Genomic DNA, 60,148 nt, shown 5'->3' on the forward strand with positions numbered 1-60,148 from the left:
TCGCACAAAGAAGGGTGTGATCTGAGTGCAAAGGGGCCTGGATATAAGGCACCACAGACCATTTTTCTGGCCTTTGACAGAAATTGTCTAGGTTGGTAGAATGTCGAAAGAGCCATTCTCAGGCTATTGTGACCCGTTGTCTAATTTGTACTCAGGCCACGCAGTGTTGCAGTAAAAAATGAGTCTCTTGAGACTTAAGTCCTGAGCAAGCCCTGGGTCTGCAGATGTTTTAGGAGACATCCTAGGGGTGTTGTACCATGTATGTGTGAGAGGTCATGGTCCAGCAGTCTGACGGATACACTAGTGGAAGAAGAAGGCATCCCTGCTTCTCCCCCAGAGCAGAGAGACATGCAACTCACCCATATCAGGCGTCCCTAGATACATGGTGAGCTGAGGGAACCTGGTTTCCAAGGAGCGTGTCCCAATCAGTGCTGGATTTTGAGAAGGACAATCACACAGATGTGACTGAGAGACCTCCCGGATGAGGGATAACGAGACAGCCCAAAGATACAGACCAGTAGGCAATAAAAAACACTCAACAGTGAATTAGTGACCGCTGTTGATCCTGAATTGGCAGGAAAGTTGGAGGTTAGTATCCGGCTGAGCACGTGATCAATCCCGGTCTGACAGGAAGCCCAGAGGACTTCGGGGGCCCGCGGTTGCCCCCTGTATGGGATCCTCATAGACCTTTCAGATTTTGGCACCAAATAAAAGGTCTGAGCCGGCGGGAGATCACCTCCACAACGCAAGGCTGATGTAGAGCAAAATGGCTTTCTTGTGTACCCCTGGGTGCAGGCGGGCTGAGCCAAGAAGGGGTCAATCTTAAATTAGGGTTGGGGTATTGGTTAGATACCCTACTTTTAGCTTTTCAAAGAACCAGCTTTTTGTTTCTTTGATCTTTTGAATTGTTTTTTTGGTCTCCATGTCATTTATTTCTGCTCTGATCGTTACTATTTCCTTCCTTCTACGTGCTCTGGGGTTTTCTTTTTGGTTTGCTTTCTAGTTCTTTAAGTTGTGAGGTTAGATATTCTGATTTTTTAAAATATATTAATACAAAAATTATTTAAATGTCTTTCTAATGTGGCAATATTGATAGATAATTCAAGTAAACAAAACCTCTTTAAGTTTTGGGGTTCGAAAATTTTTACAAAGTGTAAATGTTTTCTGAAGCTAGAAATTTGAGAACTGTTTCCAAAAATACAAACATGCTTGAAATGATTCACATCAGATTCAGGAAAATGGTTCCTTTGAGGAAAAGGACAGAATGGGGGACAGGAATTTAGAAAATGCTTTAGTAGTATTGACACCAAGGTAACAAATTAATACCCTTTAAATTTTGTAGGGAGCACCTCTATGTCTAAAAATATTGCCATATATTTGCCTGTTTGAAATTATTTATTTATAAAGTTTTAAATGATGTGAAAGTTTGGTGTCCATTTGGGTTTGACTTCTGAATCGGAGAAACAATCAGATGTGGGGAACACACTTGTTTCCTTTTTAAGCACATAGAAAATCTGGATAATACACATTTAATTTAAAATTAGTCAACTTTGAAATCCTAGAAAGAAAAGTGACCAGATGCCAGGAGTGGAAAGTGAACCCCTAGCAGTATGGAGGTGAATCAGTTGTCTCTCAGATTACTGAGAACTTTAGGAGATGGCATTTTAACACCCATAGAGACAGGGGGATCTGGAAATGGACTTCCTGCTTATAAAACATAAAAGAGCTGAGAAAGTTTGGTCCATTTATGAAAAAAGTCTGGAAAGTTTCCACCCTCTGAGCCAGGGTCATAGCTGGAAGTGAGCTGCATCAAACCTTCCATACGTCACACGTCCCCATGTGTCACGTCTTAGGAAAAGTCGTCAGCTTGATCTTCCACCTCACTGCTTTACTCCTCAGCTGGGTCCGCCATGATCCTTTCACCATTTATTCCATATTCGTCTTTTAACAATTAATTTTTTTTATTTGCAAGATTGCTAATCAATTATTTTACATCACCACTGCCTTTACTTCATGAATGTGCCACCCTGCTACATACCATTATACTTTCCTTAAAATCCTATTCTTGGGCTTTATTAGGTCTATTTCCTTGGTAAGTTCTTCCCTTTTGTTTGTTGTTTATTGTCACACTTCTGTGGATTTCATGCTTTTGAAATGGCCCATGGTCCTTAATGTAAGTACTGGTGTTTGTAGCTGAGATTTTTTATCTAATTGTGCTTTGTCTCTGATTGTCACCTGCTTGAGTGAGGGTGGATGTTAATACAAAGCCTCAGATTCTGCACTGTTCTTTGTGAGAGTTGGGTCTAGATAAGATTGTTAGCCAGGCCCTGGCCTGCATGGCTAAACAGTGGTTAAAACATCAGCTTGTGCACCTGAAAGTTACTGGTTTGATTCCTGGTCAAGGACATGTCTTGGGTGGAAGATCCATCCCCAGCCCTTATGGGGTCATGTGGGAGGAATCCAATCAATATATCTGTCTCATATCGATGTTTCTTCATCTCTTTTTCATTCCTCCCTTTTCCTCTATCTAAAATGGAATAATATACTTGGGTGAGGTTTAACAAGAAAAGAAGAAAAAAAAGAAATCACAGGTAATAAAATATTGGGCATTTTTTAAGTAATACTTTTGTTCTGAAATATCTTCTTTGACCAGAGAAATTAAAAAAAACAAATGGGACTATATCAAACTGAAAAGTTATTGAACACCAAAAGAAGTCACCAACAATATGAAAAGACAACACACTGAATGGGAGAACATATTAGACAATGATACATACCTTTTATAAGGGGTTAATATCCAAAATATATAAAGAACTTATACAACTCGCCCTGGCCAGTTTGGCTCAGCGGTTGGAGCATCGGCCTGCGGTAGAGAGAGACCCGGGTTCGGTTCCCACTAAGGGCATGTATCTCGGTTGCAGTTTGTCCCCGGCCCTGGTTGGTCGTGTGGGTGGCAGCCACTCAATGTGTCCCTTCACGTCGACGTTTCTCTCTCTTCTCTCTTCCTCTCTCTCCCTCCCGCTCTATCTGAACAAAAAATGGAAAAAAATGTCCTGGGGTGTGGGAGACTGTTTGCATGGCATCTATTTTGCTAAAATCTGCTCTGCCATCTCCTGCCCCAAGGCAGGATATCTCTGCATCTCTGCATACAATGTTTATGCATTCCTTTAAGTAACCATTTACTCAGCCAGTTATGCTCTGTTTATCTTTTGTTCCACCTGTGATATTTACATGATATTTACTTGAAATTGCTTTGGGGTGGTTACCACAAACTTATCGCTTGGCAACAAATGTTCTTGTTTTTCTGCTTCTTGCCCTATATATACTGTGGATCTCCCCAGAATAAATGAGACTTGATCAGAACCCTGTCTTGTCTCCAGTTCTCCTGTCTCTTGTCCCTCCTTATCCTCACTCCCCCTCTAGAGTCCTCGTTGCTCGACCTGCGGGAAGGGTCAAGTGTTGCTCGACCTGTGGGACGGGTCACTGGGGTGAGGATAAAAAAAAGAACTTATACAACTCAACAGCAAAGAAGCCAGAAATCTATTTAAAATAGTACCAATGACCTAAACAGACACTTCTCCAAACAGAACATACAGATGGACAATAGACATATAGAAAGATGCTAAATGTCACTAATTGTCAGAGAAATACTCATTGAAGCCATTGGTGCAGCCACTGTAAAAAATTGTGTAGAGTTTTTGATCCAGCAATTCCTCCTTTTATGATCCAACAATTCCTCTTCTGGGTACATATCTGAAAACCCCAAAACACTCCGTTGAAAGAGTATATGCAGTGCTTTGTTCTTTGCAGCATTATTTTCTTTCTTTATTTTCCTCAGCCGAGGACACTTTTGCAGAGAGAGAGAGAGAGAGGGAGAGAGAGAAGCATCGATGTGAGAGAGACACATTGACTGGTTACCACCCACATGACCCCAACCGGGGCAGGGACAAACTGCAACTGAGGTATGTGCCCATAGTGGGAACCAAACGCAGGTCTCTCTGGACTGCGGGCTGATGCTATAACCACTGAGCCAAACCAGCCAGGGCAGCAGCATGTTTTCTTTTATTTATTTATTATTTTATTTATTTTTAATTTTATTTTTGTTACAGATATTTCTTGTTTTTTATCTCGTTGACACCCTTCTCCCCATCCCCTCTGCCCCATGCTGGCGTTGTTGTCCATGTCCATTGGTTATGCGTACATGCATATAAGTTCATTGGTTTATCTCTTCTTTCCCCCTACCACCCCTTCTTCTGAGGGTTGTCAGTCCGTACCCTACTTCCATGTTTCTGGGTCCACCCTATTCCTCAGATTGTTATGTTCATTATATTCCACAAATAAGTGAGATCATGTGGTATTTGTCTTTTACTGCTTGGCCTGTTTCACTTGGGATGATACTTTCCAGGTCCCTTCATGTTGTCTCAAAGGATAAGAGATCTTTCTTTCTTACGGCTGCATAGTACTCCATTGTGTAAATGTACCACCGCTTTTTTATCCATTTGTCTACTGATGGACAATGGCCAAGCTGTTAAAGAAACACAGTGTCCACCCACAGATGAGTGGATAAAAAGCTGTGGTACACCATACAATGCAATGTTACTGAGTCATGAAAACAATGAAATACTATCATTTGCAACAGCATAAATGAACCTTGAGGGCATCATATTGAGTGAAATTTGTCAGCTAAAGAAAGACCAATACAACACCTTTTCACTTATATGTGGAATCAAAGAACAATATAAATGAAGAAACAAAACAGAAACAGACTGATAGATACACAGAACAGACTGATGGTTGCCAGAGAGCAGAAGGTGGGGGCCTGGATAGTAAAGGTGAAGGAACTGAGAAGTACAGATTGGAAGATACAAAATAGTCACAGGAAGGTGAAGCACAGACTAATGAATATAGTCAATAACATTGCAGTAACTGCGTGTGATGCCTGCCAGGTACCGGGAATATCGGGGACTCACTATGTAAAGTGCATGATTATCTAAGATTACACTGAACGCCTGAAACTACTACAAAATAATATTGAGAGTAAACTGTCATTTAAAAAATTTTAAATAATACAGAATTTGATCTATGTTTGTGTAAGTATATATGTGTGTGTGTGTGTGTGTATATATATATATATATGACAAATGTGAGCCGAATGGTATATAAAAAAATGATAAATAAATAAGATGACCAAAGTCAATTTGGCTGTAACAACTGGGCTGATCTGTGGTGGATGGATCTGCTTATCTGTTCTCTCAGCAGCTGTGCCCTGAGCACTCAACCTGGCTCCATGCCAATAAAAAATACCAAAAATAAAACAGGCCCCTGCCCTCCAGGAGCTCCCCGTGCAGGGAAGGGGGCACAGCACGCAAACAGCACGTGAGAGGAAAGAGCCATTGCTCTGCGGGGGCAGAGCAGGTGCCACGAGGAGGGCTGGAGGCTCCAGGTGAGGGGCTGAGAAGCTGCCCTGAGCTGACATGTATGTTCCCAGCGGCAGGACCAGAAGGAGCCAGCCCTGCACACACTCCGGGCATGTAGCCTGGCAGAAGGCACAGCTGTGCAGACACGTGGAGCAGAGGGTGTCTGCACAGAGAGGCGGGGAGGAGGAGGTGGGCTGGCTGGGGGAGCTGGGGGAGATGAGGGAGGGAGGAGGGCAGGGCCAGGGCCGGTGCTGGACGACTGTAAGAGTGACCTGTTGCTGTGGGACCGCGTTACCCCACCCTGGAGACTAAACCAACAAACACTCATGAGCTCACAGGTTCTGTGACGAGGAATCCAGCGTGGCTCAGCGGGTACGACTGCCGGTGTCTCTCACTGAGGTCTCAGCTGAGGCAGGGACTGTGTCCCTCAGGATCTGGGCTCCCTCGAGGTCCCTGGGATTCAGTTGGGACTGGAGGTCTAGTGGTTGGTCTCCCTCGGTGCTGGGCCATGTGGATGTCCAGATATCAACGCCCAGCACAAAGGCTCATTCCTCAGTGTGACCTGAGAGAGACACAGACAGAGAACACAGGTCAGAGTGAGCACCTGGTCAGGCCCTGACTTTTTATAACCAAGTCATGGAAGTGATGTTGGATTGTTTCACATCTTTCATGGAGTCACTAATGACAACCACACTTAAGTGGAGGGGACACATTCACACTCCACCAGGAAGATGGAGACCATAGGGAGTCAGTGAAGAAAGAAGCCAGTGACCCAAGAAACCCATGCCTTGCCCAGAATCACACATTGGTCAGAATGCAGAGCCTGAGGTAATTCAGGTGTGTGTCATCGAAGTTGGGGTGCTGGCTGCACCCAGGTTTTCTCAGGGGCTCTGGAAGAGGCTGTGTGGTGAAATCCTGGACAGACATGGAGATGGCGTGGGGGAAATGGTGAGGATTTGCTACCTAGAGGAGCATTTGGCCAGTATTGGTCTGACAAGTAGCCCAGATCTGGAACCATGGACGTTCACCTCTGTCCAAAACCCACCCAGAATGGAGGGACCCCTGTATGCTGAGCTAATGCTTACACAGTTCCCAATCACACCGTTGTTGGATAATTGGGAAACTGAGGCACATACAGAGGCAGAAATTGCCCAAGATACATGACATTCAGAGTCCAGAGTTCAGGAAAGATTAAACCTTCCAGGCCAAGGCTCCAACCTCCTCCACAGAATTGGTTTGGGGATAAGAAATCCTGACATATGGGAAGCAGCTGCCTAGTCCTCCCTAGGTGGGGGCCATTTTGTTCTGGGATCCAGAATGAGAGCATCACACACACACACACACACACACACACACACTCACAGGCATACTCACTCTCTAAATATAATGACTAATGGGTAGGATTGAAGAAATGCAGACACAGGACACAGGGGAGTGACAACAGGAAGGAAAATGAGGTTGGAGGCACTACCTCCCATGACAGCCTCCCCAGCCTTATAGCTCTGACCCCACATGTGCTGAACTTCCCAAGAAGCACCTGCCAGAAGAATCCCATGTGCAGGCAGGAGCTGGACAGGCCCTACAGGCACAGTGACTTATCCAGGATCAAGAAGAGGTAAGAAAGAGAATTCAGGTGTGAACCAGATCTGTCCTCCTCAAATGTAGGACCTGGCTGCACCCAGACCTCAATGGGGCTGTGGAGAGGGGTGTGTTGGGGTCACTGTGTGCAGAGATGGTGTTCCATGGAGAAGGGGGTAAGCTGTCAGTGGCCCCCAGGACTGCCTGTCTAGCTGCCATTACGTGAGGGGACACAGGGAAGGCCATCCCAGGAAGTGAGGTCACTTTGCAAGAGAACTTGGAACCCAGTAACCAGGCCCCACCTTCTAGCAACTGCCCAACAGCCAGCTCAGTCGTAAGAGACAGTTCACAGAGCAAGATGTTCTCTTGCTGTGTTCCCACTCATCAGGGCTCTTGTTTCCGGAGACCCCGCAGTGAGAGTTCTTCCAGACGTGGGTTCAACCTTCGTCTGTGACATTTTTGGCCATTTTCAAGAAGATGGACCGAGGTAACACAGGCGGCCTGGGTCGGACCATCCAGGCCAGGCAGCCATCCCTGTGCAGCCCACACACCCTCCCTTCATGTGGGGGGTGGTGGGGAAGGAACGTGAAGGAGGACCCCTGGGCAGGAGCAGTTGCTGGGCGGTGGAAACATGAGGTCCTGCCATGATCAAGCCCAGGACAGGGCAGGCAGGTGGAGGGGGGCTTCCTCAGGGGCCTCTGATCTGTTCCAGGGAGAGTCCTCGGCCCTCAGCCTGTCGTGCCTTTTCCTCCTCAGTGGAGGTCTGAGCAAATCATGGCGTGTGTGTGTCTGGACTGGAGGGTCCCAGGGGTCTGAGAAGCAGCACAAACAGGCTCGAAGGCTTTCTGCCTGGTGACTGGGAACTGTCTTCACAGAGCTCCACACAGGACAGCGGACAGGAGCTCACAGATGGGGTCCTCAGCTCCAACCCCTGCAGGAGGCAAAGGAGCCCGCCCACCCACAGGGGTGCAGCACAACCGCCTCAGGGTGAGTGTAGGTGCCAACGTGACCCAAACTCCAGGACCCCATGCCGTTAATGTGGCCCCCAAGTTCCAGAAGCTGCCCTGCTACTCCCCTGAGATCCCTTCTAGAGTCTGGGAATCTGGATCCCCATCTCCTCCCCACCCACTCTCGCTGTCCAGCCACTTTCAGACCAGCTGCCAAGACACTGTCCTCAAATTTTTATAAATATCAGATGAGACTTTGGTGCCATTTTGCTTCATGTTCAATCATTTTTTTAATCTGGTAGCTTATTAGTGGAGTCTTTAGGGGTCTCTATGTACAATATGATGTCATGTTTGAATAATGACAGTTTTACTTTCTCCTTTTCTATTAAGGTGCTTTTTATTTTTTCTTCTTGTCTGATTGTTGTAGCGATAATTTCTAGTACTATGTTGAAGAATACTGGTGAAAGCTGACATCCCTGATTTTTCCTTTTTTTAAGGGAAACACTTTTAGTTTTTGCCACTGATTATGATGTTGGCTGTAGGCTTTTTATATATGGCCTTTATTTAATTGGGTATAATCCCTCTATTCCCACTCTGCTGAGAGTTTTTATCACAAATGGGAGCTGGGTTTTGTTGAATGTTCTTTCCACAACTGTTAATATGATCATATAATTGTTATCATTCATTTTGTTTATATGCTGTATCACTTGTATCGATTTACCAATATTGTACCAAGCCTCCATCCCTGGGATAAATCCCACTTGTTCATGTTGAATAATCTTTTAAAATATATATCTGGATCCAATTTTCTAATGTTTTGTTGTTGTTGTTGTTGCTGCTGTTGTTGTTTTAGGATTTTGGTCTCTATGTTCATCAGGGATATTGGCCTGTAGGTTTTTTTCTTTGTAGTGACTTTACCTGGTTTTGGAGTTGAGATAATGATGGTCTCTTAAAAGAGCTTGGAACTCTTCCTTCCTCTTGAATGTTTTAGAATAGTTTCAGGAGGAGAAGAGTTAGTTCTTCTTGAATATTTGATCAAACTCTGCTGTGAGGCTGTCTGGTTCATGACTAGTTATCTGAGAGATTTGTGAATACTACTTCAATTTCATCATCATTATTATAATCATTTTGGTCTATTCTGGCTCTGCGATTTTTCCTGATTCAGTTTGGGAAGACTGCTATTTCTAGGAAATTGTCCATTTCTCCCAGGTTGTCCTAGTTGTTTGGAATAGTTTCTTAGAATTGTTATATTTCGGTTGTTACTTCACCTGTTCTTATTTCTGATTTTATTTATGGGTCCTCTCTGGTTTTTGAAGAGTCTCACTAGAGGATCACCGCTTTCCTTATCTCTGTCAAGAACCAGGGTTCTTTTTATTGATCTTTTATCTCTATATAATTTTTTTTGATAGTCTCTGTCATTTATTTGCACTGGGATCTTTATCATTTCTTTTCTTCTACTTACTCTGAGCTTTTCTTCTGTTCTCTTTCTAATTATTTACTTGTAGGGTTAGACAGTTCATTAGCTACTATTCTTGTTTCCTGAGTTTGGCCTGTGGTGCTATGATTTGCCCTCTCAGAATGGTTTTGATTTGTCACAGAGACTTGGTGTTGCTCTGTGCTCATTTTTATTTTTTCCAGGAATTTTTAATTTCTTCCTTGATCTCATTGGTAACCCATTCATTGTTTAATAACATGCATTTTAGCCTCCATGTGTTTGAAGGCTTTTGTGTGTTTTTATTTAGTTGACTTCTGATTTCATGCCATTGTGATCAGACATTTGATATGATTTCAACCCTCTTGTATTTTGCAGAGACTCAGTTTGTGTCCTAACATGGGGTCCCTCTTTGAGACTTTCCCATGTACATGTGAGAAGGATGTGGCCTCTACAATTATGGGTGAAAAGTCTGTTAAGTTTATTTGATCTAGTGTGCCACTTAGGGTCACTGTTTCCTTGTTAATTTTTTGTCTGGAAGATCTATTCAGTGAAGTCAGTGTGGTGTTAAAGTCTCCTACTGTGACTATGTTGCTGTCAATTTCTTTCTTAATGTCCTCCAAGAGTTTTTAAAAATACATTTCAGTGCTCCTATACTGGGTCCATATGTGTTTACCCGAGTTCTAGCTTCTTGTTGGATCGATTCCTTTAGAATTATGTAGTGACCTTGTTTGTCCGCAGATATTGCCTCTTTAATGCCCATCCCCAGGTGTCCATGTTTGCCTGGTAATTCCTGCACAACTTGTCCCAGTCTAACACACCATCATGATTAGTAGTGATGTTTTTCCTCAAAGGACATGGGGCTCATGGTACCAAGTATGTTGCTTTGCCGTTGGCTGCCCCAAGGACCATGTCATCCTGGCCCCTACAGGTAAGGAGCTGGGGGATCAATGGTACCAAGTCTGTTGCTTTGCCATTGGACGCCCTGAGAATTGCATCCTGGGCACTACAGGTAAGGAGCTGGGGGCCCACGGGCTGCAAAACACAGCAGGAGGAGGACTGGTTACCATGACGATCCACGTCTTCACTGCAACTAGACCGGACGTGATTCCCTCCTGTTACCATTTCAGTGGTGCTGCTCTGAACATCCCACAGTCCTAATATCCTGACCCTCCACCCCAGGAAAAACTCTGCGTTCTCATCATAGAATGGGGTGTTTAGTCAGACACCCCAGGGTGATAGTTTAATACAGGGGGTGCTGTCCACCCTCTGCCAAAATAGTGACCTGAGATACTGAAGTGTTTCCTCTGTCCTCACTTCAATTCTACATTTCCTGCCATAAACCTTTTGTTTTGTTTCTTCATTTTCAAATTGATTCCCCCACACACTTCATCCCCAGCATGGGTGTCTACGTCCATTGTTTAGCCATATATGCATGTAAGTTCTGTGGTTTATCTTTTCCCTCCCCCAACTCCCTCTTCTGAGTTTTTTCAGTCTATACCCCACTTCGATGTCTCTGGGTCTATTTCACTAAGAACCTTTTCTCTCCTGTCGTCACCTGTGTCCCACCTCTTGCCATCATCACTAATTGCTTGTGGGTTCAGTCTTAGCTGCAGTGACCATCCCACCTGGCACTTCATGAGCTGCCTCTGACAGCATGTCCCTCCTCTGTCCCACCCCAGGGAGAGAGATCATTCACCCTGAATAGAAGGAAAACCAACATGGTGCAGGCGTCTGCATCTTCGTCCAGAACCGGAAGCCAGGCCGGTGCACCAGCAGCACTCGACAGGACGGTGCCTGTGGGTCAGTTCCCTGACTGGGAGGTGGACGTCTCCTGCCCCACCTGCGTGCCCAGGTTGTGCAGCCTCACTGTGAAGAAGCTGGTGGTCTGCGGGGACCTTGGGCATGAGCTGCAATGGGCAGTTATAGCCATCAGGATGCAGGGATCCAAGCACCTCCTCAGGTCCCAGAATATCATGCTGCCGCCTAGTGGACACGAGGAGAATGACCTGACATTGACCTTCTCCCTGCGATATCCCCACATCCTAAAAGGAGAAGGCAACAAGCTGGAGATCATATTGCAGCGCAGAAAGCGCTCAAAGATGCGGACCCTCTTGAACTGCAAAATGGATGCCTACAAAACACTGGCCACAGGTACCATCAACATGGCCGAGGTGATGCAGCAACCCCTCGAGGGAGGCCAGGTGTTGAGCCTCTGCAGCAGCCTCAAGGATGCCAACCCCAAGGTGGCTGAGATCTGGATCATCTCCCTGACCAGCCAGCCCATCGAGCATGAGGACTGTGCCATGCAGGCTGACCCCATCTCCAAGGCCACAGATATGTACGAGGAGGGGAATGAGAGCTTCCACTCTGGGCAGGAGGACAGGAAAAACACCTCACATGGGGAAGACCTGGAAAAGGATGACATGGACTTGGGGAAAACCAACAAGCAGTGGCAGTCAGCAGTAGGGACTACATCTATGATGAAACATCAAAGCTTCTGGCCAAATGATGTGGGGCTGCTGCCCAGTCTCACAGTGTCACAGGAGGTCCTGGATTCTGAGCAGGACACTGGGGAGCATGGCCCCAGGATGGAGGAAGACCTGAACCTGATCAACATCACCCTGGAGTATTCCAGCGATAGTGGCCCCGAAACGGAGGATGATGATGGCATCTTGAGCACCCCAAGTCCCAGCTCCAGAAATACATAGAAAGCCTGTCACAAACCAGCCTGCACACAGAGTCCGGGAGCTTCCAAAGTGCCTGGAGCCTGAAGGAGCCTCCGAGTCCAGCCAGTGTGCCAGCAAAGATGTGGTCCTCGGGAGGCCAGCAGCCGAGCGACAGCATCTCACAGCCAGTTGCTCACAGCACGCCCACCCCTAGTGGCCCTGACTTGTGGAGTGATGACAACATCTCGAGCACCCCTGAGACCAAGCTCGAGCCATATATAGAATACCTGTCACAGTCCACTTTGGGGATGGAGACCGACAGCATCCACAGTGCCCAGAGATACATGGAGTCTCTTAGTCCCACCAACGCTCCAGAGGTGTGGGCCCCGGGAGGCCAGCAGCTGGATGACAGTTTTGCCGACTCAGTTGCCCACAGCACGCCCTCCCCTGAGGAGCAGCCTGCACAGCCGGAGGACAGCCCGGAGGCCGAGACCTCCATGGAGGACGAGTTCACAAAGACGCTGCTGGCCAGCAGGCTTCTCAGAAAGCCAGAGTCTCTCATCAGTACCTCCAGGAAGCCCGAGTGGAAGCAGCCCAACCACAGAGGCCAGAGCATGTCCCTCATGGGGGAGCAGCAGGCGGGGCCGCAGGAGGAGCTGTCCAACAGCCTGAAAAACGAGACCTGCCCAGACCCACAGAGCCAGCTGCAGGTCCCCAGGGAAAGTGTTCATGAGCAGCTAAGGGCCATTCTCTACCCCTACGACCAGCTGCCTGACCATGTCATCGTCATCAACACCTCCGACTGGCAGGGGCAGTTCCTGTGGGATGTCCTGCAGCAGCAAAATCTGCCTGTGGTGGGCACCTGCTCCGAGGCTGACCTCCAGGCGGCCTTCAGCACCACCGTGTCGCAGATGGAGAGATACAGCCAACACCATGCCCGGCCTCGAATACCCATGAAGATCGCGGTGGTGGGGGCACAGCACTACCTGAGCGCCGTGCTGCGGCTCTGCGTGGAGCAGCTGTCCTCCAAGATGCCCGAGCTGCAGGCCTACATGTGCTTCCAGGTCCTCCCACTGGGGTCCCACCCCGTGCCCTGGTACCTGTGCTCCGTGGATTACCACGACAACAACTTCTTCCCGGACCGGGCCTGGCGGGACCTGTTCACCAAGCTGGAGGCCCAGAGCACCGAGCTGGACAAGCAGGACACTGTGTTCACAGTCACATGGTACCTCGTGGGGGCCAGCTGTGTCCACCAGCTGCCCATGCGGAGGCCAAGCTCACCTACAAGCCAAAGAGCCCCGATGAGCAGTCCTCACAGAGGGTCATTCCCTTCCTGGGGCTGGTGAAGGTGGAAACAGTGGAACCGTCCTCGGCCACCTCAGGAGACTCAGGTGATGCGGCCCCCTCGTGCTCCAGTGTGCTTTCGTCCACCCTGCCGTCCACATCTCCAGCCGCCAAGGAGGCCTCTCACAGCCCATCCTCCTCCCCGTCCGTGAGTGGGATTTCCTCCCCCAGCCAGGGCGTCTGCACCGAGCCGATGGAGCTGCAGGTGGATTATTGGACGGCAGCTCGGCCCACAGACAAGGAAAGAGATGCGGAGGACAGAGACCTGCCTACTGCCACTAACATGTTCAAGGGCACCTTCCAGTCTCTCCTGGTCAGTAGGCTGCCCAGCAGGGGTGAGGCCAGAGCCACGCCCAGCTTGTCCATGAGTGTCATCACCAAGGACAAGGACACTGAGGAGGCGGATGTGGAGGCCCAAAGCCACTGCATCGAGGGCATCAGCCACCTGGTCTGCACGGCCCAGCACCAGCAGAACGTGCAGCGCGTCCGTATTGATGGCGTGGAGTGGAAGGACGTGCAGTCCCTCCAGCTGGACGCCCAGGGGTCCTCCCACGTCCAGCACTTCCCCGTCTGCCTCTTCTGAAACCCCAAGTCCACCTTCTCGCCCTGCCGTGGCCGAGCCCAGGAGGGCCCAGCTGCTCTTCTGTTAACAATTTAGTTTACTGTAGAGACAGACTCTAGAAACACAAAGAGAAACCATCATAAGTGCAAATGTGCTCACAACCTGGAAACTAATGGGGTGACCCCCACTGGGAGCCCCCAACTGCTCTGTTATTAACGAGAACACTTCCACGGGTGGGAGGTCAGGCAGGCAGTGTTGGGCAGGAGACTCCTGGACGGTGTGTTTTGTCCTCAGGATCCCGATACCCCAGTGAGAGGAGTTCTTGCCTTTGACCCCTGTCCTTCCTGGATGCCAGGAGTCACCTCCCCCGAGGGCCAGCCTTGGTGTGTGCCCAGTCTCAGAGCTGAGCGGCCAGAGGCCAAGAGCCAGCCTCCCGCTGGGCGCGTTCTGAGCAGAACACGGAGGCCACTCAACCCCGCCCAGGGCCCAGCTGCCAACTGGCCAAGAGGCCCCAGAACCACCTTGTGGTTCCCAGGAAACTCCAGCCTCAAACAGGGAAAAAAAAATTAGACCCTATTTTTCTTATATTATTATAAGTTAAAATAAAATATATTTTAAGTAAAATGTAATGAAATGCTATAAAAATTAATTTAATTTAAATAAAATCAAAGGAAACTGTATGATCCTTCCAAGTGTACGTTCCAGCAGCACTAAGCGCATTCACAACATTTAGCGACTATCAGTCACATCACAACCACTCTCTAGTTCCAGAGCATCATCATCCACACACATCAGGACCTGGTATCAGTCATTCCTCCTCCCCGCTGCTCAGCCCGACAGTCCCTGATCTCTGTCTGTCTCTATGGGTTTACCTCCGGGGGGTTTTTGTGCAACTAAATTTATAGCATATAGGGCTTTTGGCGAGGTGCGGAGTGGTTAAATTTTTGGTCATTTATATATTCAACAAGCAACTAAGCATCTTCTATGTTTGGGCCATTTCCTTTGCACTGTGAATGGGGATAATACCTAACGCCTAATGAGTTCACAATCTAGTAGGGGGAAAAATGCACAGAGGAGCCCAGGCGAATTTGTCTCAGTGGTTAGAGCATCGGCCTGTGGTACAAAGCAACCCGGGGTCGGTACCCACTCGGGGCACGTACCTCCGTTGCAGTTTGTCCCCGACCCTGGTTGGGTCGTGTGGGTAGCAACCACTCGATGTGTCCCTTTTATGTCGATGTTTCTCTCTCTCTCTCTCCCTCGCACTCTATCTAAACAAAATATCGAAAAATGTCCTTGGGTTAGTAAAATAATAAAAAAAAGACAGAGGGGACCACTCTTCCTGGTAAAGAGGAGAGGAAATTCACGCCAGGGTTCATGTTCATAGGAAAGAGAAACACAGCTGATGGGCATGTTTTGTGAAGAACACATAAGGCGATGGTTCTGTGGCCGGTGAATTACCTGCATCTGAATTGTCTGGGGCACATGATAAAATGCAGGTTCCCAGCATCCTCTGTAAACATGATTCAGTGGGTTGGGATCTGGGATGTGGGAATTTGCATTTGAAAGTACTCAAGGTAATGCTACTGCAATTGAATGTCTGAGGACCTGTAAGAATAGGTTTCTCCTTCTCCTGGGATGAAGACTGATGGGCACATCTGAAATGCTGACAGTGTTGGTCTTTCAGGAGAGGAGGGAATAGAGTACAGGAGGGAGCTCACGTCTATTGAGCTCTACTGTGGTCTATACATGTTCATTTAATTCTCTCAACAAACCTATGAAGTAGATACAATTATTATGCTCAATATAGAGATGAAGAAATTCAATTAAAGAATTTAAATAGCCCTGACAGGTTTGGCTGAGCATTGGAGTGTCGGCTCATGGACCAAAGAGTCAAAGGTTTGATTCGGGTTAAGGGCATGTACCTCGGTTGCAATTCCATTCCCGGCCCTGGTTGGGTCGTGCAAGATGGTGGGTCAATCTCTGCCCCAGGGCGGGTGTGGGAGACAATCAATTGATGTGTTTCTCTCACATCAATGTTTCCCCCTCTCTTCCACCCTCCCCTTCTCTCTCTCTAAAAATCAATGGAAAAAACAATCTTTGGGTGTGGATTAACAACAACAGAAACAACAAAATGAACAGCCAGATGCTGCTTTGATTAGTCCAATGTAAGTGCATAAACCCTTTCTCAGCAAGTGGGGATTTAGGGCAAAGCTGGGAGGGACAATAAATTGAGCAGCCAGTTCTTCCTTCCTTCCCATCATTTTCTCGGTCGGAGGTGTTAGGAAAATATACTATGGCTGGGAACTGGGTTTATCTTGAGGAAATAGCCAATATACTACATACCCCAAAAAATAACTTCACATGATGCTAAAGACTGTTGGGATTCAAAACACCCAGACTCAGGTTTCACAAACAAAAAAATAAACTGTCAGGACCAGAGGCAGCTCCAGGATTTGCATCAGGAAACTGCTCAACCTTCAGAGACATGGTGAGAGGCTGGCAGCTTTCTCAGGTCAGACAGACACTAACTGTCTCTGTTACACAGACTCAGAGGAACAGCCACATAGACACAGCTCGGAAAACCCCCTTTAAAGGGCTGGGGGACAGTCCCACCTGTGATGAGGAGACAAACACACACACCCTGTGAGGCCTGGTACATCCCACTCACCATTCAGTGTGGACAACCAGTCTCAGGCCTGAGCAGCAAAGGGCTGGGTGTGTTAGAGCAAGAAAGGGGAAGTCATAGTAAAGGCAGCTAAGGGCAATAATGGGGGTGGGGCTGGGCCTCATGTTCAGAAAACTGGTGTGGCTCCACCACCCTCCTATGTCACTGAGCTTGGAGCCATCACAGTGACACCGCACATCAAATATGAGTTTCCAGCGCTGGAGAGCTCCTTGCACATTTTTGGTGTTTCGTGAAAACTACGAAGTCCACGGATGGGTTTGCATCAAATCACCCTCAGCACTGACCCTGCGGACAAACAGCACCCAGCCGAGATTCACTGCTGAGGAAACCAAGGTTGTGTTGTAGCTCACTGTCCTTAGAATCCAACTTGTCTTTAAGCTGCCCTAATTAACAACCTCAGAGACAGCAAGATGAACAATGGGGAATGTTATAGAGGGCTTTAGCCCCATAAAAATTAACTAGAGTTTGACCTTCACTGGGAATTTGAAAAGCAACATCCTTCAAGAAAAGGGAGGACACAAACGGCCCCAAGGCCAGAGTGTCCTGCATGCTCTGTAAAGAAACTGATAGGGAGAAACTGAAGCTCCCTTTACCCCATAAGACTGTAACTGTTCAACATGTGTGTATTGCACCTGACTGACTGCTGATATCTGTCTCGAATTTGTTAGTTTTTAAAACTTGGATAATGGAATGAATAGCAGGACAGATGTATGCTGACCCAGTTCACCCAGTTCCCTTTCGCCTCAGCTCCCTCCCCCCTCCGTTCCCTCCTGCTTATCGCTAACTGCCTCCGCTTCTGTACAAGCAGCTTGCTTGCTCTGCTAACCTCTTGAATGAGCCCTGCCCTATATAAGCAACCCTCCCCCTGAGCTCGGGGCTGCAGTTCTCCTCTGTGTAGGTTGGCTGCAGTCCCTGCGCAGGTAATAAAACATTCCCAAAAACTGAAAAATGGAGTCTGAGTGTGGTCGATCTCCTGAGTTACAACAGTTGCAAGCCAGACTTTATTTTATTGCTCTCTTTTCTCCAACCCAATCTGGGAACACGTGCTTTCACCCACCTTTTCACAGAATATTGGCATGGCTTAGGGTTGTTTAAAAAAACATGTCCTGGCCAGTTTGGCTCAGCGGTTAATACCCATGGACCAGAGTCTTGGGTTTGATTCTGGTCAAGGGCATGTACCTCTGTTGTGGCTCAGTCCCCAGCCCTGTTCTGGTCATGCAAGAGGCAGCTCATCAGTGTGTGTCTGTCACATGGAATTTCCTCTCGTTCCCTCACACTCTATATGAAAATAAATGGAAAAACATCCTCAGCTTCAGATATTAAAAAGAAAAAAAAGACACATGCAAATCTGGCCTGACCTTCTCCCTTCAAGAAAAGTTGCTTTCTTTACACTGCACTGATTCACCCTCCAAATCCAACTTCTGAAAGTCACACTTAGAAAAGCAGGTGCCACACTCTATAGTTTGAAAAAAGTCAGGTTCTGGCCCTGTGTGCCTTAGTGTCCCTGAAGCTACTGACACTTCAAACTAGCTCACTACAGGCAACTGTGGTGGCCGGGCATCCAGATGAAGTCTCAGCCCTGATGGTGATAGCTCATCGGTCTGGAGTCTGAGCAGGATCTGGGTTAGGTCTTGGGCCAACCAACGGGCACCTGGGAAGAGATGTAAAGCCCACATCTCACTATGGCAGGTCTTCAGCTTTTCCTGACATGAGCTGATAAAGATGGGGAACCAATCATTTGGGTGCTGGGCAGTCCACATGGCCAGAATGTAAATGCACTTGTAACAAGGGACATACTCTGTAACGTCAACCATTCTACAGGTCCGTGGCTGACTCTGGACATGACCTCCAACAGCTAAGATGGAAATCGAAGTCTGCTGAGAGGTAAGTACCAGAACGTTTGTATTCCCTCATTTCTGCACCACCGCAGGTCCTGAGACACGCCGGCCACTCTGCCTGGGGTTAGCCCTTCTGCATTTGCTCGTTTTCTCTCCATTTCTTTAATTGTGGTAAACACAATTAAAATGGACCATCTTAACTATTTTAACCTGTAAGGTTCTTGGCATTAAGTGCATTCATATGGTTATGCAACCATTGCCACCATCGTCTCTAAAGCTCATCTTATAAACTGAAACTATATCCATTGAACAATAACTCATTCCCCTGCTCCTGCTAGAGCCTGGTGATCAGAATTCTACATTGTGTCTCTGAATTTTACTAATGTAGGCAACCCATTCCTTTGGATGATGCATATAATCCAAAGTAATGCCTATGTATGCTTAGTACCCCTCAGCCTTCCAAACTGAGTTCCGACAGCAAGGTGCTGGCACCTTCACAGTGACATCCTCACACTCCCTGAGGGGAAGGTGCTTCTTCCCTCAACGCCAGGGCTGTGCTTGAGATTGGGAAGAGGTGACACCTAGGGGACCACCAGCTTCTGCTGCATCCCACCTCCTCCCGGCTGTCTCCATAGAACACTGGTAGGCTGGTCAGGCTCACCAACTACAGGGTGGCTCTCTGTCCCAAGATGGGCTGGCCACCCAGAGGGTACCAGACACATGCTGGGAGTGGGAAGCACCTGTGTATTTATTTTTCTAGAGTAGAGGGTGAAACCCCCACCCCTCTGTTCTGTGTTCTAGCCCTGAGGCTGTCTTGGATGAGGGCAACAGGGACCAATTGAGTCATCTCTCCCAGTTGTCATCTTCTCCATTTGCTCTTGTTTTCTCCCCACTGAGTTTTCTCCCCAAGGAGGTGACTGGTTCTTGGCCTCCTTCTCAACCCTGGGGTCGGAGAGAGGACACTCTCATACTAAAGCTGAGCAAGAAGGCTTCAGGCTCGTGGGACAAATGCAAACAAACAAACAACTTTTATGATACAAATGAGAAATTGAAGGTCAACATTGGTCTGATGAGTCTCCCCTATGGATCTGTGTGTAGTTTTCCTTGGAGTCTATACACGGCCATAGGACACCTGGAGCCCAGGTTGTATGTGTCCTTAGTACCTTCTCGCCAGCAGTACCCAGAGTCCCTGCAGCTCTGTGTTCCTGGGGCAATGGTTTCACCCCTCTGGCCTTCGTCCTCCGTCACATGGAATGCCCAGGTACATGGAGCTGTGCCTGGCACGATGGTGGGAACCTTCCACTGTGTGATGGGTCCCGGGCCGGATGCTGGGGTTTCTCCTCCATTGTGCAGTGAAAAGGAGGGAAACAGGGTGCCCAACTTCAGCCCGGCCCCTTCTGGAAATTTCCAGGGTACCACTCATCACAATGACAGGGAGCTGAGACTGTTCTCCACAGTCTTTCCCACAGTCCTCACGTGGGCCAGTGGTGACATCTTCACACCGCCTCTCTCCATGGCATCACCTCAGTACACTTGCTGGGAGATATTCTGGGGAGAGGTAAAGGAGCAAGTCTCTGCTTTGGTACCAGAGGTGGAAATGGAGGCCCACATGAGGACAGGACTTGTCCCTGGGCACCCTCATCACACTGGCCAGCGGAGGGCAGGACATGGGAGACTCCCTGTGATGCAGTCACCTGCCTTGGTGGCCAGGGCAGTATGGATCCTTCCCTGGGATCAGCTGTCCTGCCTCTGCCCCAACATCTCAATGGGGCCACAGGCAGCTGATGGGAAAGATCAGGCTGAAACCACAGCCTGGTGGCCTGGCCCTGGGGCATGTGCCACAGCAGGAGCTGCAAGTGGCCCAGGGGAGGGAAGGGCAGGAGCTGGGCGGGGCTGGCCGGGCAGTTCTGTCCTTGGGAGGCCCAGCCACAGGGAGGAGACATGTCTGTCAGTCTCCTGCACAGAAGCCCAAGGACAGGACCCTCCTCTAGGGACTGGAGAAGAGACACCCTGACTCAGGAGGCTGCTCCTCAGATGTGGCTCAGCCACTGCCGTCCACAGGGGGCCAGCAGCACAGCTCCACCTGCAGAGAGTCCCCTCGGGCTGGGAGACCTCATCTCCACGGTCAGGTAGCAGATGAACGCTGTCAGCCAGGGCTGTGGCTGGCTCTGATGGCCACCTCCCTGTGACAAGTAGAAACGGAGACTAACACTTAGTAAGTATTCACAGTGGGGACGTAGCTGGGCCCTTGGTATTATTTTGTCATTTAATGATCTCCCTGACTGTTTCCACTGGGCTGCAGGGAGGTGTTTGTGTGGCTGCTGCCTCTGGTCTGCAGACTCCTTGTCACGTGGTTGGAGCCTCCTGTGACTTTCCAGTGCAGATTAGCCAGCACCTACAAATATTGAATTGATCCTGTGCATGTATTGGTACATTGGCCCTCTCCCTGATGTGAAATGCAAACCCCATGAGAGAGTGATTCTGCTTTCTTTCCAGAGGTGAGCACACTGCTTGGCACTCATTTCTCAAATGGGTGCCCCCTTGCCCTGCAGAGAATCCACAGACAGTCTCCCCGACTCTGACCGGGGTGGGGAGAGAGTTTACCTGCCACCAGTACTTGATTTTCAGAGGGCGTATTTGGAGAAGGCTCTGTAACTGTGAGGATGAAGACACAGAGAAGATGTCTGCGTGTCTCTGTGATAAGACAGGGAGACAGAGGAGGGAAATACTTCAAATAAAAGGGGCAATGTGACTCAGAACAGGACTCATGCAGCCCCTTTGGGAGCCAGTTATTAGGGGCTGGTCATAGCCTCAACGTTAGGGGTGAAAGTTAAGGGTGAGGATGTAAGATTAAAACTGGGACCCTTCCTTGTCTCAGCCTAAACTACATCATTACCAGGCTGATACATGGACACCAAAGCCATCACCCGCCCGACTGTCCATGGAGATGGAGATTTGGTTACCATTTGAAGACACAAACGGAGTCAAGGTCAATAGTCAAAACTCAGTTCTTTTTATTGGTTGTGATTCAGAAAGAACAATCAGGGGTCCAGCTACCCAATCAGAATTTCAGATGCAAAGTATTAAATGTCCATCAAATAATTAAATATCTTAAACACAGATTCTAGAGCAACAGGAAATAACCATTGATACTGGAGAACAGTGGCCACTGCAAAGGAAGAATGAGAATCCTGATTTTGTGACAATTGTTTGTTTGTTGATACACAGGCATTTGTCTCCACAACGTTGGAGAAACCACGTGAGAACTAGTGGTTCCCAATAAACATCATTTCTTTGAGCTCCTCCAAAGGTTTTCACTGCAACTGATTCCCATTTAATTTCTCAAACATGGCTCCAAAGGAATATTCGATTGCTGAAGTCCCACATCCGGAGGTGAGAGCTACGCTCAGATTCCAGGGAATGTCGGAGTGGTCAGGTAGACGAGAAGACCAATCACAGGAAAATACCAATAGAAGTTCTTTGGTTAATCTATTCCCGCCCAACCTCCCCTTCTCCATGAGACTCATCAGTCTGTTCCATGTTTCCTTGCCTCTGGTTCTATTTTATTCGTCAGTTTAGAAATATCTCCTCTGAACTGAAGGGCAAAACATATGTGTTCATTGTCATAAAAATTTATCTAATTGAATTGATTTCAACAGTTTGGAAAATTTGGCTGATAAGGCATTCTGAATTATCTTACTCATTTGAGTGATTTTATCTGCCCTGATGACTCCTCATGTTCAAACTTTATATGTACAAAGGCAGCAGTCTAAAGCACATCTCCACATGTGTTACAAACATATCATTCATGACTAAGCTCATCTTCTCACCAGCCTTGCTCTTCCTCTGATGTCTGTTCATTTGTATATCATTACTTGATCACCTAACAGTTAAAATTAGACGTCATGAATTTTTTTCCCTGTCCCTCTTAGCGTCTTGGACTGTGCCATTCAGCATGAAACTGTGAGCCAATAAAAATAAGCTGGAGCCCAGGCCGGGTGCTCAGCTGGTTGGCACGCCATCCTGTACACCAGAAGGTCATGAGTGTGATTCCCCTTCAGGGCTCACACGCACCTAGGTTACTGATTTAATGCCCCATCAGGGCGCATGCAAGAGGCAACCGATGCCCTGGCCGGTTTGGCTCAGCGGTTAGAGCATTGGCCTGCGGCCCTGAGAGACCCGGGTTCGGTTCCCGCTAAGGGCATGTACCTTGGTTGCAGTTTGTCCCCGGCCCTGGTTGGTTGTGCGGGTGGCAGCCACTCGATGTGTTCCTTTCACATCGATGTTTCTCTCTCTCTCTGTTCCTCTCTCTCCCTCCCACTCTACCTGAACAAAAAAATGGAAAAATGTCCTCGGGTGAGGATAAAAAAAAAAAAAAAGATGCAACCGATTGCCCTGGCCGGTTTGGCTCAGCGGTTAGAGCATTGGCCTGCGGTCCGGAGAGACCCAGGTTCGGTTCCCGCTAAGGGCATGTACTTCGGTTGCAGTTTGTCCCCGACCCTGGTTGGTCGTGCGGGTGGCAGCCACTCGATGTGTCCCTTTCATGTCGATGTTTCTCTCTCTCTCTCTTCCTCTCTCCCTCCCACTCTATCTGAACCAATAAATAAATAAATAAATAATAATAATAATAATGATGATCATCTCATGGTCTGAACTCTCCAAGTGTGAGAGAAAAACAATGTCAGCTTCTGCTGATGCAGTGAAACCAGCGAGCTGTCCCATGGCCTTTATTTGTCAATTACTGGAAGCTCTGTGATTTGTCCCAGTGAAAAGACTAAGTTTCTTTCCTAGCTGTTAAAAGTCAAGATAACTTGTACTAATAAAAACATTGAAGTTTAGATCTTTAAGCCCTCTCTGGTCTCTCTCTGCTCACATTTCTACACAGCCCTGAACTTTCTTATTCGGAAACTGACCTCTGGCCCTGAAATGGTTACTTAGCCTTGGTCTCGAGTGTTAGAACCTGTTTTCCTCTGTGCCTTTCCACACCCCAACCCCTCCCTGAAACTATCTCTATAAAAATTGGAAGAAACATCTTGGTGACCTTGCATTAGACAAAGTCTTGGACAAGGTAATCAAGAGGATGTGACAATTAACACTGTAACTCATTTAGTGCAACTTTGAAAAGATATACCTTGCCCTGGCTGGTTTGGCTCAGTGGTTAGAGTGTCAGCACGAGAACCAATGAGTCGTGGGTTCAATTCCAGTCAAGGGCACGTACCTCGGTTGCATTTTGTCCCTGGCCCTGGTTGGGGTCATGCAGCAGGCAACCAGTCGATGTGTCCTTCTCACATTGATGTTTCTCTCTCTCTCCCTCCCACTCTATCTGAAGACAAGTAGAAAAAATAAAGATATACCTTAAAAAACCCAATGTGAAACAATAACGAGAGAAAAAGTAGCAGAATCAGCCCCTCTGGGGCTCAGCCTGAGCTCCACCATGAACCCCCTTCTCTGGCCTTGGCAAATCCTATAAGCCCTTTGGATCTTATCTTCATCATCTGTAACGTGGTGACTATATCTTCCCTCCTTTCTGGGAGACGTTAGGAGCCTGGAGTGATGTCGTGATCTAATGTTTATTTAACAGAGTCCAAAACACCAGACAGGTGAAAGAAACCCTTAAGGAATGAGGTTGTCTGTCTGCCTTGGGCTTCCTGTGCAATCACAGGGGGAGGGGCGATTTTTAGGGCCTCTAGGTGCTTGTTAGATCCCAGGTGGAGAAAACGTCAGGACCAACTGACTCTCTCCCTTCATAAGCCTTCGGAGACAGGCCACCTTGGGTCACAGACACTCGCTCCCCTGTCTGTAAGCAGCCCCACCCAGGAACTCCACCCAGAGTGCTCACAGAAAGGTAAGTCCCCCAGGGGCCTGCCCATTGCTCCAGACCTCCAGATTCCCCTCCTTCTTGAGTAAGGGTAGAGGAAGGTCACTCGTGATGTTCGTGTGACTTTTGCTTGTTGACAGAAGAACGGAGGACTAAGTGATACTTGGATGCAGGGACCGGTAGTGAAATATCACGGTGAGGTTTTCCATTCTGAGTAACGGGAAGAATGAAGGGCAGAACTGGCCCTGAGAGGGAGGTCAGAGGGGAACCCGCGGGGCTACATAACGAGCAGGGGAATGAACACAGTCGGGAGAGCCAATGAGATGCGTTAGGTTGAAACGGGCAGAGGAATCAACATTTACAGAATCTTATACCTCTGAGCAAACCTAGAGATAAGACAATACAGCTTTTCAAATCATAGAGGGAAAAGAGATGGATGGATGGATGGATGGATGGATGGATGATAGATGGATGGATAGATGGATAGATAGATAGATAGATAGATAGATAGATAGATAGATAGATAGATAGAGATGAGATAATGGCAAGGACCTTGGGAGACAGCAGGGTTGGCAGAAAAGGAACAAGTTCTCCATTCAGGACAAACTCTAACATATGTGAACTCAAACAAGTAAGCTCGTCTGACCCCACTTTTCTCATTGGTAAAATGATTACTAATCTTCCAGAATTCTCATCCACGTCACAGTGGGTCAGTTCCGAGCTGGGTATCAGACCCCTGCCACTGCCATGAGAGCGTGCCCAGGGAATCGTGTGGAAGATAAAACACACAGAACAGAGCCAGGAATCCCAGCTGAGACCATTCTAGACGAGCCAACAGCCAGCCAACCCCCAGAGTGAATCCAGCCAACACCGAATAAACTGCCCAACGAAACCCAGCAGCACCAGGTAGCAGATCCATAGTCTTGTGCACACAATAATTATCTTAAACCACTAAGTTTGGGGTGTTTCTAGTGCAGCATTATTGAGGCAATACATGATGTACACCCAGCAGGAGCCTTCTCGTTGGGTCCTGTGGGGTCTCGGTGTGCAACAGCACTTTGCTCCAGCCGCTCACCTAGAACCCAAAAGTATATTCAATGTCCCCTTGTATTCTTGGCAACTGGTCTCAGCTAATGCATGTTCGCGTATGGGACTTGCATGTAGCTGCGTGTGCTAATAAAAGTGCCACAATTTTTTAAATTTAATTAATTTATTTTTGTTACAAATATTTCTTCTTTTTCTCCCAATGACCACCTTTCCCCCTCTCCCCAGCTTTGTTGTTCATGTCCATTGTTCATACATACCTACATATAAGTTCTGTGGTTTATCTCCCCACACACCCTCTTCTGGAGATTGTCAGTCTGTACCCCACTTCCACATCTCTGAGACTACCCCATTCCTCAGACTGTTATGTTCATTACATTCCACAAATAAGTGAGATCATGTGGTATTTGTCTTTTTCTGCTTGGCTTGTTTCACTTCCATGTTGTCTCAAAGGATAACAGATCTTTCTTTCTTACAGCTGCATAGTACTCCATTGTGTATATGTGCCACAGCTTGTTCATCCATTCGTCTACTGATGGACATTTGGGCTGTTTCCAGATCTTAGCTATTATAAATAGTGCTGCTATAAACATTGGCGTACCTATATTATTTCTGATTGGTGTTTCAGGCTTCTTAGTCTATATTCCTAGAAGTGGGATCACTGGGTCAAATGGAAGTTAAATATTTAATTTTTTGAGGTAGCACCATATTGTTTTCCATAGTGGCTGCACCAGTCTGCATTCCCACCAGCAGTGTACTAGAGTCCCCTTTTCTCCACACCCTCGCCAACATTTGTTGTTTGATGATTTGTTGATGGTGGCCATTTTGACAGGTGTGAGGTGATATATCGTTGTTTTAATTTAATCTCTCTGATGATTAGTGATGTAGAGCATTTCTTCATATGTCTCTTAGACATTTGTATGTCCTGTTTGGAGAGGTGTCTATTTAGTTCCTCTGCCCATTTTTTAATTGGGTTCTTTGTCTTCCTTTTGTTGAACTGTATGAGCACTCTATATATTTTGGAAATTAACCCCTTATCTGATATATCATTGGCAATTATTCTCTCCCATGGAGTGTGTTGCCTTTCCATTTGGGTGGCTGTTTCTTTTGCTGTGCAGAAGCTTTGTAGTTGGATGTAGTCCCATGTGTTCATTTTCTCCTTTGTTTCTGCTGCCTTAGGGGATGTATCAGTGAAAATTCTGCTGTGTATGATGTCTGAAATTTTGTTGCTTACATTTTCTTCTAGGACTTTTATGGATTCATGAGTCACACTTAAGTCTTTCACCTGAGGATACTTTTCCATTCATGTCAGATAGAGTGGGAGGGAGAGAGAGAGAGAGAGAGAGAGAGAGAGAGAGAGAGAGAGAGAGACATCAGTTGATTGCCTCCCACACAACTCTAACCAGGGCCAGGGACCGAACCACAACCAAGGTACGTGCCCTCCGCAAGAATCTAATTCGTGATTCTTCAGTGTTTGGCCAACACTCTAACCAGTGAGCCACATCGGCCAGTGCTGCTATAAACATGGGGGTACCTATATTATTTCTGATTGGTGTTTCAGGCTTCTTATTCATTCATTTTATCACTCTGTCTCCCACTCATGCAATCCTCTTTTTCAGGGAAAACCAATACCTAAAGTTTGTTGAGTATTCTTTTGGGTGTATATTTACAAATAAAGTTTTTATTATTATATTACATTATAGTAATTAAGTATATTATATTATATTATATTATATTATATTATATTATATTATATTATATTATATTATATTATATTATAGTGCATATTTAGGATTTTTTTTCTCCTTCCCATGGAAAACATCCTATATTCATTCTACAAGGTGTATTTTACATTCAATAATATGGCTTTGATATCTTTCAAATTAGCACAGAGAGAGCTGTGTTCTACAGCTGCACAATATTCCTTTGTAAGGATATTCCATAAAGAATAGTCAATCTTCTAATAATAAACAGTTAGGTTATTTTCAGTCATTTGCTGTTACAAACTGAGCTGCAACAAATAGCCTCACACAGATGTCACTTTGTACATGTGTCCATATATCAGGTGGATAAACACTGGAATTTCTAGGTACTGTAAAAGGAAAAACATATTTGTAATTTTGAAAAATATTGCCCATTTTTCCTTTTTTCTTTTCAACCTAACTTACTACCACCATGCACATTCCCCTTGTGGCCATGCAGAGACTGGAATTGGGGAAATGTAGTTCCAGCTGAGCTAATTTGCTGGAATTTAAAAAATATATAGATTAGTCCAGTTTGGGTACTTTTAAATTTTCTCTATCTTTTGCATCATCATGCCCTGGCCAGTGTGGCTCAGTTGTTTGGGTGTTGCCCCACGCACTGAAAGGTTGCTGATTCTATTCCCAGTCAGGCCACATGCCCTCTGTGGGCTTGATCCTTGGCAGCGGGCATGCAGGAGGCAGTTGATGGGTGTTCCTCTCTCACATCAACATTTGTATCTCTCTCTCGCCTCCCACTCTCTCAAAAAAAAATCAATAAAATGCACTGGCCAGTTTGGCTCAGCGGTTAGAGCGTCGGCCTGAGGTCCGGAGAGACACAGGTTCGGTTCCCGCTAAGGGCGCGTGCTTCGGTTGCAGTTTGTCCCCGGCCCTGGTTGGTCTTGCGGGTGGCGGCCACTCGATGTGTCCCTTCACGTCGATGTTTCTCACTCTCTCTCCCTTCCTCTCTCTCCCTCCCACTCTATCTGTACAAAAAAAATGGAAAAATATCCTCGGGTGAGGATAAAAAAACAAAAAAACAAACAAACAAAAAATCAATAAAATATCTAGAATGAATAAATAAATATGTTTTGAGTCATCCTTACACTATTAAATTTTTCCTTTTTTTTCAATAATTTTAATTTTTGCATTTAAATATTTGGTTTATTTAGAAATTACTTTTGCAATATATATAAGATATGTATACAACTTGTTTTTCTCAGATAGCTATGTTATTGCCCCTATTCATAGCATTTATTGAATAATCCATTTTTCATTCATTAATGATGTCACTTACCTCATGCACTAAATTCCTATATTACCTTAAGTCTATTACTGGATTTGTCATTTTTGTAAAGCTTATAACATGTTATTTTAGTGATGTTGAGCATTTCTTCCTATATCTCTTGGCCATTTGTATGTCCTTCCCCTGCTTCTTCTTTTTTTTTTTTTTTTTTATCCTCACCCGAGGATATTTTTCCATCTTTTGTACAGATAGAGTGGGAGGGAGAGAGAGGAAGGGGGAGAGAGAGAGAAACATCGATGTGAAGGGACACATCGAGTGGCTGCCACCCGCACGACCAACCAGGGCCGGGGACAAACTGCAACCGAAGTACATGCCCTTAGCGGGAACCGAACCCGGGTCTCTCCGGACCGCAGGCCAACGCTCTAACCGCTGAGCCAAACTGGCCAGGGCCTTCCCCTGCTTCTTGAATCCAACTTAGGATCACAGAAGGTAATGGTGCCATACGACCCATCCTCCTCCACTATTGCAAACAGGGCTTTTTGTTTTACTTCCTACTGAAGACCTTTTTCCTATGGAGAGTTTTACTTGTCCAGCTTTTTCTAAAGTCATGGATTTTTATCTTTCTGCCACTCTCCTACTTGATCTCCACTATTCTTTTTTTTTTTTTATCCTCACCCGAGGACATTTTTTGATATTTTGTTCAAATAGAGTGGGAGGGGGAGAGAGAGAGAGAGAGAGAGAGAAAAACATCGATGTGAAAGGGACACATTGAGTGGTTGCCACCCACAGGACCCAAGCAGGGCCGGCAACAAACTGCAACTGAGGTACGTGCCCTTAGCGGGAACTGAACTCAGGTCCCTCCGGACTGTGGGTCAACGCTCTAACCGCTGAGCCAAACTGGCCAGGGCTGATCTCCACTATTCTTGAAGTCCTCTGATTTAGTTTGTACATTAAAGTTTTTGGATATTGACTAGTTTCTATGAAGGTAGAATCTGTATTTTTAATCTTGTTTTGTCTTGGGAAGAAAAGAGTTTTGAGAAGAGAAAGTTTCAGATTTATCTGCTATGTTAAACAGATATAGATTTTCTACTTGTTTATTTTTCCCAAAGGTTTTGTCCATGATGATCTCTACAAAGAGATTCTTTCAGCTAAGACAGGAAGAGAGGTCCAGAGTGGTTATGTTACCTGTTCTTATATCTGAGAATGAAAAATGCTATTGAGGTAAATGTAGTGAGAGTTAACAAGTGTGGTGTGTCCTTGGGAGTGGGAAAGTCCTTTCCTGGACAGAGGGGACTTAGTAAAGGGTTGGGCATATAGAAAGAAGTCTATTTTTTTTCTTTTTGAATAAATATGTTGAGAGAAGTGATTATCCCCTTGGATGTTTCCCTGCAGGAACTAATGCAGCCAAAATCTGGAGCCAATGGTACAACCATCACTGAGTTCGTCCTGCTGGGCCTGGTGGAGACACCAGAGCTGTGGCCACTTGTCTTTGTGCTCTTCCTGTTCGCCTACCTGGTCACAGTCGGGGGCAACCTCAGCATCCTGGCAGCCATCCAGGTGGAGCCCAAACCACACCTGATATACTTCTTCCTGGGGAACCTATCAGTTCTGGATGTTGGATGTATCACCATCACTGTCCCTGCAATGTTGGCTCATCTGCTGTCCCACAAGCATACAATTTCCTACGATGCCTGCCTCTGCCAACTCTTCTTCTTCTACATTCTGGGTGGGATGGACTGCTTCCTGTTGACAGCCATGGCCTATGACCGGTTCCTGGCCATCTGCCGGCCCCTCACCTACAGCACCCGCATGAGCCAGGTGGTTCAGAGGATATTGGTGGCTGTGTCCTGGGCCTGTTCCCTCACCAATGCACTGACCCACACTATTGCCCTAACTACACTCCACTTCTGTGGTCCCAATGTGATCAATCACTTCTACTGTGAGCTCCCCCAGCTCCTCCAGCTCTCTTGCTCCAGCACCCAACTCGATGAGCTGCTGCTCTTTGCTATGGGTTTCCTAATGGCGGGTGCACCTGTGGTTCTCATCATCACCTCCTACATCCATGTGGTTGCTGCAGTGCTGCACATCCGCTCAGCGAAGGGCAGGAAGAAGGCCTTCTCCACATGCGGCTCCCATCTCACTGTGGTCTGCCTCTTCTATGGGACCGGTGTCTTCAACTACATGCGTCTGGGTTCAGAGGAGGTTTCAGACAAGGATGAAGAGGTTGGGGTTTTCAACAGTTATTCACCCCATGCTGAACCCACTTATCTACAGCCTTAGAAACCCTGATGTCCAGAGTGCCCTGTGGCAGGTCCTTGTGGGGAGGCGGTTTGCTGACCTGAAGGTTTATAAGGTCTATTCTCTCCTTTAGTTTTTGGGTTGAGGAAAATTTCCCTTGAAGGCAGTAAACTGGAAAAATTGTTATGATACTGTTATAGATATAGAAATTATTATAGATACTGATGTTGGAAACCGTTTGTGTTGTGTGTTTTTCTTGCAAAGAAACCCTATATAATTATTTCACTAATTCATACAATAAATATTTACTGAATTGCTTCTATATTCCAAACACTGTTCTAAGGCACTGGTGAACAAAATAGACAAATGTCTTTGCACTCGTGCAACTCACATTCTAATTAAGGAAGACAAACTAAATGAAACAAATAAGTATTATATATGATATAAAACACATACTGATACATACTAAATTAAATTATAGCAGCCTGAGTGGGAGAAAGAGACAGAGCAGTTAGCCTCTTATCAGCTGGGAGCCAGCTCACAAAAGTCTGCTCACATCTCGGAGTGTTGTGGAGACTGGGAAGTAACGTCCAGGTGGCTCTTCCTGAGATGACCTAAAAGAGAGACAGAACAACCCCTTTTCTGATGGAAGGTTAACCAGCGCAATTGGCTAAAGAAGCACAAGGTTGCTTTGCGTTCCTAGTACACAGAGAGCTTCCTCTCCTTTCTGAATCCAAACTGGCAAATAGACCAAACAATACAAATGTAACAGCTTCTGTCCCTCCTGGGGAGAGTGCAGGCTGCATTTGGAGAGGTTGTTTTTGAGAAATGTATCAATGCTCCCAACAATAACAACATTTGGCTCAGCAAGTCCACTTCATCAGTTTCACCTAAGAAAACAATCAGGTAAGAGAAGGAAGACGTTTACTCGCAGTTAAAAACAGTGGGGAAAACTGTAAGCAAGTGAATATTGAATTATGGGAAGAGTGTTCAGTGAATTCTAATTATTTACTAAATTGCACACTGAAATATTGCATAGGCATTAAGCAGTAATATAGCTGAATATTGACTAACATAGATGTTATGTAAAAAAAAATTTCCAAAACAATACAATTCATTCTGAAAAATACATTATTTAGTAGAGATCAAATTTAAATACAGGTAATTATTTTGGCTTATTTTTACTGAATATTTCTACAATAATGCACATCGTTGGTTTAAAAACAACAAAAATTAAAAATAGAAAACATTCAGTGGTATCTCATTGTCTACAGAACATATTCCAAGCTCTTCAGCAAGGCATGGGTGGCCTACCCCTGGCATGTCCTCTTCAGCTGCAGGGTTTGCTGCCGCTTGGCCACAGTGACACTCGATGGGGACAGTCCCTGCACACCTCAGACTGTCTCCTGTCTGATTGCCTTTGTCCAGCTGTTCCTGCTTAATGACAACTGCACTGACTCTGGGACAGGTCCTCTGCCAAAATTTTATATTAATCTTCAACCAAAAATATTTCATCATTGATTATTAGAGAGAGTGGAATGGAGGAAGGGAGAGAGAAAAACATTGATGGGAGAAAGTCACAGTGATTGCTTGAGGCCACCTGGGTCAGGGATCAAACCCGTAACCCTTCAGTCCAAGTGGTCCAACCCAGTGGTCCAACCGCTGAGCCAAACTGGCCAGGGGGGCTATTGCATTTTTGATTAGATGATTTTTCAGTGCCTATCACTTGTTATTAACTTTTATAAATATGTTTTTTTTATTTTAGCATTTTAATTCTTAGGTTTAATTTTCTAGAAAACCTGTGGCATCTGAGAAATTTTTTTTTTAATTTTTTTTTCTTTATTGATTTTAGAGAGAGAGGAAGAGAGAGGGAAAGACAGATAGAAACATTGATGAGAAAGAATATCGATTGGCCGTCTCCTGCATGCTCCCCACTGGGAATCAGGCGCACAACCTAGGCATGTGCCCTAACCAGGAATTGAACCGGTGACCTCTTGGTGCATGGGTTGACGCTCAACCACTGAGCCACACCATACGGGTAGAAATTTCTTTTTATTAACTTACTTTTTATATTAGTATAATTGATATGCAATATTATATTGGTTATATTAGTTTCAGGTGTACAATATAGTGATTTGACAATTTTATACTTACAATGTGACCATCCCACTAATCTTAGAATCATCTGTCACCATGCTAACTTAACACAATATCATTGACTATATTTCCTTTCCCCTTTTTCACCCAGCGCCCAGCCCCTCCCTTCTGGTAACCACTTCTTTGGTCTCTGTTTCTATGAGTCTGTTTTTGTTTTGTTTTGTATTGTCTTTAGATTCCACACATAAGTGAAACCATATAGTATTTGTCTTTCTCTGCCTCACTTACTTCACTGAGTTTAATATCCTCTAGATCCACCCAATGGCAACATTTCATTCTTTTTTATGGTTGATTAATATCCCATTGTATGTATGTACCCATCTTCTTCATCCATTCATCTTTGATGGACACCTAGGTACTTCCACACCTTGGCTATTGCACATAATGCTACAGTGAGCACAGGGAGCGCACGTCACTTCTGGGAGCTTTCCTAGTATGAACCCACACGCGTGTGCCAGTATCACCTAATGAAGTCGATATGCTAATGTTTTATTTAGGCGTTTGCAGTTATACTTATTAATAAGTTTGTCCACAGCTTCTTTTTATATGTGCCAGTTTTGCCTACTTTTTATTATGACATCTGTTGTGTTAACTTCTATGTTGAACTTGCATTTAATGAGCTTTAATTTCTACTGTTTGGAATTTATTGAATTTTCTTTAATACATTTAAGTATAAAATGTAAAGATAGTTAAAATCACCCCAGAATTTATTCATATTTTGGTCAAAATTCTTTTAATTTTGTTTTTTTATTAAATTTTTTTTATTCACTCCATATGCTGGGGAACATACTCTAAGTCAATATTTTCATCATTTGTAAATGGCTGCATGCTATTGCATTTTATGATCTTACATACACATTTTAATCAATATTGTGATGATGGGTATTTGGATTTTTTCCTATTACAGACAACAAATCAATAACTATCTTTGTACATATATTTTTGGATATATTTCTAGGTATATTCAAAGGGATTCACACTTTTCACTTTTTTTTTTTTAATCCTCACCCGAGGACATTTTGTACAGAGTGGGAAGGAGAGAGAGGAAGAGAGAGAGAGAGAAACATCGATGTGAAAGGGACACATCTAGTGGCCGCCACCCGCACGACCAACCAGGGCCGGGGACAAACTGCAACCGAGGTACGTGCCCCTAGTGGGAACCGAACCCGGGTCTCTCCAGACCGCAGGCGGACGCTCCAACCGCTGAGCCAAACTGGCCAGGGCCACTTTTCACTTTTATACATACAGCCAGAGTGTCCTCCAGGAAGAGAGTGTCAACACATGTGCAAACTGTCCGGTCCATGCAACCCTGCCCTCTGATCTGTGCAACACGGGCCATTCTCAGAGCACACAGCTCTGCACAGCCAGGTGAAGACAAAGAAGATTTTAAATTAACTAAATACCTTAAGAAACTCACAAAATAAACTTTTTAGAGCTAAATCACAAATAGTGAGAAAAGCATCCTTTCAAGAAGCAAGAATAATAATCATAAATTATACTGACAATTATTGAAGATACTTGAGACCTAGGACCTTCTTGCTTTTTTTTATCCTCACCCGAGGACATGTTTGCATTTATCCTCAGATAAAGCAAGAGAAAGAGAGGGAGGAAGAGAGAGAGAAAAACATCGACGTGAGAGAGACACATCAAGTGGCTGCCACCCACATGACTCCAACTGGCACCGGGGACAAACTACAATGAGGTACCTGCCCTTAGTGGGAACCAAACCCAGGATTCTCTGGATTGTACATAACTGACCTGCTTCTGGAGTTCCTGCTGGCATCTTCTCCCAACCACATCTTGGTCATCTCCAAAAGTGAAGTTCGACTGCTGTGAGCTCCAGGTGGCTTCCACATGTAGAATCATTCATTGAACTGTCAGAGCACATTCACCTTATTCTTTTTCCTTAAAATGCAGGGTACTTCATGCCATGTCTCACCTTCTTCTTTAGATCAGGAGCTTGTCCCAGGCCAAGATGCTGCACAATCAGATCTCCGTCTCCCACATAGCATGGTGCTCGGCACACGGCAGATGCTCAGTAGAGACGTGAACAACACAGTCATTCTAGATGAGTTACTCCCGTGTCAGAGGACTTTCATTGTCCATCAAAATTCATTCTCCTGACTTGGGGCACAGCTGGATGGCATTCCCAGCACCCTTGTGGCCCTATGAGCTGTCGTGGCCAATGGAAGACGACAGGGATGGGTGCATGCCACCGCAGACCTGTTGACAGCCCCCCCAGCGTGCGTGTCTCTGTGTTCTGTCCCCTCAGGCTGGTGGAAGCACATGGGGGTGATGTCCTGGGGATAAAGAAGGCACATGATAGAAGAACTCAGGGTTCCTGAATGCCCATGTGAAGGGTGCATCTCTGCAATCTGAACACCTGCAGAGCACCACCTTGTGAGAAAATAATAGTGACAAGCTACGGAAATGTGGCAGGTGACTCAGTAACTCAGCATAAGGTAGTACACCCACGAGAGGTTCAAATCACAGGATGAACTTACGTAGTTCTCCATCTAGTCCATCTAAACTGACAGTCGGTGGGGCTCTAACTGAGCTAGTCTGTGGTGGATGGACCTGCTTATCTGTTCCCTCAGCAACGGTGCCCTGGGCACTCAAACTGGGTCCCTGCTGAAAACAAACCCAACAGGGCCCTGCCCTCCAGGAGCTCCCAGCGCAGGGAAGGGGGGCACAGCATGCAAACAGCACGTGAGAGGAACGAGCCATTGCTCTGCGGGGACAGAGCAGGTGCCACGAGGAGGGCTGGAGGCTCCAGGTGAGGGGCTGAGAAGCTGCCCTGAGGTGACATTTATGTTCCCAGAGCATGTCCCTCATGGGGGAGCAGCAGGCAGGGCCACAGGACGAGCTGTCCAACAGAGGTATTATTCGCAATTATGTTCTCCCATACAGTGGAATCCCTTTTCATTTTATTGATTTTGTTGTTGTTTTTGTGTAAAAGGTTTTAATTTTGATGTAGTGCCATCTGTTTATTTTTCCTTTGTTTCTCTTGCCCTTGGCAGTGTACTGGTGAAAATTCTGCTACCCAACATGTCTAGAATTTTGCTGTCTATGGTTTCTTCTGGGGTTTTTGTGCTTTCATGATGCACATTTCAGTCTTTCTCCATTTTGAGTCTATTGTTGTGTACTGTGTCCGTTGGTGGTCCAGTTTCATGCTTTTGTATGGTCGGTCCTACTTTCCCACAAGCATTTATTGAAGAGATTGTCTTTACTTTATTGTAGCTTCTTGCCTCCTTTATTGAATATTGATTGAGGGCAATGGCTTGCGTCAATTTATTGGGTCTCTGCTTTGTTCCATTGAGCTACATGCCTGTTCTTGTGCCAGTCCCAAGTTGTTTTGATCACAATGGCTTTGTGGTATCATTTGATACCCAGTTTTGTGACCCCCTCCTACTCAGTTCTTTCTCACGCTCGCTGCAGCTATTTGGGGTCTTTTTGGGTTCTATATATCATTGTGGGGTATTTGTTCTAGATCCGTGAAAAATGTCATTGGTGTTTTAATGGCTATGGCATTGAATCTCTATAGGTTGCTTTCGGTAGTATGCACAATAGGGGTTGGTGAATGTTCATTTTCATTTTTTTCCAGGAAATTTTCATTTCTTCCTTGATCTGATTTGTAACCTATTCATTGTTTAATAACATCGACTTTAGCCTCCACGTGCTTGAAGGTCTTGGGTGTTTTTATTTAGTTGATTTCTAATTTCATGGCATTGTGATCAGAGAAGACATTTGATATGATATCAACCTTCTTGAAAGTTGTAGACTTAGTTTGTGTCCTAACATGTGGTGTATCTTTGACACTTTCCCATGTACACTTGAGAAGGATGTACCTCTACAGCTATGGGGTGAAATGTCCATTGAGTTTATCTGATCTAGTGTGCCATTTAGGGTCACGGTTTCCTTGTTCATTTTTCGTCTGGAAGATCTCTTCATTGAAGTCAGTGTGGTGTTAAAGTCCCCTAGTGTGACTATATTGCTGTCAATTTCTCCCTTAAAATCCTCCAAGAAATGTAAAAAATATATTTAGGTGCTTCTATACTGGATGCATATATGTTTACCCGAGTTCTATCTTCTTGTTGAATTGATTCCTTCAGAATTATGTAGTGACCTTGTTTGTCTACAGACATTCCCTTTTTAAGGCCCATCCCCAGGTGTCCATGTTTGCCTGGTAATCCCTGCACAACTTGTCCCAATCTTACATACCATTATGATTAGTAGTGATGTTATTGCCCAAAGGACATGGGGCTCATGGTACCAAGTCGGTTGCTTTGCCACTTGCTACCCCGAGGACTACACCATTCTGGCCCTTCCAGGTAAGGAGCTGGGGTACTTCTGGCCTACAAAACACAGAAGGAGGGGGACCAATTACCATGGTGATCCATCTCTTCACTGTGGTGATACCAAGATGTGATCTGCTTCTATTACCATATCAGTGATGCTGCCCTGAACATCACACATGTTCTAATATCCTGACCCCTCCTACCCAGGAAAAACCTCTGTGTTCTCATCTTAGAATGGGATGTTTAGTCAGAAATCCCAGGGGTGACACTTTAATACAGGGAGGTGCTGTCCACCCTCTGCTGAAAAAATGACCTGAGATACTAAAGTGTTCCCTCAGTCCTCACTCCAGGTTCGGTTCCCGCTAAAGGCACGTACTTCGGTTGCAGTTTGTCCCCGGCCCTGGCTGGTCGTGCGGGTGGCAGCCACTCGATGTGTCCATTCACGTCGATGTTTCTCTCTCTCTCTCCCTTCCTCTCTCTCCCTCCCACTCTATCTGTACAAAAAATGGAAAAATATCCTCGGGTGAGGATAAAAAAAAAAATAGAACAGCCACACCCTGAGCAGTGAGCTTAGTGGTTAGAGCACTGGCCCACGAACCAATGGGTCTTGGGTTCGATACCCAGTCAAATGCACATACCTGGGTTGCAAGTTTGATCTGGGGCCCCAGTTGGGGTGCATGTGGGAGGCAACCAATCAATGTGTATTTGTCACATGGTTGTTTCTCCCTCTCTCTCCCCAGCCTCCCTCCCTTCTACTTTCCACTCTCTAAATATCAGTGGAAAAAAATATCCTAGCATGAGAATTAACAACAACAAAAACAAAAACACAGCCAGATGGTGCTTTCATTGCATCCAATGTAACTGGATACATCTTTCCCTGGCAAGTGGGGATTTAGGGCAAAGCTGGAGGAGCAATAAACTGAGCAGTCAGTTCTTAATTTTTTCCCATCGTTGTCTCTGGTGGAGGTGTTAGGAAAATATACTATGGCTGGGAACGGGGTCCATCTTGAGGAAAAAGCAAACGTAACTAGATACCCACAAAAATAACTACACATGATGTTAAAGGCTTTTGGGATTCAAAACATCCAGAGTCAAGTTTCTCAAAAAATAAGCTGTCAGGACGAGAGGCAGCTCCCGGATTTGCACCAGGAAACAGCTCAACCTTTATAGAAACTAGGCAAGGCTGGCAGCTTTTTTAGGTTAAACAAACATGAACTGTCCCCTATACAGACTCAGAGGTACAACATACACACAGCTCAGAAAATGATGGAAGTCCAATCCCATTTAAAGAGATGGGGGCCAGGCCCCACCTGTGATGAAGAAACAAACACACACACGCCCTGTGAGGTCTGGGTATATCGCACACACCATTCAGTGTGGAAAATCAGTCTCAGGCCGGAGCAGCAAAGGGCTGAGTGTGTTAGAGCAGAAAAGGGGAAGTCATAGTAAAGGCAGCTGAGGGCAATAATAGGGGTGGGGCTGGTGTGTCACCACCATCCTCTTATGTTACTGAGCTTGGAGCCATCACAGTGACACTGCACATAAATGTAAGTCTCCAGCGCAGGAGAGCTCCTTGCATTTGTGGTGTTTCACGCAAACTACAAAGTCCAAGGATGGGTTTGCATCAAATCACCCTCAGCACTGACCCTGCGGACGGACAGCACCCTGCCAAGATTTCACTGCTGAGCATAACCGAGGTTGTAAGCCAGACTTTATTTTATTGCTCTATTTTCTCCACCCCAATCTGGGAACATTTGCTTTCATCCACTTTTTCATATAATGCTGGCATGGCTTAGAGTTGTTTAAAAAACAAACATGCCAATCGGATTGACCCTCTCCTTACAAAAGATGTTTATTTATTTACACTGCACTGATTCACCCTCCAAATACAACTTCTAAAACTCACTGTTTAAAAAGCACATCACCCTGGTTGTTTTGGCTCACTGGTTACAACGTCGACTCTCAGACCAAATAGTCTCGGGTTCAATTCTGGTCAAGTGCATGTACCTTGGTTGCCAAGGACATGTACCTTGGTTGCCGTCCGTCCCTAGCCGTGTTTGGGATTGTGCAGGAGGCAGCCAATGTGTCTCTCTCACATCGATGTTCCTCTCTCTCTCTCTTCCTCCCTCTCTTCTTCCTGCTCTACCTCAAGATAAATGCAAAAATGTCCTCGGGTGAGGATTTAAAACAAAAAAAAGAAAAAATCTTACAGAGAAGAGAGTATATCATGCCTTGAACCCCCACCCAACTCACTCTTCAGATTAGCTAAGAGCCCATCTGCATGCGTTACACCAGATAGACTTGCTTGCCTCGCTTCTTTAAATTTGCTTGCTTTAATAAATTGGCTTTATCACAACACAATCAGGGTCACTCATCTGAATTCGTTCCTATGAGACTGACAAAAATCGAAGTGTGGACAGCCCTCTCTGATTCAGGGGGCTGACTGATAATACTTCTTTGGTGTCTGTGAAAGGTGCATATAACCAAACCACCAGCCCTCTGGAACATGAGGGCTGAGACCATGTGAAACATTCAACATTTTTCTCTACTTTTGCAAGAAAATACTGGAAGTAAATAGGGACATGGAATGCAACAGCTGGCTATGGTGTTTTACATTCAATTGTTTGGAAGCACACTGATTCAGTGCCTCGGAATCTTCTGGTTAGAAAATACATAATTACCCTATCACCTCTTGTACTATGATGTCACTTGAGGATAATATTGTTTATGCATTAACGGTGAATCTGCATCATGAAATCTGCTCAACTCACAGATCTGGAGACTCATGAGGAAGATAAGCTCTATGTGACCTATTGTTACTGAGATCCACAGATGTGAATTTCTTAGTAGATGCTGTGGGGGTAAACCAGATGTGGCTACTGGGGAAGGGGAGAAAACATCTGGCCCTCCTCTACATGCACAGTTATGTTTTGGGGATGATCCCCCAACTCTGGAAAAATTACTTAATTTTCACAACGAATTAATCAGGCAGGACAGCTCATTTTAGACAGTGGTTCATCTCTTTAAACCTAGTTTTAAATCAATGACTTGAACTAAAAACAATTCAAACCACAGGGTCAAGCACGGTAGGTTAAAAGTATAAGAAGGAGTAACCAGGCATAAGGACAGAAGTGGAAAACAAACCCTATTTACCCCAGGTGGAGGCGAGGTTGGAAGAGAAACCTTTCAGAGTATTTTGTACAGAATGGGGAACAGAGGGAAGAATATTTTCATTATGTCTGTAGGATGGAAGCGCTTCACAGAGTCCATTGCTCCCTACCCCTTTCCCCAAATCAGAACCCTGGTGGCAGTGACAGAGGCACAAAACAAAGTATGCTCCCCGCCGCCCCCGCCCCCATGACCGTGCGGGGAGGCGGCCGTCCCGTCGCCCGCGCTTCCCCAGGTTCCCGTGGAAGCGGCCACGGCCCACTCCAGCGGATCCGATGCCCAGGCGGCCTGGGGGGTCGGAGGGCGGGGCCTGGGTGTCCAGGAAGGCGGCGGGCGGTCCACAGCGTGGATGTGGTGCAGGTGGTCCCGGTGCGGCGTGAGGACGCAGCGGCCGCTGGCCTCGGCGTGCTCGGCCCGCGTGCGCGGCAAACTCGTCCTCACGGTGTCCCGCCCCCGGGCCTGCAGGGGCCGCTCGAACTGCGGCCCTCGCGGTGGGGCCCCTGCCGTGGCCGCCGCCCGCCTGCAGCGTGTCGGCGCCGCTGATGCGCACGGCGCGGCGCACCTGAGCGGGCTGCGCATGCCCGGTGGTCGTGCAGCGGGACGGACGTGCCGCCCTCCAGCGGGAACACGCCCGGGCTGGTGGCGCCGTCCGCCCCGTAGATGTGCCTGCAGGTAACGGGTGGCAGGTGGGGCGGCCACGGTCGCAGCGTGTCCTTGCGCGGGGCGATCTTCAGCGTGAGCGCGGAGCTGGGTCAGCAGGCTCTGCAACGTGCCCAGGTTCTCCGCGAAGCCCTGCGGCCTCGGGACCTGGGGCCGGGCACCGCGCGGCGCTCGGGAGCGCTGCGCCCGCCCCCGCTGCCCCGGCGTGTGAGGCACGCCTGGCGGGCGACCCGCGTTGTCTCGGGCCTGCTGGCCGCTCCTCCGACTGCCGAAGCGGACCCCTCCTTTCCTCCCACGTGGCGGCCCCGGCCCCGCCTGAGGCGGGGGGCCCGCAACGACCGGCCCGTGGGGCGCGCACCTCCGCTGCCGCATCCTCGGCGGCCACGCGCCCGCCTCGCCCGGAAGCCGCTGAACTGGATGCTGAGCTTTGTGTTACCCGTGTACCTTGACCTCGTTGATTTGATCGGCCATGGCTATTGTAGGGGCTGCGACTGAGTCCCCTTGCTCCTTATTTATTTTCAAATTATTTTTTCTTTATTGATTTTAGAGAAAGGAAAGGAGAGAGAGAGAAATGTCGATAAGAGTCCGGCCTGTGTGATTCAGTGGCTGAGCAGCGACCCTGCACCAAGAGGTGGCTGGTTCGATTCCCGGTCAGGGCACATGCCCAGGTTGTGGGCCAGATCCCCAGTGGGGGGCGTGCAGGAGGCGCCAAGCCATGTTCTCCCGCATTGATGTTTCTCTCTCTCTTTCCCTCTCCTTTCCTCTCTCTGAAATCAGTAAAGGAAAAAGAATTTTTTTTAAAGAAAAAGAAACATCAGTGAGAGAGAACATGGATTGCCGGGCTATTTTTAATGTGTTTTGTTTTAGTTTCTACTCATATATGTTCCAGTTATTAATTTTACCCCGCCTCCCCCCCCCCCCGTTTTAAAACTTTTCCCTTTGTACCCTCAGGTGGAAAAGTTACTTTTTTTCCCTCTTGGTGTTGTGGGGGTTTTTTGCTTAAATTGTTGTGAGATTTTTAGGCTTTGGTGTTTATGTTCAGAAGTCGAAGTTAAGATCTATATATAATTTTGTTTTGAGGGGTGAGGACAAAAATGTTTTCTGTTACTCATTTGCAGTGTTTGTCATGTCCAGTGAAAATTGTATTGTAAAAGACCAAATACCTACACTGTACTGTGGGGTAGAACGTTTGGACTGTGAGGATTAAAATGTGCGTGTTGGTGGTTGATACCTGCTTTGTGGTGGTTTGAAGTAAATGCTTGAGATTTCCTTAATCCTGTAGTTTAGTGAAATAAAGAGGTGAAGAGTTCTAGAGCTATTACTATTTTTTTTAATTGGTATTCTTAACCAAAATGGAGGAAAACAGTATTTTCCCCTAAGACTAACCTGGAACTAATTAGCAAAAAAGCTATGTATTATGAGTTTGTGGTGGTCCTCAGTTATTCACACCTTGACAGTTTAAAAGGAGATAATATGGCTCTGGCCGGTTTTGCTCAGCAGTTAGAGCGTTGGCCTGCAGTCCAGAGAGACCCAGGTTCGGTTCCTGCTAAGGGCATGTACCTCGGTTGCAGTTTGTCCCTGGCCCTGGTTGGTCATGCGGGTGGCAACCACTCGATGTGTCCCTTTCACATCATGTTTCTCTCTCTCTTCCTCCCACTCTATCTGAACAAAAAATGGAAAAAAATGCCCTCAGGTGAAGATAAAAAAAAAAAAATTAAGCCCTGGCCGGTTTGGCTCAGCAGTTGGAGTGTCGGCCTGCAGTCCAGAGAGACCCGGGTTCAGTTTCCACTAAGGACATGTACCTCGGGGACACCGCTCAGTCCACTGAGCCACACCAGCTGGGCTTTTTTTGTTATTTTAAATTTTATAGCAAATATATTGTGTTAAGTATATCTTATTGTGTGCATTACATTAAGTGTAACTGTTTGGAACTTTTTCACTTTATATTATATTACTAATATAATGTATATTGTTGGAGTTCATTCATATTAATTGCACTATAATGGCCCTCTGTGCAACTATACCACAGTTTGTTTATTCCCTTTTGTGTTGATATGAATTTGGGTTTTTTCCCACTGCGGTATTTTAAAGCAAATTCCAAAGATTGTGTTATATCAATCCTACAGACATCGCTAAAGAATATGGACATTGCCTCACATAATTACAGTGCTGTTGTGATTTTACTAAAATTGACAGTTCTTTAACATCCAGTCAATTTAAATGTCCTCACTTATAAATGTTTTGTTTTATATTTGCTGTGTTTGAAATAACTTCAGATAAGGTACCCACATGACATGATACCTGGTTTTATGTGTCCTGAGTCTCTTAATCTAAATCACTCCCTCCTCCCCCAACTCTTCTTTCACATGCTGTTGATTTGAGAAGAATCCTAGTCTGTCCTCCTGTGGAATGCCCTACATCCAGGATTTGTCTGTTTCCTTCCTCTTGGTATTGTTTAATTTGTTTCTGAAAGCTTCATTAAACTCATTTTCAACTATTTTTGGCAAGAATACTTCATAATTATGTTCTGAGTACTTCTATTTTATCGTATCAAAAGGCTCACACTGTCTGTTCTACCTTTACCAATGCTAAGATTGAATAGTTCAGGTAGTAACATTGTCAAGTTTCCTGTTAACCTGTCAGTCATTGATGATCTTTCCAGAATGAGTTATCTATTTGGAGGTTATAATATGGTGATTTCTATCATTTTTGTCTATATTTTTTTTAACTGGAATTTTGTAAAAAAAAAAATCCATTAACTAAGGCTATTTGTATTTGTATATCTTAAAATATAGTTAGAGCAGGAGTAAATGCTTAATTATTTCTCTTAAATTCTAATTTTCAGAGCGAAGAGTTGGTGTCCAGTTACCTTCAGTGGTGATTCATGAGTTAGGAACTTTTGGCGCGAGGGTCATGGCTTTCTCATTTTAAGTATCCATTTGAACTCATGGGTCTTCATATATTCGATTTGTTTCAGTCCATTGGTTATTCTTCCAGTTTTTTTTTTTTTTTAACAAAAGCAAAATATCCATAAAATCATATTTCTTTCTCCTTACACAGAATAAACACACTATTAAATACTGTTATGCACCTTTTTACATTTAATCTTAAGATCATTTTATATATGGATATAGTGATTTCCTCAATCCTTGATATAGTACATGATATTTTATTGTGTGAATCATCTTTTATTTTTTATTATTATTTTAAATTCTCACTCAAGGATATGTGTGTATTTTTGTCATTGATTTTAGAGAGAGAGAAACATTGATCAGTTGTCTCCCGTATGTATTCCGACCAGGGACTGAACCTGCAACCAAGGTATGTGTCCTGACTTGGAATGGAACCCACAGCCTTTTGATGTACAGGACGAAGCTCCAACCAACTGAGCCATTGAGCCAGGGCTGTGTGAATCATCGTTTATTCATCCACAGCCCTATTGATGGACAGTTTGTTTGTGGTCTTTTGCCACTATAAATAATGCTGCAATGAATAGCTCTATAAATAAATAAGTAATTTAGTATTTTTGCCAGTGTATTTTGGAATAGGTTTCTGGACATGGGATTGCTAAAGAGGATATACGTGTGTGATTTTTCTAGATACTGCCAGTTTCCTTTTATCCACTGTGCACCGCTTTGCATTCCCCCCACAATATGTGGGAGTGCCGCTAACCCACTGCCTCTCCACCAGAGTGTATTGAGTGCATCGTGAGACTTGCAGTTTTGCCAGTCTGATGGCTGAGAAGTCGGTTCTCCATATAGTCTTCATTTGCATTTCTCTTAGTTTGAATTAAATGCGCATATTTCCATATGTATAGAGGTCGTTTTCATTTCTTTTGTGACTGTTCATATAATTTCCCATTTTTCTATCAGGTTGTTGAGTTTTTTCCTTAAAAAAAAAAGAGTTAATTAGATTAGAGCAGCGATTTTTAACCTTTTTCATCTCATGGCACACATAAACTAATTACTAAAATTCTGCAGACACCAAAAAATATACTTTTTGCCAATCTGACAAAAAAATAGGTATAAGTGTTGTGTTGGCTGTTGTCATTTTTTATTTAACAATCTCAGAGAAAAGAGGTCAGTGCCCCGAACTAAATAGTCAGGCATTGCATGTTTTAAAATTCTTGTAGCACAGTGGTTGGAAAATCTCTTTTCCTGCAAATAAATATGTCTTCCGGACATCCCAGCTGGAACTCTAAAAGTGTTTTCCTACTATACCACAGTCACTGGGTTTTCTGATGCTAACATAAAGGCGATATCGATGGTCCCTCAGCTGCACTGAGTAGGTTTACTGGTCCAAGTAAGAACCTGGTTTCCCAGAACAGCATAAGGAAATGTGGTCTGATTTAAAAAACAACCAGCTCTCTTGCCCTGGCTGGTTTTGCTCAGTGGTTAGAGCGTTGGCCTGCGGTCCAGAGAGAATCACTGCTATAGAGTATGCAGATATCAAATTACAATGTTATATACCTGAAACATGTAATGTTAGTAACCAGTGTTACCTCCATTAAAATAAATGAATAAAATAAAAAACAATATCTGGGAGACACAGTAAAGTGAAGCGTAATAAAACAAAATATGCTTGTTTATACACTGTTTTTCAACCCTGGCGCTGCCCTTTGTTTTAGTCTTAGCTTTACAATTAAACATAACAAGTAGTAAGGGGAAAAAGTGTTTTGATTCTAAAGCCAGAAAAGATATCTCAGAGCATCTTAGACCTTATTTAAGAAACACCACAACTATAATATGAAGTGTTGTGGAATATATACATCTACCATCCATCCTCTTTTCAAATGGTCCTTCTAGAATTGTTCTTTCAGCAAAGCACTTACTATGTCCCTCCTCAGTGAGAAGCGTCAATCTTCCATGAAATGTCCATAATGGGTAACATTCTCACTGAGGACATTCTTGCATTTATATTGAGATAGAGCAGGAGGGAGAAAGGGAGGAAGAGAGAGAAACATTGATGTGAGAGAGACACATCGAGTGGTTGCCACCCACACGACCCCAGCTGGGGCCCGGGACAAACTGCAACTGAGGTACGTGCCCTTAGCGGGAACCGAACCCAGGACTCTGGTCCGTGGGCCGACACTCTAACCACTGAGCAAAACCAGCCAGGGCACATTCTTGCTCTTGAATATGGGCAGACATCCTTTCCTACACTGGTGTGCCACAAGAATTTTTAAAATGTGCGATACCTGACCTCTTTTCCCTGAGATTGTCAAATAAAAATATGACAACAGCCAGCACAATGATAGCCATCAGATGTGAGTGAATCAAAATTATACCTATTCTTTTCTTTTTTTTGGTCAGGTCGTGTGCTGCGGAATTTTAGTAATTAGTTTATGTGTGACGTGAGATGCAAAATGTTGAAAATTGCTGCATTACATAATTAGATTTGTTTGTTGTATATTTATCACCTGATTCTATTCTAGGAATTGAATGTAAGAGGGGATGTTTCCCCCTAGTCTTCACAGCTAGGCAGCCAAGCAGCATATGACAAATATGACAAACATTCAGACAGAACACCCACAGCTCACAGTGAAATGCACAGGGTCACAGCTGCCTTTGAAGACCAACCCTTAAGCTTCTCTAACCAGTGATGAGCTGGGCCCTGTTCTTTTTTCCTTTCTTTTTTAAGAATAGTTTATTGCCCTGGCCGATTTGGCTCAGTGGTTAGAGCGTCGGCCCGTAGACCAGAGAGGCCCGGGTTCGGTTCCTGCTAAGGGCACGTACCTCAGTTGCAGTTTGTCCCTGGCCCCAGTTGGGGTCATGTGAGTGGCAACCACTCAATGTGTCTCTCTCGCATCAATGTTTCTCTCGCTTCCTCCCTCTCTCCCTCACGCTCTGTCTCAAGATAAATGCAAAAAAAAAAATGTCCTCAGGTGAGGATTAAAAAAAAAAGAATACTTTATTGATTTTTAAAGAGAAATGTCCGTGTGAGAGCACATGCAATGGCTGCCTCCTGCACAGCCCCCACCAGGGATCCAGCCCGTAACTTGGGCTTGTGCCCCTGATCCGGAATTGAACCAGCAACCTCCTGGTACACAGGATAATGCTCAACCAACCGAGCCACACTGGCCAGGGCCAGGGCACTGGGCCCTGTTCTTGCTCATTGACCTCCACTGGTGTATCTTGGAAGTGGAACACTTTGCTCCACTCTGATCTTAGGCATTTGCATTAGAAAAGACAGATGTACACGTGTTACAGCTCTGTCCACAGCCTTTCCCTGACATGCCTGAAGTGTCCCTTGTGCTTGCTTACAAATTTACTTGAGGTAAGTTAGAGGCCAATGGTCTTTTTTCTTTACTGCATTTTTTTTTATTTTTATTTTTATTTGTATCCTCACCCGAGGATATTTTTCCATTTTTTTGTACAGATAGAGTGGGAGGGAGAGAAAGGAAGGAGAGAGAGAGAGAGAAACATCGACGTGAAGGGACACATCGAGTGGCTGCCACCCGCACGACCAACCAGGGCCGGGGACAAACTGCAACCGAAGTACGTGCCCTTAGCGGGAACCGAACCCAGGTCTCTCCGGACCGCAGGCCGACGCTCTAACCGCTGAGCCAAACTGGCCAGGGCTGCATTTTTAATTTATTATTTCTAAAACTTTGAATACTTAGAAAATGATAACTTTTTTTTTTTTTTGGTATGTGCCCCTAGCGGGAACCAAACCCAGGACTCTCTGGTCCGCAGTCCGATGCTCCAACCACTGAGCCAAACTGGCCAGGGCAGAAAATGATAACTTATTAAAAATATTTTTTCTTTATTGATTTTAGAGAGAGAAAGGGAGAGGGAGAGAGAGATAGAAACATTGATGAGAGAGAACATCGACTGGCCACCTCCTGCATGCCTCCCACTGGGGATCAGGCCCACAATCTGGGCATGTGCCTTGACTGGGAATCGAACCGGTGACCTCTTGGTGCATGAGCCACAACGGCTGGACAGAAAATGATAACTTTTACAGTAAGTTCAAATAGTGAGATCTTGCTTTCAATGAACACAGTAGCATCGATGACAGTGTTCAAGAAACAGGTGTCGATATGGAGTCAGTTTCTGACTGTAGTGATGCTGTACAAGATGAGAAGAGGGAAGAGCAAACTGAAATTCTTCAACATGACTTCAGTCCTGAAGAAGATAACTGATAAGAGTTCAATGAAAAGTCTGAGGACACAATAGAGGAGACTACTTCCTGCCCTGTAATATCAAAAAGAGCAGCTTTACTGTATCCTTTGAAACGGTTTCCCTTGTATTGTCTCTTTCCAAGGGTATGTGGGATGCCAAGCAATGACTAAGGAGTAAGTGGATAATTTAAAGTGTTTGGCAGTTTTTTTCTTGGTGGGTTTTGTTTCCAGTTTTTGTTTTTGTTTTTCTTTCAGTTTCTACTTGACAGTGGATTACATTCAATGCCACATTGAAACAATTTAAACCTGTTTTCTTGTGTAAGAAACTATACTGAGGCCCTCGCCAAATAGCTCACTTGGTTAGAGCATCACCCTGATACACCAGGGTTTCAGGTTCAATCCCCGGTCAGGGCACATACAAGAAACAACCAATAAATGCATAAATAAGTGGAACAATAAAAATCGATGTTTCATGCCCTCTCTAGTCAATAAAAAAAATATATTTTAAAGCAGCTACACTGAAATAGAAGCTCTCTCAATTCTATAGTATTCTGAATAAATATCAATTATTTATAATAGTGAAGTATTCAGGATGGTCTCTGGGGATTAGGAGAATGTTCAGTGATAGAACTCTTCTAGAGCCCCAGTGCCTGGCACACACAGGCAACTAACTAGTGAGAGCTTGGGCTGCCCTGGAGGTTCCAGAACAGGAAGCTATTTTTAGCCTGGCACAGATGCCCATTCCCAGCTTAGGGAGGGGTGTTCTAGGTGGGAAGCAACCTTGCTTTCATAATTTACTGTTTCATTAACCACTTAGGATGCCATATGAAGTGAGCATCACCTGGTTTCATTGCTAGTTCTCCTTTTCAGTTTCCTTCCTGCTTATTACTTTAGAAACAACATTCTTCCCCAGGGGCCAGAGTGGGCTGTCAGGAAGAAAATGAAATTGACCAAGTGACAATGAATGAGGGCAAGGAAAGAATAAATATTCCATCCCGCTCCATCAGCAAAGGGACTGGGTCCAAAAAAACACTTAGCTTCACAAATTGCTCACTTATCTTCCCTGTAGTGAGTTTGCTCCAAATGGTTTGGAAAACTATTGCTGCTAATCAGAGATGGCAGGCCCATTGCTGGAAGCGGGCCAGCATGGGCCCAGCAGGGGTCTGAATTGCGCCTGCATTCATTAGTTTTATCTAGTCCAACATTTTAGTGGTAGGTTTATGTTTGATTTCAAAGTGAGATGGTTAAGTCAGTATTTGTTAAATTACAGCTTTTAATTAGTAGATCTATTGAAATGAAAAGCTTGACAAAGGCTCACATGCCTCTGAGTTTCTGTTTGAAATTGATAATTATCGCTGTTTGGAAAAGATTAGTTGGGGGCGTTAAAGTCTTTCTTTTTAGAAAATCCTCAAATTATATGGTCTTGGGGTAGGAAGATGCCAGTTAGCTAGATATAGGCCTTCTGAGTGGCCCAGAGTCCTTGTGTTTTCAGAAAAAGAGAGGACGTATACTTTTTCCCCAGGGCTAGCCCAAGGTGGAAATTGAGGCACCAAAAGGGTAGTGGGTTGGTGCACAGAGTGGGTAGCCAAGGCCCTGGTTACAGATGGGCGTTTTCTTTGCCACTTACCCATTCCTGATCCCCCCCGGAAGGTAGGGAAAATGGGAGCCCTGGATCAGCCTTGCTAGATTTTTCCTCTTGGGAATTAGCTTTCTGCAGTTAGGAGGAACATTGTTCAGACTTGGGGTCTGAGCTCCCTTCTTCCCACCTGGCTCAGCAGATTGTCAGTTAGTTGCAGAACTGTCTTGTGTCCAGCAGGAGGCGCGCCATCACCTGATTTACAGTTCTCGCCTCCCTCTCCGGGGAAACCACCGTCTGCAGGAGCTGCAGGAGCGGTGTGCTTTTCTTCCTTTCGGTGTTCATTTTCCTTCTCCAGGAACAGTGAGGATGCAGATTACAATCTGTGCGCGTCGGGCCTCCGACTGTGAGCAGCTGTCAAGGCGGACGCCCGGTTTTCTTCATCTTTTCACACCCAAGGAGAGCTTCGCAATTCACTGCATGGGAAGGGGGTGGGGATGTGAGAGACCCCCTGGAATCTAAGCCATTTTTCCCAAGACTCCTTGGTTTGGGTTCTGTAGGTCCCACCGACAGGTTGGGAAGCCTGTCTAGAGCTCCGGGTGAATCCACATTTACTGTCTCCTCTGACCCTCTCTGGAGTTTCGACTCCTTGTGCCACAAACCCCGTGAGGGCTGAGAGGGGTTGTCCTCTGATCTATTATTACCAGCACCCAGCACAGGGCCTGACCCCGATACACAGTAAATACTTGATGAATGAATAATTGAATTCATATAAATCGTTATTATTTCTTTTTTTTAATGTTTTTATTGATTTTTTTTTTTTTTTTCTTTAGAGAGGAAGGGCGAGAAATGGAAACGTGAGAAAACCATCCATCAGCTGCCTCCTGTACACCCAGTGCTGGCGATCCAGCCCACAACCCTGGCATGTACCCTGACTGGGGATCAAACTGGGACACACTCAATCCACTGAGCCACACCAGCTGAGCTATTTTAAGTCATTCTTTCATCTACTGAGCATATAGTGAGTGCCAGGCACTGGGGGGGGGGGGGGGGGGGCCTAAGATTTTGTCAGAGAGATTACAATCTGGAGACAGAGACATGAACCTGGGCAACTAGAATTTCTCACTGCCCCTAGTTAGTGGCTAACTACCTTCATTTAGCCAGTGCAATCACACCAGTCACACAGTAGGGGTGCATACTGGCTGGATAGGACAATGTCCTTCTGAAATTCACTTCTTATGTTGGAGGTGAACTTGATTCCCACCCTCTTCCCAGGGTTGTGGGGGCACGGCTGGATTCCAGTTCAGATGCCTTCAGTCTCCCATAACTTTGAAACCCCAAATTACTCTACATCCTCTACTTCCTGGGAAACCAGGCCACCTTGCAAAGGTCACTTTGATCCAAGGTCTTTTGGCTGTGCATCAGGGTCTCAGTGATTTTCCCCTCAAAAGTTGAGATGAGAAAACAGCCCATTAATAGCACATTTCCTAAAGGAGATTGGGTTTTTGCTGCTATTGGGGTTTAGTTTGTTTTTTATTTTGCTTTAGAGTGTAGATTTGATGTTCTGCCTTCCTATCTTGCTTTCATCTTTATTTGATCATATTTACTCCAATTATAGGAGTAATGAAAGAGATGAAACCCTCCCCCTTTGGAGAACAGCACATATAAGAAACCCAGAAATAGGAATTGTTTTCTGATGGGCAAAATGTCACGTTTTATGGAAGATTAGTTTTGGGGATTGGAGGGAGGGTTATGGCCTGAAGCAACTAGACACATCTCTAGAGCTCTGATGGCCGAGAAAGGCAGAATAAATGTGTGGAAAGTGGTTCAATGAACATATTTTGGTTTCTGAAAAAGGCCAGAGGAGGAAATGAATAAAAGAAAAGATTTTAAAGCTTTTTGACTCTTGCAACAACAAAATACAAAACTTTAATCTTTATAATTTCATGGTATTGAAAATTTACTAGAATTAAATTTTTTTAATCGCACAATTACTCCAGCTCCAGCTGTGTGCACTGGTGTGAATCACATACTATTTGCCATTTCTATTGCAATTCTCTCCATAGCCCCCCAGCAAGCCAGCAAGGGCCCTGATGACTACAGTGAAAACCACTGCACTGTGTGGTTTCACAGGGGAATTCTACCAAACCTTTAAATAGAAGATACCCTCTGGGCTGTTTAAATTGTTACGTGATACAGAAAAAGAAGGAAAATTTCCAACATCTTTTTAAAATATGAGCACAAGACTGTTACCAAATCAATAAAGACTTCACTAAATATATACATATGGGGTATCTCATTAATTAATACAAATGCAAAAAGTCCAAATATAATATTAGTAAATTGAATATAGCACATTAAAATTAATGTAACATGACCATAAGGGGTTTATTCCAGGGATTCAAGGATTGTTCAACATATAGAACCCAAACCCACAACTTCCTCTTCTAGTAGTAGTGGACTAGGTAATTTATTTATTTATTTTTTATTTTATTTTATTTTTTATCCTCACCTGAGGACATTTTTCCATTTTTTGCACAGATAGAGTGGGAGGGAGAGAGAGGAAGAGAGAGAGAGAGAGAAACATCGACGTGAAAGGGACACATCGAGTGGCCACCACCCGCATGACCAACCAGGGCCGGGGACAAACTGCAACCGAGGTACATGCCCTTAGCGGGAACCGAACCCGGGTCTCCGGACCGAAGGCCAACGCTCTAACCACTGAGCCAAACTGGCCAGGGCTGGACTAGGTAATTTAGAACCATCTCCATAAAAAATAATCAAAGCCCTGGCCAGTTTGGCTCAGTGGTTAGAGCGTCGGCCTGCGGTCCTGAGAGACCCGGGTTCAGTTCCCGCTAAGGGCATGTACCTTGGTTGCAGTTTGTTCCCAGCCCTGGTTGGGTTGTGTGGGTGGCAGCCACTCATTGTGTCCCTTTCACGTCGATGTTTCTCTCTCTCTCCCTCCTGCTCTATCTGAACAAAAAATGGAAAAATGTCCTTGGGTGAGGATTAAAAAAAAAATCAAAAAGCTGGACAAAGTGTAACAAAAACCAAAAAAAAAGTTTTAAAACATCAAAGAGTTGATAAGATAGGGATCAGTTACTGGGTGAGATGTGGGAGAAGCTGGGAATGCACATGGATGAGCATGGTGCTTGGGCTAACTTTTTTAGAAACGTTTGCTTTGAGTCTAAGATGTACTTTGGGCAGTCCCACAGAGATGGGGGACAAAAGATGGAATCCCCCTAAGGCAGGGACTCTGGTGAACCTCTCCATCTCATGTAGTTATAAAGTATCTAAAACCAACTGAGTAGCCACTGGAAAACAAAGCTGGATCATATTTCACACTGTACATGAGGATAAATTCCAATCGGATCAAAGTTCAAAAAGAGAGAAAACCACGAAAGTAATAGAAGAAAATGAGAAGATTCTCTTGGAACTCCAAAGGGAATAAGGCCTTTGCCATTATATTTAAAAAATCCAAAAGCCACTAAAAAGAAATTGATAAATGTAGCTACATAAATTCTGCAGCCCGGCCTGTGTGGCTCAGTGGATTGACCATCGTCCCATGGACTGAGAGGTCCAAGTTCAATTCCCGGTCAGGGCACATGCCCGGGTTGTAGGCTCAATCCCCAGTGGGGGGGCATGCAGGAGGCAGCCGATCAATGTATCTCTCTCACATTGATGTTTTTATCTCTCCCTTCCTCTCTCTCTAAAATGTCAAAAACATTTAAAACATTTTTTTAATTCTGCAAAGCAAATAAAGTCAAAAGACAAATGACAAACTTGGAGAAAATATTTTCAACTCCTATCACAAAGGGTTGATTTCCTGTATTTATTTAAAGAGCTCCTAGAAATAGATGAGAAAAGGATTAATAGTCTAAGAGGGAAATGGGCAAAAGATATAAACAGATGGTCCACAGAAAAGAAAAATGGCTCTTATTATGAAAAGTTGCTCAACCCCAGTCATATGATAAATGCAAATTAAAACCACATTGAGATGTAATTTTTTTACCCATTGTACTAGTAAAACTCCAAAAAGTTTGATATCACACTCTGTGGTCTAGAAAGCAAGCATTCTCATAGATGGCTGATAGGAAAGTTTGTCTATATTTATCAAAATTACAAATGCATGTAGCCTCTGACCCAGTAATCCTACTTCCAGAGGTTCTTCCTACTGACGTCCTTACACATCCTACTGACGTCCTTACACATCCTACTGACGTCCTTACACATGAGCAAAATGACATTCATACAAAGTTATCCATTATAATTATGTCATGGCCAAAGATTGGAAACAGCTAACTGTTCAACAATAAAGGATTGGCTAAATAAATTGTAGTACCTCCATATGTTGGAATATTATACAGCTGTAAAAAGAGTAAAATCTTATGTATTTCATGGAAAGTTCAAGATACATTCTAACCAGAAAAGGCAAGGTGCAGAACAGTGTGCTACTATTTGGGTAGACAGAAGGAAAGGGGGAAATAGCATATATGCATAGTAGCTTGTATATACTTAAAACTTTTCTAGAAGGATAAGCAGACTGAAAAAAGAGTCATGTGTTGGGGGACATGGGAACTAAGTGAATGGGGAAAGGTGGGAGGGAGACTTTTATCTGCTTTTTTGTTTGTTAATCTTTACCTGAGGACATTTTTCTATTGTTTTTTTTTTTTTTTCTTTTAAAGAAAGAGTAGATAGGCCCTGGCCTGTTTGGCTCAGCAGTTGAAGCGTTGGCCTGTGGACCAGAGAGTCCTGGGTTCGATTCCCACTAAGGGTACATACCTTGGTTGCAGTTTGTCCCTGGCCCCAGTTGGGGTCGTATGGGTGGCAACCAGTCGATGGGTCTCTCTCTTCCTCCCTCTCTCTCCCGCTCTATCTGAAGATAAATGCAAAACTGTCCTCGGGTGAGGATAAAAAAAAGAAAGAGTAGAAGGGAGGGAGAGAGAAAGAGAAAACATCAATGTGAGAGACACATTGATTGGTTGCCTCCCTCACAACCCCGACCAGGGTGGGGGATGAAACCTGCAACCCCAGGTACGTGCCCTTGACCAGAATCGAACCCAAGACCCTTCGGTCTGTGAGCTGATGTTCTAACCACTGAACAACACCAGCCAGGGCTGTCCACTTTTTTTTTTGGTACGTGCCCCTAGTGGGAACCGAACCCAGGACTCTGGTCCACAGGCCAATGCTCCAACCACGGAGCCAAACCGGCCAGGGCCCTGTCTACTTTTTGATGTTTGAACAACATCAATGTCTTATTCACACCTCTGAGCTGTAACCTTCAGTGTAAAAACCAGTTCTCATAACCCACTATTAAAGCAGCGGGTACATTATATTTCCCAGCAACTGGAGATTTCCCTGAACCAGACTGTCTTCTGGCCCAAGGGGCTGAGGTGGTGTGTGAGAGAATGGAGCCACCAGGCCACTATTTAGATTTTGCCCTAACTTTGACTTTAAAAAAAAATTTTGTTTTCATTGTGGGAAAATATACATAATATAAAACTTTCCATTTTAACCATTTTTAAGTGTACAGTTCAGGGCATTAAGCACATTCACATTGTTGTGCAACCGTCACCACAAACAGAAACTCGTACCTATTACTCAGCACTGTCCCGTCCTCCTCCCCAGCCCTGGACACCTTATTCTACTTTCTGTCTCTGAATTTACCTATTCCAGATACCTCATGTAAATGAAATCATACACTATTTGTCCTTTTCTGTCTGCTTATTTTATTTAGCCTATTTTGAAGTTTCATCCATGTTGTAGCATGTACCAAAATTTCTTTTTTTATGGCTCAATAATATTCCATTGTGTGGATATACCACTTTTAATTGATTTATCTGTCTATGGCTATTTGGCTGTTGTGAATAATGCTGCTATGAACATTGGTGTCCAAGTATCTGTTTGAGTCCCTGCCTTGGAGTAGAATTGTCCTAATTTTGGCTTTTAACCAACTGAGCTAACCAGAGCAATACTCCTCAGAGATTAAGGACTGGAACCTTGGCTGAGAGGAAAATCTGGAAGAAAGTTAAAACACAAACCATTAAACAATGTACGACAGGCAACCGCCTTCTAGACCTAATGTACCACAAGCAAAACAGTGAACTAGGAACGTGAGACCACTAAACGGCCACAGATTTTATTTTTGTTTTGTTTTTATCCTTACCCGAGGACATTTTTCCATTTTTTGTTCAGATAGAGTGGGAGGAAGAGAGAGAGAGAGAAACATCGAGTGGTTGCCACCCACACGACTCCATCCGGGGCCGGGGACAAATTGCAACCGAGGTACGTGCCCTTAGCGGGAACTGAACCCGGGTCTTTCAGGACTGCAGGCCAACGCTCTAACCGCTGAGCCAAACCGGCCAGGGCATGGCCACAGACTTTAATATCTCCCCTTTGATTCCACAATTGATCCATGGTTGCGTTTGTATCTTATGTCCATCTTCATCCTAGGGTGGAAAGGATTTCAGAAGACTCCTGACACCCTTTCCTCCCCACTCCACTCCGCCCGCCACCCACCCCCATAGGAAAGACAGATGGGTCTGCAGCTTCCATCCTAAGTTGGAACCAGAGCACTGCTCTAACTAGCACCGTTTTTTGGCACTCAGTAAAGATGGCCTGTGGTGACACTAATGTATCACTTGCTAATGAGAACTCTGGAAAAGGCTGCAAGCACTTTAGTAATTTGCTGATTGCCTTCTGACCTCCTGTGAGAGGCCTTCTGAGCAGGGGCACCCTAATAGCATTAAAACCGTGCCAAGGCATCACTGAATCGGTGAAAGAAGCGTACTGCCCTGCTCACTCTCTGGCATCCATTTTTACTCACCCTGGAGAGTGCATGAGTGGCTATTTTCAAGGCTACTTTCTCTGCTTAAAACATCTCAAACTCGCCCTGTCCGGTTTGGCCCAGCGGCCCAGCTGTTAGAGCGTTGGCCTGTGGTCCAGAGAGACCTGGATTTGGTTCCCGCTAAGGGCATGTACCTTGGTTGCAGTTTGTCCCCAGCCCTGGTTGGGTCGTGCAGGGTTCAACCATTCAATGTGTCCTTTTCACGTCAATGTTTCTCTCTGTCTTTTCCTCTCTCTCCCTCCCACTCTATCTGAACAAAAAATGGAAAAATTTCCTCGGGTGAGGATAGAAAAAAAATCTCAAACCCATCTTGGGCACACCTCTTTTCAGATGCACACCTGGTCACCAAGAAGTGCCCATTAGGAACTCAGCTGCCCACATTCACCCTGGGTGCCATTCACACATGACTTGTTTGCTAGGCAGATGGTAGAATGAGGCTCACCCTTATCTCCAAGAAGATAATAGAGGGCTAGTGTTTTCTCTGCCCAGAGGAGAAAAATAAAGAGAATGGAACAGTGAACTCTCAGGAACGGGAGAGCTCACTGAGGACCAGCAGTTCAACCAGGGCAGACATTTTTGCTTGGCAACCCTTCTTGACACCACCACCCTGATTTCTCCTGAGGGAATTAACCCCTTCCTGGTTCTGAGCCATGTAGTTTAGGTACAACTAACCCCACCCCTAGCTCCAGGGACGGATCCTGATTGGCTTAAGACAAAGTGTCCCAACTCCAGAATGCAGTGATGGATTTAAAATGGATAGATAGCCCAGCTTGTGTGGCTCAGTGGTTGAGCATCTACCCATGCACTAAGAGGTCACCGGTTCAATTCCCAGTCAGGGCACATGCCCAGGTTGTGGGCTGGATTCCCAGTGGGAAGTGTGCAGGGGCAGCCAGTTGATGTTCTCTCTCATTGATGTTTCTACCTCTCTCTCCTTCTCTCTTCCTCTCTCTGTAAAGTCAATAAAGAAAAAAATTTTGTTTTAAAAATAAATGGTTAACCTGAGCCAGTAAGATGCAAGAAGATGTTTACTGGGGTTTCTGGCAGAGAAAAGCCCTCCTCTTTAAGGAGATGTGTAAATAAGGAAGAATGTAGCCTCAGGAGTTTCTGGCAGCCCTTCTGACACCATGAGGGAGAGCATGCCTGATATTAAAACCATTGCAGAGGATGATAAGAAACCAACAGAGAGAAGATGGGTCCTGGGCACGTTGTTTGCCTTTTATCAAGCCTCCACCTGAAGTTAGCCTCATCTCTGAATTGTTCAGTTATGTGAGCCAATAAATGACTTTTATATTTTAAGTTAATTTTAGTTGGAGTTTGTTATTTACAATATAAAGTTGTCCAACTGACTCAAACCTCCATAACCATTGCTACAATAAATATAGATCCTCCAGTGAAAAAAAAGTGTCAGCTGTTTATTTTATTTTATTTTATTTATTTATTTTACCCTCATCCAAGGACATTTTTGCATTTATCTTCAGATAGAGCGGGAGAGAGAGAGGATGAGAAAGAGAGAGAGAAACGTCAATGTCAGACACATCGACTGGCTGCCACCCACACAGCCCCGTTGGGGCCGGGGACAAACTGCAACCGAGGTACATGCCCTTAGTGGGAACCGAACCCAGGACTCTCTGGTCCGTGGGCCGATGCTCTAACCTAACGGCTGAGCCAAACTGGCCAGGATTTAGCTGTTTCTATGTTGCATTACTAGATGTTCAGCAGAAGATACGGGCTGGAGGATGGGAAGTTTGTGAGCAGGAAGTTGGAATCGGCCCTGAGGGAGTGAGAGTGCCAGTTGAAAACCACTTCTGCAGCAGGGGGATGCTGTGTCCCAGGTGCTGCATTAGGGCCATCCCTGTGTAAATTGGAGAAAGAAGTCAAGTTTGTTACAGTCTGATATTGCCCACAATTCCCACTTCCTCTTTATAAAGTGGGGGGGATGGGTCTGGTGAGCTCGGAGGCCCATCTACCCCAGCATTCTACACACCCTTTTTACTGTAGAAAGAGCACAAGCTTTGGAACTTCACATACCTGAGTTCGAATGCTGTCAGCATCAGCTGAGCAAACAATCCAGTTACTTAACCTCTCTGAGCCTCAGTTTCCTAGGCTATGAAACAGGGAGATTGGTCACACCTTCCATCCAGTGATTTTTGTGAGGACTAAATGAAATACCAGGTATCAAGGTGCTAGCCCAGGGCCTGTCATGCAGTATATACCCTATAAATGTCAGCTCTCCATACCCCATCCCACCACCCTTCTCTGTGAATGTAGAACAAGGGATTGGCAACCTCCAGCCAGCAGGCCAAGTCCAGCTCCTGCTGTTATAAATAAAGCATTAGCAGAACACAACTATACTGTTCATATACTATCTGTGGCTGCCTTCGAGCTACCAGAGGAGAGTTGAGAGTAGACCCTACAGCCCACAAGGCCTAAAATATTTGCTATCTGACCCTTACGGAATAAGCATGTTGCCTCCTAATGTGGGACATACGGCATGAACTAGTTCAAGGAACTTCAGTCACTAGTCAGCACATAGGGGAAATGTGCTGGGGAGCTATAAAGGACCCCTTGAGTCTCTCACGCTGACCCTGTCTGGGGTCATGTGAGTCTTCATTTGGAGGATGGCAGTGAGTCTCTGACAAGACTGCCCAGCAGCAGGAAACATAGCCGAAGTTTGTCCAAGATTCAAACCTTCCCCAGCATTGAGCAAAGGGGCCAAAAGGAAGGTCCAGCCCCCCACCCCCCCTCACATACACACACGCAAGAGTAAATGTTGCTATAAGTGGCAGGTGCTGTTCTGGTCGCAGAAGAAGCTACTTCCTTTGGGGAGCATTTTCAGTGGGCGTGGTGTTACCAGAATCCAGTGAGGTCCTTGAGTCGGCCTGCCTGACACACTGGTCCAGAGAAATGCTGGCGGAGGAGTTGGCAGCTTAGAAAGGAAAATAGTTCAATATTGAATTGGCCAATCCAGAAACGGGGGGCTAATTCTCTACAGACCCAATCCCTGATGGCATGGAGGTTACAGATAATAGAAAGCAAAATCACAAGACACTGTGGGTGAGGGGGTTGGGGTCCAGCTGGGAGCTGGTTCATCCGAGGTGAGGTAAGGCGATGGATGAATCATTTCTTCAGGTCTAGAGGACAGCTCTGAGGTCTTTTCTGGAGTCCCTGTGTTCCTAGCCAGGAGGTCATTCCACCTGAGGGCTCAGCAACTGATAGGTCAAGATGTTATATTTAGCCCTGGCCGGTTTGGCTCAGCGGTTAGAGCATCCGCCTGTGGTCTGGAGAGGCCCGGGTTCAGTTCCCGCTAAGGGCATGTACCTCGGTTGCAGTTTGTCCCCGGCCCTGGTTGGTCGTGCGGGTGGCGGCCACTCGATGTGTCCCTTTCACATCGATGTTTCCCTCTCTCTCTCTTCCTCTCTCTCCCTCCCACTCTGTCTATACAAAAAATGGAAAAATGTCCTCAGATGAAGATTAAAAAAAAAAAAAAAAAAAAAAAGATGTTATATCTAGCCTGCCAGAGGTCCTGACCATGCCTCAGGTTTGAGCTATAGTCTGCTGCTGCCTGGGGGTTGCAGATTATCTGGGGGAAAGGGTAGGTCTCTGAGGGATATGTAAGAGAGAGAGGGAGAGAGAGAAGGAGAGAGAGAGATGATTTCTAGAGCCAGGAGTTAAACCAAATTGAATAAAAATCGTAAGGACCCTCAGTTTCAATTGCTTCCTTTCTTTTGATCAATTCTCCTTCCTGGAAAAGGGGTGACCAC

General features: G+C 45.5%; 2 protein-coding genes and 1 pseudogene across 2 annotated transcripts; 2 read left to right on the forward strand and 1 right to left on the reverse strand.

Moving 5' to 3' along the window:
- Positions 1–11,095: 11,095 nt before the first annotated feature.
- LOC118634869 (phosphofurin acidic cluster sorting protein 2-like) lies at positions 11,096–14,045 on the forward strand. Its single transcript, XM_036269695.1, is given in 4 exon segments — positions 11,096–12,065; positions 12,068–12,199; positions 12,437–13,303; positions 13,306–14,045. Coding segments are annotated over 4 exon segments (2,709 nt in total).
- Positions 14,046–29,718: 15,673 nt separating this feature from the next.
- On the forward strand, positions 29,719–30,600 carry LOC118634614 (olfactory receptor 3A2-like). Its single transcript, XM_036269266.1, has one exon. It carries the CDS (start codon positions 29,719–29,721, stop codon positions 30,598–30,600), a length of 882 nt encoding a protein of 293 aa, XP_036125159.1.
- Positions 30,601–36,979: 6,379 nt separating this feature from the next.
- LOC118634870 lies at positions 36,980–41,312 on the reverse strand (annotated as a pseudogene).
- Positions 41,313–60,148: the final 18,836 nt, after the last annotated feature.

This window comes from Molossus molossus, unplaced genomic scaffold (assembly GCF_014108415.1).
Source record: "Molossus molossus isolate mMolMol1 unplaced genomic scaffold, mMolMol1.p scaffold_m16_p_19, whole genome shotgun sequence".
Taxonomy (NCBI): Eukaryota; Metazoa; Chordata; class Mammalia; order Chiroptera; family Molossidae; genus Molossus; species Molossus molossus.

Bases quoted from the DNA above. Each gene is read 5' to 3' on its own strand.
- LOC118634614 (XM_036269266.1), top strand. From the start codon at position 29,719: ATGCAGCCAAAATCTGGAGCCAATGGTACAACCATCACTGAGTTCGTC.